Source organism: Sphaeramia orbicularis, chromosome 8, assembly GCF_902148855.1.
Source record: "Sphaeramia orbicularis chromosome 8, fSphaOr1.1, whole genome shotgun sequence".
Taxonomy (NCBI): domain Eukaryota; kingdom Metazoa; phylum Chordata; class Actinopteri; order Kurtiformes; family Apogonidae; genus Sphaeramia; species Sphaeramia orbicularis.
Genome location: NC_043964.1, coordinates 5065 through 77153, shown reverse-complemented (window position 1 = coordinate 77153; position 72089 = coordinate 5065). Strand labels below are relative to the sequence as shown.

At 40.5% G+C, this 72089-nt stretch overlaps 2 protein-coding genes across 2 annotated transcripts; one reads left to right on the top strand and one right to left on the bottom strand.

Annotated features, from left to right (window-relative positions):
* Positions 1 to 47352: 47352 nt before the first annotated feature.
* On the bottom strand, positions 47353 to 54395 carry ube2m (ubiquitin conjugating enzyme E2 M). The gene is made up of 6 exons (XM_030141111.1): positions 54122 to 54395; positions 52309 to 52403; positions 51511 to 51549; positions 50632 to 50735; positions 50475 to 50538; positions 47353 to 47732 (listed from the first exon to the last, which is right to left on the bottom strand). The coding sequence occupies exons 1-6, from the start codon at positions 54234 to 54236 to the stop codon at positions 47592 to 47594; spliced, it is 558 nt and encodes a 185-aa protein (XP_029996971.1). The 5' UTR covers positions 54237 to 54395; the 3' UTR covers positions 47353 to 47591.
* Positions 54396 to 56825: 2430 nt separating this feature from the next.
* fbxl19 (F-box and leucine rich repeat protein 19) lies at positions 56826 to 70998 on the top strand. The gene is made up of 11 exons (XM_030141110.1): positions 56826 to 57186; positions 64335 to 64535; positions 66130 to 66273; positions 66524 to 66610; positions 67199 to 67384; positions 67484 to 67516; positions 67742 to 68931; positions 69162 to 69325; positions 69754 to 69915; positions 70048 to 70269; positions 70430 to 70998. Exons 2-11 carry the CDS (start codon positions 64350 to 64352, stop codon positions 70669 to 70671), a joined length of 2616 nt encoding a protein of 871 aa, XP_029996970.1. The 5' UTR covers positions 56826 to 57186; positions 64335 to 64349; the 3' UTR covers positions 70672 to 70998.
* Positions 70999 to 72089: the final 1091 nt, after the last annotated feature.

Sequence of the window (72089 nt, the reverse complement as noted above, 5' to 3'; positions counted from 1 at the left end):
TTCTCATGCTACAGTATTTAGCATCCTCCCCTGCCCTCATGGCCCTGTCCTGCTCTCTATCCTCCTCTCTCCTTCCTCTCATCCTCTCCATCCGTTCCTCTGTTCCCCTCTCCACTCTACTGCCCTCTCCATCCTATCTTCTCCTGGCCTGACTAAGCTAAGAAATCAAAGGTATTCTTATGGTTTAAATCACAGGTGTCAAACATGCGGCCCGGGGGCCAAATCCGGCCCACCAAAGGGTCCAGTCCGGCCCTTGGGATGAGTTTGTGAAATGCAAAAATTACGCAAAGAAATTAACAATCCTTTTAGTTCAGGTTCCACATTCAGACCAATTTAATCTCAAGTGGGTAGGACCAGTAAAATACTATAATAATAACATAAAAATAATACCAACTCCAAATTTTTCTCTTTGTAAATGTAAATATTTTCATGTATTTACACTAAAACAGAGTATAATTTTGCAAAAGATGTGAATAACCTGAACAAATATGAACAACCTGAAATGTCTTAAGAGAAGTAAGTACAATTTTAACAATATTCTGCCTGTTATTAACCCTTCCATGCACAAATTACGAGAACCTTAATCAAAATTTTTTCCTGAGTGTTTTTATTCCTCTTTAGGCATGAAAAAAACAATGCGACTGAAAATTTTCTTCTGAAAAATAAATGATAAAAAAATAAATAAAAATAATTTTAAAAAAATTTACAAATGCATAAAAAAATAATGGAAAAAAAATTCTTATGAACCCATTTTTCATGAAGTTGCAAAAATGTCCACTCTGCTGGACACCACATGTTTAATTTTTTACGCACAGAAGCATGTATTTACTGATAAATTATGTGAAAACTATGGGGAGGGCTTGTGATTCTGGGGGTTTATGCTCAGGAGAGATCTACATAATGTTACCAATTCATGTCAGAAAAGATATGTAGTGTCTTAAAACTTTAATAAAGATATGTGTAAAAAAAAAAAAAAAACAATGAAAAGAACAACAAAATTCATGAATATACAAGAGAACGGCTGTAGAATAGATGTCCACTGTAGTGACCAGTATGCATGAAAGGGTTAAATGTTTTTTATGTATTTGTAGACCCACTGTGATCTGGAAGTTATAATGTACATGTGTAAATGATAAACTGAGGCAGAATATTGTTAAAATTATACTTATTTTTTCAGTTTGTTCATGTTATTCACATTGTTTGAAAGGATAGTTTGTAGATGTAAACCTTTTCATTAGGTGAATTTGCATTTTTTTGCTCTTAAACATGGAGTTGACATTATTTATATATTATGTTATTATTTTACTGGTTCGGCCCACGTCAGATAAAATTTAGCTGAATGTGGCCCCTGAACTGAAATGAGTTTGACACCCCTGGTTTAAATGAATGATTGGCATGAAAAATAAAAGGAATCAAGACCTGAAAATTGTATTCTTACACAGCTATACAAGTTATAATGATTACACATATAAATAAAAACATGAGTAACTTTGCGTCTGGATGTGTGATCCCAGACATTACAGGGAAATGACAATATCAACACAGATCTCACCCTTTGTTGAAGCATCTGTGTTTTATTTAAGTGTCAGTTGGCTCCACTGTTTTCCATCCTCTCGTTCTTTCTTCTCCCCTCTCTACCTTTCCCCTCCCTTCTCCCTCCCTCTCCTCTGTTCTGTTCGTTTCTCTTCCTTTCCATTGTCCTCCTTTCCCCTCTCCTCTCTCCATCCTCACCTCATCTCTCTGGTTCATATGTTGCCAGATGTTAAATGTGTTGCATATGGCTTGTGTTAAAGATTAATAAATATATTTAGAGTAATCTGTTGGTCAAGTGTCTATTTTATAGAGTTTGTAAGATGGGCAATACAAATTATTTTTGAAGTCAAATAAAATGTGAGAAATATAGTTTGGTTATACATAAATTAATTAACTGGTGTCAATGTAAACATGTTAATTCAGTTAAAAGTGAATAAATTAGCTTGGTTCAGTTTCAATTTAATAGTTTGGTTCAGTAACTAAAATGTTCAAAAAATAATTTGGATCAAGGCAAAAAATTAAGGTTGGTTCAAGTGAAGCATTATTGTTTACATCAACATAAAATAATCAGGTCATAAGAAGTCACTAAATTTAGTTTCTGTGAAGTCAAATATTTTAGATGTGATATCTGGACATCATTTTTTTTAGTTTAAGTGGGGTTATACTTTTTTCAGTGTATATATGTCATATAAATATAAATACACACAGAGGAACATGATGTTCCTTTAATGAATAAGGATCAGTCAAAGTGATTAAACCATCAGCTCCTTTAAAACTGAGTCACACCCCTGTTTCCTGGACGTCGTCTGAGGTAGGGGCCCCGGGGGAGGGGGGCTGGAACATTGGCTTGGGGCTCACCTGGCTGCATTGCTGGGGGGTACCGCCCTCTGATGAATGATGTGTGCGCATGGGGATTGTGGTCATGGGGGGCTGGGCTAGCCACTCTCTTGCCCGCCGCAGGTCGTGTTGGGACCGGGACAGATGTGTGTATGCAGGCATCGGGGGTGTGGCGGTTGCTGGCGGGGTGGTGGACCGCGGTGGGGTTCCTGGCGGCTGGTGTTGCCGCCCTGGGCTGCGGTTGGTGCTGGGGCTGCGCTCGGGTGCAGCGCCTTGGGGGGACTCACGGTGGTGCTGCTGGGGGGGGCACTCCAGATACGTGTGTCTGGTGTGTGCAGGTGGGTGGGAGGGGCTGTAGATGGGTGTGGGTACATGTGTGGGTATGTGTGTACATGTAGATGTGTATGTGTGGGCGTGCATGTGGGTAGGTGGGTGTATGGGCATGGGTGGAGGTGTGTGTGTGTGTGTGTGTGTGAATGGTCGAACATGTGGGATGGGTGGTGTGTATGTCTGGGAGTCAGTGGGTGTGTGTGTGCATATGCTTGTGTGGGTGAGTGGGGGACTGGGGGGTGTTTGGGGGTTGGGCTTGGTGGGATGGGGGGGTGGTCCTCCGGGCCCCCGGGGCGCTTGGCTGTGGCATCGGGGTGCGCACTGGCCTGCAGCGGGTGGCGATCTGGGCCGGCCTGGCCGCCCGGTGTGCTGGGTGGGACCCCTGCCCGGGCAGATGGGTGGCTCCTGGGCTCGTGGGGCTCGGGGACCGGGTCCTCGCCTGCCCCTGGGTGGCCGGCCCCCAGCGGGGGGGTGGCGGCTGGCGTCCCTGGCCTCCTGGGGCCTGTGCTGGGCTGCTATGGGGCCTCTGGTGGGGGCCTCCCTCGACCATCTTCGGGGCGGGCACACTGTTGCCTCTCGGGGGGGCAGGCTGGATCCCTCCTCTCTGTGGTGTCTGCTGGATGGCCGGGCCTTGGGGCCCTCTGGGTCGGTCCCTGGTCCTTGGAGGGGGGGCGGTTGTGGTTGCATGTGTGTGTTCTTCACCTCAGTCTGTTTGCCTGGTTCACTCTGTCACAGCAGATGAATGTGAACAACTGATGTGGAGATCTGGTACTGGGATCATCTGGTACTGGGATCATCTGGTACTGGGATCATCTGGTACTGGGATCATCTGGTACTGGGATCATCTGGTACTGGGATCATCTGGTACTGGGATCATCTGGTACTGGGATTATTTGTACGAATGTGGTATACGACATTTTGTTCATGCTTTCTTTTCTTATATTCATCATTTCATAGGTCTTATGTATTTCATTGTTGTCTTTTTTTTGTAGTTTTGTTTGTTTTGTTTTTTTCTCTCTCTTCTGCCCAGTTTACTCAGTTCTGGTTGTAGTTATTGTTTCCATTATAATTGTCTCCATGGTTGTTGCTGTTTGTATTGTTGATACTTTCTTGTGAGGGTCTTCTCCACCTTCTTCTCTCTTGTTTTCTCCCCTTCTTCTACCCCCCCACCCCCACCCCCCATGTCAGGTCCGGCATCGAAATGTGGTTCAACCAAACTCATAATAAACACAGTAGAATATCAAAGGGCACTTCATATACTTTATGAAGTTACCCTTGGCAAAGCAAATGTGTTCAGCACCAAAAGGAACCAGACTACCATTCTACTGTTAGAACGCTGGACAAGACAAGTAGGAAAAAAAAAAGTAGTGTGAGATACTCCCTGGTAAAATGTCCAAATAAAAGAGGATACACAAGCAAAGGTGTCAGAAAAATGGGCAATGATGACTGGGAGTACAGCTGGTGTGGGCTGGGCCTTATCGGTACAGACAGCTGAGCCCAGAAAAAAAAACAACAAAAAACTGAAGTCACTCAAGACTGTACAAGAGAGAAAGAACAGAACCAAAACATATAATAGAACAGAATAAATACACATTCAAAGGTAGAATACAGCCCATATGTCTGCACACTGTAAGAAATATACATGTCTGTACACTGAAAGAAATATACATGTCTGCACACTGTAAGAAATATACATGTCTGCACACTGTAAGAAATATACATGTCTGCACACTGAAAGAAATATACATGTCTGCACACTGAAAGAAATATACATGTTTGCACACTGTAAGAAATATACATGTCTGTACACTGTAAGAAATATGCATGTCTGTACACTGAAAGAAATATACATGTCTGCACACTGAAAGAAATATACATGTCTGCACACTGAAAGAAATATACATGTCTGCACACTGTAAGAAATATACATGTCTGTACACTGTAAGAAATATACATGTCTGCACACTGAAAGAAATATGCATGTCTGTACACTGAAAGAAATATACATGTCTGTACACTGAAAGAAATATACATGTCTTATACATGTCTGCCCACTGTAAGAAATATACATGTCTGCACACTGAAAGAAATATACATGTCTGCACACTAAGAAATATACATGTCTGCACACTGAAAGAAATATACATGTCTGTACACTGAAAGAAATATACATGTCTGCACACTGAAAGAAATATACATGTCTGTACACTGAAAGAAATATACAAGTCTGCACACTGTAAGAAATATACATGTCTGCACACTGAAAGAAATATAGATGTCTGCACAGTGTAAGAAATATACATGTCTGTACACTGAAAGAAATACACGTCTGTACACTGAAAGAAATGCAAGACAAATCCATACATAACTAGAAGCACTCGGAGAGCGCAGACCTCCGCCAAGGCTGATCAGTGCCCCCCCCCCCCCCCCCCCCCCCCCCCCCCCCCGATCACCACCAAAATTTAATCATTTCTTCCTTATCCCATTTCCAACAAACCCTGAAAATTTCATCCAAATCTGTCCTTAACTTTTTGAGTTATGTTGCACACTAACGGACAGACAAACAAACAGACAAACAAACAAACCCTGGTAAAAACAGAACCTCCTAGGCGGAGGTAATAAATGAACAGACAAATGAATGGATGCAGTAACCTCCTGTAACACAGTATACACACAGTACACACACAGTATACACACAGTACACACAGTACACACACAGTATACACACAGTAAACACACAGTATATACACAGTACACACAGTACACACACAGTATAGACACAGTACACACACAGTATATACACAGTACAAAACAGTACACACACAGTATACACACAGTATACACACAGTAAACACACATTATATATACAGTACACACACAGTACACACACAGTACACACACAGTACACACACAGTATACACACAGTATATACACAGTACACACACAGTACACACACAGTATACACACAGTACACACAGTACACACACAGTATACACACAGTATATACACAGTACACACACAGTACATACACAGTATACACACAGTACACACACAGTATACACACAGTACACACACAGTACACACACAGTATACACACAGTATATACACAGTACACACACAGTATACACACAGTATATACACAGTACACACACAGTACACACACAGTATACACACAGTACACACACAGTATACACACAGTATATACACAGTACACACACAGTATACACACAGTATATACACAGTACACACACAGTATACACACAGTATATACACAGTATACACACAGTATATACACAGTACACACACAGTACACACACAGTACACACACAGTATATACACAGTACACACACAGTATATACACAGTACACACACAGTACACACACAGTATACACACAGTATATACACAGTACACACACAGTATACACACAGTATATACACAGTACACACACAGTATACACACACAGTATACACACAGTATATACACAGTACACACACAGTATACACACAGTATATACAGTACACACACAGTACACACACAGTACACACACAGTACACACACAGTATACACACAGTATACACACAGTACACACACAGTACACACACAGTATACACACAGTATATACACAGTACACACACAGTATACACACAGTACACACACAGTACACACACAGTATACACACAGTATACAAACAGTACACACACAGTATATACACAGTATACACACAGTATATACACAGTACACACACAGTATACACACAGTATATACACAGTACACACACAGTATACACACAGTATATACACAGTACACACACAGTACACACACAGTATACACACAGTATATACACAGTACACACACAGTATACACACAGTACACACACAGTACACACACAGTATACACACAGTACACACACAGTATACACACAGTATATACACAGTACACACACAGTATACACACAGTATATACACAGTACACACACAGTACACACACAGTATACACACAGTACACACACAGTACACACACAGTATACACACAGTATATACACAGTATACACACAGTACACACACAGTACACACACAGTATACACACAGTATATACACAGTACACACACAGTACACACACAGTATACACACAGTACACACACAGTATACACACAGTACACACACAGTATATACACAGTACACACACAGTACACACACAGTATACACACAGTATATACACAGTACACACACAGTATACACACAGTACACACACAGTACACACACAGTATACACACAGTACACACACAGTATACACACAGTATATACACAGTACACACACAGTATACACACAGTATATACACAGTACACACACAGTACACACACAGTATACACACAGTACACACACAGTACACACACAGTATATACACAGTATACACACAGTACACACACAGTACACACACAGTATACACACAGTATATACACAGTACACACACAGTACACACACAGTACACACACAGTATACACACAGTACACACACAGTATACACACAGTACACACACAGTACACACACAGTACACACACAGTATACACACAGTACACACACAGTATACACACAGTACACACACAGTATATACACAGTACACACACAGTATACACACAGTACACACACAGTACACACACAGTACACACACAGTATACACACAGTACACACACAGTACACACACAGTATACACACAGTATATACACAGTACACACACAGTATACACACAGTATACACACAGTATATACACAGTACACACACAGTACACACACAGTGTATACACAGTACACACACAGTATACACACAGTATGTAACACAAACATCAAAACAGGCCAAATCAATTTAAACTGAAAAAAACAAAAATAAAACACACACATTCCTCTGCCCCTGCAGGACACATTTACCTTAAATCATGAATGTGAACTAAAATAATTGAACACATATTGGTCCCTGACCAGCTGACCAGCTGACCACTGCGGTCATCAGGGAAGATGGCAGGATTGTCCCAGTCTGTGTGATGCACTTTTTTGAGGGGGGGGGGTCTCCCTCCCTCCTTCTCCTCCCTCAGTCCACATTGTGGAGGACAGTCCAGGCCACAGTGATGTCACATGACCTCAAAGGGCGGAGCCTTAGGTGGTGCAGACAGTGAAAGTGTTCCTTCAGGAGGTCAAAGGTCATTTGGGTCCTGGTCCTTGTCCTGGTCTGGACATGACTGTAGGTCTGATGTGGTTCAGGGGGTCTGTGTATTCGGGTCAGGAGAAAAGGATGGTAGGTAGACCCCCTGTCCCCAGGTAGACCCCCTGTCCCCCAGGTAGACCCCCCGTCCCCCAGGTAGACCCCCCGTCCCCCAGGCAGACCCCCTGTCCCCCAGGCAGACCCCCCGTCCTCCAGGTAGACCCCCCGTCCCCCAGGTAGACCCCCCGTCCCCCAGGCAGGCCCCCCGTCCCCCAGGTAGACCCCCCGTCCCCCAGGCAGACCCCCCGTCCCCCAGGTAGACCCCCCGTCCCCCAGGCAGACCCCCCGTCCCCCAGGTAGACCCCCTGTCCCCCAGGCAGACCCCCCATCCCCAGGTAGACCCCCTGTCCCCCAGGCAGACCCCCTGTCCCCCAGGCAGACCCCCTGCCCCCCAGGCAGACCCCCTGTCCCCCAGGCAGACCCCCCCTCCCCCGGGTAGACCCCCTGTCCCCCAGGCAGGCCCCCCGTCCCCCAGGCAGACCCCCCGTCCCCCAGGTAGACCCCCCGTCCCCCAGGCAGACCCCCTGTCCCTCATAACTGCAGTTCCATTCTGGACACAGATCTGATGGAAACAGTGGTTCTGGTTCTGGTTCTGGTTCTGAACACAGGTTGTGGTTCTCCTTGTGATCGGCGCTGACAGATTCCAGAGGTCTGATAGACTCAGGAGTCATGGACTGAACCAGAACCAGAACCAGACCACTGAGACACAACACTGATGCCAGTCAGCATGGACCATCTGAAATGATCAGATGAAGAATCTGAACCCAAACCCTGAACAGTGTTCCTGAACCCCTCCAGGTCCAGACCTGCTGCAGTGTCAGTTCACAGATGAATGTTCTCTGTATCTGAGCTGAAGTCATTTATCTGCATTTGTTCTACTATTATCTTCTGTAGTTTGTATGTGATCAGTATAAATCAGATCTTCTCCTATATTTAACTCACTGCTCCTGCAGATGTTCATTACAGCTCAGATTCCAGGTGATGGTTCTTCATCAGAAACAGATGAAACTGAATAAACAGTGTCTGTTTCAGTCCAGTCTGTCCTGAACTGAACATAAACCCAGTGTGTCCGTCCACTGGAACTGATCCAACTGCATGGGTTTGACTGGACAAGCAATGGTGGACAAGATGACAGTGTTTCCATGGTAACTGTGGAGCCTCTGAACGTCCAAATATGGTCATATCAGATGACCATGAGAAGATGCAGAACTGTATTTGACCCCAGTTCCTGACATGGATGAACAGGATGGAACAGTTCAGATCAGTAGATGGTTTTGTTGGTGGTGGATGTTTGGGTTTTTATGGGTTCATGAACAGTTTCATAAAGTCCTGAATCCTGATCACAGAAGCTGATTTGTCCCAAAGGTAAATGGACTGAAGTCAGTGAGTTCCTGTGTTCCTCAGTTCTTCAGTCTGATGCAGGTCCATCTCCATCTCCAGTCAGTTGTTCTTCTAATTCCACAGCTGTTCTCACAGATGTTGCTTCACTCTGTGGCTGTAGTTGTGATGGTTTCAGTGGAACAGTCAGTGTGTGTGTGTGTTCTCCTTCCTCATTCAGGTGTTCTGCACTCCTTTACTTCTGTCTCTGCTTGGTTTTCTATCTGTGCTGCTGTTCTTTCTTTTTCATTCACTCCTTTACTTCTGTCTCTGCTTGGTTTTCTATCTGTGCTGCTGTTCTTTCTTTTTCATTCACTCCTTTACTTCTGTCTCTGCTTGGTTTTCTATCTGTGCTGCTGTTCTTTCTTTTTCATTCACTCCTTTACTTCTGTCTCTTCTTGGTTTTCTAACTGTGCTGCTGTTGTCTTTCTTTTTCATTCACTCCTTTACTTCTGTCTCTTCTTGGTTTTCTATCTGTGCTGCTGTTCTTTCTTTTTCATTCACTCCTTTACTTCTGTCTCTGCTTGGTTTTCTATCTGTGCTGCTGTTCTTTCTTTTTCATTCACTCCTTTACTTCTGTCTCTGCTTGGTTTTCTATCTGTGCTGCTGTTCTTTCCTTTTCATTCACTCCTTTACTTCTGTCTCTGCTTGGTTTTCTATCTGTGCTGCTGTTGTCTTTCTTTTTCATTCGCTACAAAAGGAGGAGTTTTGCGTCCGACGGGGGACGGTCCTCTGCTCTGGTTGCCATGGTGAATCGGTGAATCCATGATCAATGTCAGGGTCTATTTGAGGAAGCTGAGTGTGCACTTCTCCAGGATGAGTTCCACCTGCTGATGAACCTGGGTCTGTTCATCCTGGTCTGGTCTGAGCGGAACCGGTTAAACCTGGACTCCCAGGTTTTGGATTCGTTGAACGCAGCTTAGTCAGTCATCCTGGATGACGGAATCCTAGTTTGGTGAAACAGGCCCCAGGTTTCACACTGAAGAAAACACAACCTGAGAGTCCACGGGGTCCAGGCGAGTCCAGGTGGGTCCAGGTGTTGGAGGTAGATCAGACTCATCTCTCCTTGTCTGTGTCCATATTCAACTAGAAAATGAATGTGATGGACGTCGATGCAGATCAGATGTTTTTCAGGCGTTGGTTCAAAAAAACTGGAAAAGTGAAATTAGACCAAACGAACCAACTGTGGACACAAAAGCCCCGTTTCCACTGCGTGGTACCGGCTCCACTCCGCTCAGCCTGTTTGCATTTCCATTATGAAAAAGGACCTGGAATCTGGTACCTGCTACTCGTTTTTTGGTACCTCCTCCGCTGAGGTTCCAGGACTGGGGACCAGATGCTAAAGGTGACACTGTGTAAACACTGCAGACCATGACCATGACCCTGACCATGACCCTGACCATGAACCTGACCATGAACCTGACCATGAACCTGACCATGAACCTGACCCTGACCATGACCATGAACCTGACCATGACCCTGACCATGACCCTGAGCCTGACCCAGACCATGATCATGACCCTGACCCTGACCATGAACCTGACCATGACCCTGACCATGACCATGACCCAGACCATGACCCTGACCATGACCATGACCCAGACCATGACCCTGACCATGAACCTGACCCTGACCCAGACCATGATCATGACCATGAACCTGACCATGACCCTGACCATGACCCTGAGCCTGACCCAGACCATGATCATGACCCTGACCCTGACCATGAACCTGACCATGACCCTGACCATGACCATGACCCAGACCATGACCCTGACCATGACCATGACCCAGACCATGACCCTGACCCAGACCCTGACCATGACCCTGACCCTAACCCAGACCCTGACCCTGACCCTGACCCAGACCATGAACCTGACCATGACCCTGACCATGACCCAGACCATGACCCTGACCATGACCATGACCCTGACCCAGACCCTGACCATGACCCTGACCCTAACCCAGACCCTGACCCTGACCATGACCCTGACCATATCTCACATACTTATTCCTGGGGTTGTTCAATTTTGAATCGACCTCTGTCTCTGTGCTAATCCAAACTGAACCACGTTAGCTGTATTTATGCTAATCCAAACTGAACCACGTTAGCTGTATTTATGCTAATCCAAACTGAACCACGTTAGCTGTATTTATGCTAATCCAAACTGAACCACGTTAGCTGTATTTATGCTAATCCAAACTGAACCACGTTAGCTGTATTTATGCTAATCCAAACTGAACCACGTTAGCTGTATTTATGCTAATCCAAACTGAACCACGTTAGCTGTATTTATGCTAATCCAAACTGAACCACGTTAGCTGTATTTATGCTAATCCAAACTGAACCACGTTAGCTGTATTTATGCTAATCCAAACTGAACCACGTTAGCTGTATTTATGCTAATCTAAACTGAACCACGTTAGCTGTATTTATGCTAATCCAAACTGAACCACGTTAGCTGTATTTATGCTAATCCAAACTGAACCACGTTAGCTGTATTTATGCTAATCCAAACTGAACCACGTTAGCTGTATTTATGCTAATCCAAACTGAACCACGTTAGCTGTATTTATGCTAATCTAAACTGAACCACGTTAGCTGTATTTATGCTAATCCAAACTGAACCACGTTAGCTGTATTTATGCTAATCCAAACTGAACCACGTTAGCTGTATTTATGCTAATCCAAACTGAACCACGTTAGCTGTATTTATGCTAATCCAAACTGAACCACGTTAGCTGTATTTATGCTAATCTAAACTGAACCACGTTAGCTGTATTTATGCTAATCCAAACTGAACCACGTTAGCTGTATTTATGCTAATCCAAACTGAACCACGTTAGCCGTATTTATGCTAATCCAAACTGAACCACGTTAGCTGTATTTATGCTAATCCAAACTGAACCACGTTAGCTGTATTTATGCTAATCCAAACTGAACCACGTTAGCTGTATTTATGCTAATCCAAACTGAACCACGTTAGCTGTATTTATGCTAATCCAAACTGAACCACGTTAGCCGTATTTATGCTAATCCAAACTGAACCACGTTAGCTGTATTTATGCTAATCCAAACTGAACCACGTTAGCTGTATTTATGCTAATCCAAACTGAACCACGTTAGCTGTATTTATGCTAATCCAAACTGAACCACGTTAGCTGTTGTTGGTATATCAGGACATGTGTTTCACTCCAGTATTTAGTGTCCATCAAACCTCTGCTTTTAAGCTCAGGCTGGAATTAAACTTTATTTGGACGTTGATTTTTGACACTTGGACATTTCAGACACATTTAAACACAACAAAGAAAAAAACATGTTTCAGAAAAAATAACCTAAAACCAACCTGATCAAATGGAACAACAACAAAAGACTGTGAATGGGGTTAAATACAACATGTGACCGTTCCTACAGCTCCGCCCACTGTTCAACTACAGGAACGTGATGCGTTCAGGTCCAGTGGGATTCCTCATTGCTCTGTAGAACCACATGTTTTCACTGCACACATTCACTTCCTGTTTCAGGGTCACATGGTTCCTCCTAGCCCCACCCCCTTATGAGACCGACAGTGGATCCTGAACCTGGTTTAAAGCGGGCCTGTCAATCATAACTCAGTTCAGTTGTGGTTCCACATTCAGTCCAATCGGATCAGAAACAGGTGTGAACCATCCAATCGGATCAGAAACAGGTTCAGTCCAGACTGGGATCTGAGCCCACTTCAGTTTTTTCACATGGTTTTAAAAGAGGGTTTGAAATAGAAACATGTTCATGTCATTTAACTGTGTTTTTTTAACACTTAAACACAGAAAACTTCTTTTTTCAGGAACACTTTGCTTTTAATGTGTCTTTCATTTCTTTTTAATGGGTTTTCAGTCTCTTTTATCAAGTTTTTAACTTCTTTTTAATGTGTTTTTATTTTTCTTTTTTTACCTTTTCTGTTTTAAGGTAAAGCTTTGTTTTATTGGGTTCTAAACTCTTTTTAAAGCTTTTTAAACATTGTTCATTTAGTTTTTAACTTTTTTAATGTCTTTTATTTCATTTTAATGGGTTTTAAGTCTCTTTTATAGGGTTTTTAACTTCTTTATAATGTGTTTTTTTATTATTCTGTTTTTACCTTTTCTTTTTTATGGTGATGAACTCTTTTTAAAGCTTTTTAAACATTGTTCATTTAGTTTTTAACTTCTTTTTAGTGGTTTTTAACCTTTTCATGGGTGTTTGAACCTTTTATTGGAATTTTAACTTTAATTTCTGCTCCGTATGTTTGACCCGTTTCCTTTAAAGGTCGAATGTGGTTGTTCCTTCAGTAAATCTGGACGCTTTTCTGTCTTTGACATTTGGAAGGACACTGTGACGTTAAAGTGACATCAGACACAGACTGTGAATCAACAGGATGTTCAGGTCTGTTCTGGCCACGCCCACTGAGCAGACAGGAAGTCCAACTCTTCAGATCATTGGTTCAAATAAATCCATGTTTGGTTGAAGTTTCTCAGGTGAATTGCTGCAGTTCAGTGTTTGTCCACAGGGGGGCGAGCATCAGCAGCAGAGCAGACAAAGACTGAACCACATCAAACATCCACTCAAACTCACACACACTGCATTTATGAACCCCGTTATTTATTTATTTTATTTTCTCATACTTTATTTCCATAATACCATATACACATAGAACAGAACATGGCATGGAGAAAACAGAATGCTTGAGGTGAGGCAGGAAGAAATTAAATATCCAGTATCCGGTATCCAGGTGTGCCTTTTAGGCACACTTTGCACTTCGTGTTGAAAAAATTTATATTATTTTTCACAATTTAAATAAGGTTAGAATTCAAAAGTTGTTCATTTGTTCATGATCTTTAAAATTCTGTCCACCAACTCAAATGTGCACATTGTAAACAAAAGAAAATGAGCAGACTAGCATCTGTCTGCCAAGTGTGCAGAAAACGCACTGTTTCTAACATTTGATCTGTATGATTAGGACTGAGCTGGATTTACTAAAATAAAATCAAATTAGAGCAGAAAAATAAATCAATATATAATATTTAATAGTTGGATTTATAGGTGTGCATTTTACGCACACTTGGTGACAGATGTTAGTATTATTGAACATTTGACCTAGCACCAAAAATAATAATGCAAATTAACCAGTGTTGGAGTTAATCACTGACATATGCCAGGATGAAAAAATCTGATAACATGTGATCCACTGTTTATGGAGTATATTGAAAAAAATATTTTTTGTGTTTTTTGCGTCAAAAAAATGGTTTGTTTCCATTACAAACATGTCATTTAAAGGGTTAAAAAATGTGACAATTATTGAGTATTTGGTATTTTTATTTACAGCTCAAGTTGATGAAATAGAAAAAAGTGTAAAAGAATTAAAATCAAACTGGATGAACATTTTTTGACATTATTCCACAAGTGTGTGAAAAAGGCACACTAGGTGTTTAGTCAGGGCCTTGGAGGACGGGGTACCAGAGGGATAAGTCAGATTTAAAGACCACACAGCTGGTGTTCTGATTGGCACATTTTCTGCATGTACATGAAATTTGGTGAATAAGGAAATGAGATTAAGAATAAAGAATCTGTGAGCAGCAGATCAGTCATACAGGAACCAAATAAAACTTTCCGTGCCCTGTTTAACCCTAGTCTTCTTTATGAGTGTTCTGATGTTGATGAGTTTACCCAGTGCTTCTCCACACACTGCAGCTCTATTCTGGACCAGGCGGCTCCCCTGAAAACCAGTGTCACTGGTAAGTGGTCTTGTCCCTGGATAAATGAAAACATTTAAACTTAAGGAGAACTTGTCGCAAAACTGAGCGTCTTTGGAAATCAACCCAGTTGGAGGTACACAGGTTACATCTGAAAGATCTCATAACCTCATTAAATAAAATAATTAAGGAGGCAAGATCCAGCTACTTCCACAAACAAGAAAACCCCAAAGTAATCTGTGACACAGTCCAGTCCGGTGTGTCCCCTGCCGTCCCTGCTCTGCTGCTTACTCTGTGTCCTCCCACTTGGCCACATTATCCAACAGTATCCCCGGACACTGCAATCCCAGGGATCAAACATCACCTTGGAGACCTGAGTTCCTCGTTAAAGACCAAACTGAGGAATCTGGGTGTCACCTTTGACCAGGACATGTCTTTAGAATTCTACTCCAAACACCTAGTGAAAAACTGTTTCTTCCAACTACGCAACATCTCCAAACTCAGATCTATGGTGTCCATCAATGAGCTCCAGATGATCGTTCACGCTTTTGTGTCTTCTGGCTCAGACTACTGCAACAGCCTGTTTACATGTTAAACAGAAGGAGCTGGCCCGTCTACAGTTTGTCCAGAACTCTGCTGAAGCCTTCTGACCCGCACAAACAGGAGAACCCACATCACTCCCATTCTTAAAGCTCTCCACTGGCTCCTGTTCTATGTCGTTTTCATTTTAAATTCTGGTGCTAACTTTCTGGGCTCTCCATGGCCAGGCCCCTGCAGACACTACTGCTCTGATCCAGCCCTACAGCTGGGCTCGTGGCCTGAGGTCTGAAGAACAGCACCTGCTGATGGTTCCACACACCTGCTGATGGTTCCACCTGCTGATGGTTCCACCTGCTGATGGTTCCACACACCTGCTGACGGTTCCACGCACCTGCTGATGGTTCCACACACCTGCTGACGGTTCCACACACCTGCTGACGGTTCCACACACCTGCTGATGGTTCCACCTGCTGATGGTTCCACACACCTGCTGACGGTTCCACACACCTGCTGATGGTTCCACCTGCTGATGGTTCCACACACCTGCTGATGGTTCCACGCACCTGCTGATGGTTCCACACACCTGCTGACGGTTCCACGCACCTGCTGACGGTTCCACCTGCTGATGGTTCTACACACCTGCTGACGGTTCCACACACCTGCTGATGGTTCCACCTGCTGACGGTTCCACACACCTGCTGATGGTTCCACACACCTGCTGACGGTTCCACACACCTGCTGATGGTTCCACACACCTGCTGATGGTTCCACCTGCTGATGGTTCCACACACCTGCTGATGGTTCCACCTGCTGATGGTTCCACACACCTGCTGACGGTTCCACACACCTGCTGACGGTTCCACACACCTGCTGATGGTTCCACCTGCTGACGGTTCCACACACCTGCTGATGGTTCCACACACCTGCTGATGGTTCCACCTGCTGATGGTTCCACACACCTGCTGATGGTTCCACCTGCTGATGGTTCCACCTGCTGATGGTTCCACACACCTGCTGACGGTTCCACGCACCTGCTGATGGTTCCACCTGCTGATGGTTCCACACACCTGCTGACGGTTCCACACACCTGCTGATGGTTCCACCTGCTGATGGTTCCACACACCTGCTGACGGTTCCACACACCTGCTGATGGTTCCACCTGCTGATGGTTCCACACACCTGCTGATGGTTCCACGCACCTGCTGATGGTTCCACACACCTGCTGACGGTTCCACGCACCTGCTGACGGTTCCACCTGCTGATGGTTCCACACACCTGCTGACGGTTCCACACACCTGCTGATGGTTCCACCTGCTGACGGTTCCACACACCTGCTGATGGTTCCACACACCTGCTGACGGTTCCACACACCTGCTGATGGTTCCACACACCTGCTGATGGTTCCACCTGCTGATGGTTCCACACACCTGCTGATGGTTCCACCTGCTGATGGTTCCACCTGCTGATGGTTCCACACACCTGCTGACGGTTCCACACACCTGCTGACGGTTCCACACACCTGCTGATGGTTCCACCTGCTGACGGTTCCACACACCTGCTGATGGTTCCACACACCTGCTGATGGTTCCACCTGCTGATGGTTCCACACACCTGCTGATGGTTCCACCTGCTGATGGTTCCACCTGCTGATGGTTCCACACACCTGCTGATGGTTCCACGCACCTGTTTCAGCACACGGGCTGACAGGTCCTTTAAAGCTGTATCATCACGTCTGTGGAATGAGCTGCCTCTACACCTACGGTCCATGGACTCTGTAGAGAGTTTGAAAAACACCTCCAAACCCTCCTGTTCAAACAGGCTTTTTAGTTTCCCAGCTGACTCAGATCCACCACAGACTGATGACACTTCATGTATTCATCATATTTCAACTGTTCTAATGGTACTTTATTGTGTTTTACGGGCATTCTAACTGTATTTTACTTGTACTGTTTTGTTTGTTTTTCAGTGTAAAGTTGCTACTTTACAGTGTTACATGTACTCCATGTGTCTCCCCCTACCTCCCCCCTCTCCCCCAGTCTCTCTCTCTTTAACCCTCTCTCTCCTCCTGTCACTCGTCCATCCTCCTCAGTCTGCTTCTGCTCCAGGTTTCTGCTGTTAAAGGGACCGTTTCCGTCCTCTGTTGGTTTCTGTACATTTGATTTGATCAAACCCTTTGTGACCGTCTGTGAAAAGTGCTCCATAAACCACATGGACTTCCTGACTGTTGGGACTGTGTGTTTGGCAGGTGATACTTTGTGCTGTTCACTTTTTGGTTTTGAAATTGTTCTGTAAACTTCAGATTATTTGTGTTTCTGCGCCAAAATCTGAAACAAATGATTCACATGAAAAAATTCCAGTTCAGGATTTAAAATAAAAATGATCCAAAGATATGGTGTGAAAGTTGAACTGACTGAGTGCAGATGAAACAGACGAGGACCAAGAAGAACAGCTGAAAAGTCAGAAGATAACACCACAGACAGACCTGGACCACATACACCAGACCCAGACCTGGACCACATACACCAGACCCAGACCTGGACCACATACACCAGACCAGATCTGACCCACATGTGGCAGACCATCGTACAAACAGTGCCAGAAGTGCCAGAGCTGGACCAGGTCTGGTGGACAGACCAGAAGTCCGCCAGGAGTACCAGCAGTACTAGTAGTACCGGCAGTACCGGTAGTACCAGCAGTACCAGTACCAGCAGGACAAGAAGTACCAGTACCGGCAGTACCGGTACCAGCACCAGCAGTACCAGTACCAGCAGTACCAGTAACAGTCATACCAGCAGTAGCAGTAGTACCAGTACCAGTTGTACCAGTTTAAATCCACCTGTCTGCTGTAATGGATCAAATATAAGCTGTTTAATGGTACCAGGTTTTTGTTGTTTCTATGGTTTTAGATTTAAGACAAAAACAGGTTGAACGTGTGGAAGAAATTTGTATTTGTAATAAAGAGTCGACGCTGAAGAAAAGTTTGAACACACGTAAAAAAAAAATGAGGTTGTAAAAATTATTTGTACAAGTGTCGACCATATTTGTATCGTTGGGAATGTTTTGTTCACATGTAAAACTAAATGTGATAGAGGCACAACACTGACACCCACAGGTGAAACCCTGAAGTTACAGGTTCTAAAACTGAAGGTACAGGTTCTAAAACTGAAGGTACAGGTTCTAAAACTGAAGTTACAGGTTCTAAAACTGAAGTTACAGGTTCTAAAACTGAAGGTACAGGTTCTAAAACTGAAGTTAAAGGTTCTAAAACTGAAGTTACAGGTGATAAAACTGAAGTTACAGGTTCTAAAACTGAAGTTACAGGTTCTAAAACTGAAGGTACAGGTTCTAAAACTGAAGGTACAGGTTCTAAAACTGAAGTTAAAGGTTCTAAAACTGAAGTTACAGGTGATAAAACTGAAGTTACAGGTTCTAAAACTGAAGTTACAGGTTCTAAAACTGAAGTTACAGGTTCTAAAACTGAAGTTAAAGGTTCTAAAACTGAAGGTACAGGTTCTAAAACTGAAGTTAAAGGTTCTAAAACTGAAGGTACAGGTTCTAAAACTGAAGTTACAGGTTCTAAAACTGAAGGTACAGGTTCTAAAACTGAAGTTACAGGTTCTAAAACTGAAGTTACATGTTCTAAAACTGAAGGTACAGGTTCTAAAACTGAAGGTACAGGTTCTAAAACTGAAGGTACAGGTTCTAAAACTGAAGTTACAGGTTCTAAAACTGAAGGTACAGGTTCTAAAACTGAAGTTACAGGTTCTAAAACTGAAGTTACAGGTGAAACCCTGAAGTTAGAGGTTCTAAAACTGAAGTTACAGGTTCTAAAACTGAAGGTACAGGTTCTAAAACTGAAGTTAAAGGTTCTAAAACTGAAGGTACAGGTTCTAAAACTGAAGTTACAGGTTCTAAAACTGAAGGTACAGGTTCTAAAACTGAAGTTACATGTTCTAAAACTGAAGTTACAGGTTCTAAAACTGAAGGTACAGGTTCTAAAACTGAAGTTACAGGTTCTAAAACTGAAGTTACATGTTCTAAAACTGAAGTTACAGGTGATAAAACTGAAGTTACAGGTGATAAAACTGAAGTTACAGGTTCTAAAACTGAAGTTACAGGTTCTAAAACTGAAGTTACAGGTTCTAAAACTGAAGGTACAGGTTCTAAAACTGAAGTTACAGGTTCTAAAACTGAAGTTACAGGTGATAAAACTGAAGTTACAGGTTCTAAAACTGAAGTTAAAGGTTCTAAAACTGAAGTTACAGGTTCTAAAACTGAAGTTACAGGTTCTAAAACTGAAGTTAAAGGTGATAAAACTGAAGTTACAGGTTCTAAAACTGAAGTTACAGGTTCTAAAACTGAAGTAACAGGTTCTAAAACTGAAGGTACAGGTTCTAAAACTGAAGTTACAGGTTCTAAAACTGAAGGTACAGGTTCTAAAACTGAAGTTACAGGTTCTAAAACTGAAGGTACAGGTTCTAAAACTGAAGGTACAGGTTCTAAAACTGAAGTTACAGGTGATAAAACTGAAGTTAAAGGTTCTAAAACTGAAGTTACAGGTTCTAAAACTGAAGTTAAAGGTTCTAAAACTGAAGGTACAGGTTCTAAAACTGAAGGTACAGGTTCTAAAACTGAAGTTACAGGTGATAAAACTGAAATTAAAGGTTCTAAAACTGAAGTTACAGGTGATAAAACTGAAGTTACAGGTGATAAAACTGAAGTTACAAGTGATAAAACTGAAGTTACAGGTTCTAAAACTGAAGTTACAGGTGATAAAACTGAAGTTACAGGTTCTAAAACTGAAGTTACAGGTTCTAAAACTGAAGTTACAGGTTCTAAAACTGAAGGTACAGGTTCTAAAACTGAAGGTACAGGTGATAAAACTGAAGTTACAGGTGAAACCCTGAAGTTACAGGTTCTAAAACTGAAGGTACATGTTCTAAAACTGAAGGTACAGGTTCTAAAACTGAAGTTAAAGGTTCTAAAACTGAAGTTAAAGGTTCTAAAACTGAAGGTACAGGTTCTAAAACTGAAGGTACAGGTTCTAAAACTGAAGTTAAAGGTTCTAAAACTGAAGTTACAGGTGATAAAACTGAAGTTACAGGTTCTAAAACTGAAGTTACAGGTTCTAAAACTGAAGGTACAGGTTCTAAAACTGAAGGTACAGGTTCTAAAACTGAAGTTAAAGGTTCTAAAACTGAAGTTACAGGTGATAAAACTGAAGTTACAGGTTCTAAAACTGAAGTTACAGGTTCTAAAACTGAAGTTACAGGTTCTAAAACTGAAGTTAAAGGTTCTAAAACTGAAGGTACAGGTTCTAAAACTGAAGTTAAAGGTTCTAAAACTGAAGGTACAGGTTCTAAAACTGAAGGTACAGGTTCTAAAACTGAAGTTACAGGTTCTAAAACTGAAGGTACAGGTTCTAAAACTGAAGGTACAGGTTCTAAAACTGAAGTTACAGGTTCTAAAACTGAAGGTACAGGTTCTAAAACTGAAGTTACAGGTTCTAAAACTGAAGTTACAGGTTCTAAAACTAAAGTTACAGGTGAAACCCTGAAGTTACAGGTTCTAAAACTGAAGTTAAAGGTTCTAAAACTGAAGGTACAGGTTCTAAAACTGAAGTTAAAGGTTCTAAAACTGAAGGTACAGGTTCTAAAACTGAAGTTACAGGTTCTAAAACTGAAGGTACAGGTTCTAAAACTGAAGTTACATGTTCTAAGACTGAAGTTACAGGTTCTAAAACTGAAGGTACAGGTTCTAAAACTGAAGTTACAGGTTCTAAAACTGAAGTTACATGTTCTAAAACTGAAGTTACAGGTGATAAAACTGAAGTTACAGGTGATAAAACTGAAGTTAAAGGTTCTAAAACTGAAGTTACAGGTTCTAAAACTGAAGTTACAGGTTCTAAAACTGAAGTTACAGGTTCTAAAACTGAAGTTACAGGTTCTAAAACTGAAGTTAAAGGTTCTAAAACTGAAGTTACAGGTTCTAAAACTGAAGTTACAGGTTCTAAAACTGAAGGTACAGGTTCTAAAACTGAAGTTACAGGTTCTAAAACTGAAGGTACAGGTTCTAAAACTGAAGTTACAGGTGATAAAACTGAAGTTAAAGGTTCTAAAACTGAAGGTACAGGTTCTAAAACTGAAGGTACAGGTTCTAAAACTGAAGTTACAGGTGATAAAACTGAAGTTAAAGGTTCTAAAACTGAAGTTACAGGTTCTAAAACTGAAGTTAAAGGTTCTAAAACTGAAGGTACAGGTTCTAAAACTGAAGGTACAGGTTCTAAAACTGAAGTTACAGGTGATAAAACTGAAGTTAAAGGTTCTAAAACTGAAGTTACAGGTGATAAAACTGAAGTTACAGGTGATAAAACTGAAGTTACAAGTGATAAAACTGAAGTTACAGGTTCTAAAACTGAAGTTACAGGTGATAAAACTGAAGTTACAGGTTCTAAAACTGAAGTTACAGGTTCTAAAACCGAAGTTACAGGTTCTAAAACTGAAGTTACAGGTGATAAAACTGACGTTACAGGTTCTAAAACTGAAGTTACAGGTGATAAAACTGAAGTTACAGGTGATAAAAACTGAAGTTACAGGTTCTAAAACTTAAGTTACAGGTTCTAAAACTGAAGTTATAGGTGAAACCCTGAAGTTACAGGTTCTAAAACTGAAGTTACAGGTGATAAAACTGAAGTTAAAGGTGATAAAACTGAAGGTACAGGTTCTAAAACTGAAGTTACAGGTGATAAAACTGAAGTTACAGGTTCTAAAACTGAAGTTACAGGTTCTAAAACTGAAGTTACAGGTTCTAAAACTGAAGGTACAGGTTCTAAAACTGAAGTTACAGGTGATAAAACTGAAGTTACAGGTGATAAAACTGAAGTTACAGGTTCTAAAACTGAAGTTAAAGGTTCTAAAACTGAAGTTACAGGTGAAACCCTGAAGTTACAGGTTCTAAAACTGAAGTTACAGGTGATAAAACTGAAGTTACAGGTGATAAAACTGAAGGTACAGGTTCTAAAACTGAAGTTACAGGTTCTAAAACTGAAGTTATAGGTGAAACCCTGAAGTTACAGGTTCTAAAACTGAAGTTACAGGTTCTAAAACTGAAGTTACAGGTTCTAAAACTGAAGTTACAGGTGAAACCCTGAAGTTACAGGTTCTAAAACTGAAGTTACAGGTTCTAAAACTGAAGGTACAGGTTCTAAAACTGAAGTTAAAGGTTGTAAAACTGAAGGTACAGGTTCTAAAACTGAAGTTACAGGTTCTAAAACTGAAGGTACAGGTTCTAAAACTGAAGTTACAGGTTCTAAAACTGAAGTTACATGTTCTAAAACTGAAGTTACAGGTTCTAAAACTGAAGGTACAGGTTCTAAAACTGAAGTTACAGGTTCTAAAACTGAAGTTACATGTTCTAAAACTGAAGTTACAGGTGATAAAACTGAAGTTAAAGGTTCTAAAACTGAAGTTACAGGTTCTAAAACTGAAGTTACAGGTTCTAAAACTGAAGTTACAGGTTCTAAAACTGAAGTTACAGGTGATAAAACTGAAGTTACAGGTTCTAAAACTGAAGTTAAAGGTTCTAAAACTGAAGTTACAGGTTCTAAAACTGAAGTTACAGGTGATAAAACTGAAGTTACAGGTGATAAAACTGAAGGTACAGGTTCTAAAACTGAAGTTACAGGTTCTAAAACTGAAGTTACAGGTGATAAAACTGAAGTTACAGGTTCTAAAACTGAAGTTACAGGTGAAACCCTGAAGTTACAGGTTCTAAAACTGAAGTTACAGGTTCTAAAACTGAAGGTACAGGTTCTAAAACTGAAGTTACAGGTGATAAAACTGAAGTTACAGGTGATAAAACTGAAGTTACAGGTGATAAACTGAAGTTACAGGTTCTAAAACCGAAGTTACAGGTTCTAAAACTGAAGTTACAGGTGATAAAACTGAAGTTACAGGTTCTAAAACTGAAGTTACAGGTGATAAAACTGAAGTTACAGGTGATAAAACTGAAGTTACAGGTTCTAAAACTGAAGTTACAGGTGAAACCCTGAAGTTACAGGTTCTAAAACTGAAGTTACAGGTTCTAAAACTGAAGTTACAGGTTCTAAAACTGAAGTTAAAGGTTCTAAAACTGAATGTACAGGTTCTAAAACTGAAGTTACAGGTTCTAAAACTGAAGGTACAGGTTCTAAAACTGAAGTTACATGTTCTAAAACTGAAGTTACAGGTTCTAAAACTGAAGGTACAGGTTCTAAAACTGAAGTTACAGGTTCTAAAACTGAAGCTACATGTTCTAAAACTGAAGTTACAGGTTCTAAAACTGAAGTTACAGGTGAAACCCTGAAGTTACAGGTTCTAAAACTGAAGTTACAGGTGATAAAACTGAAGTTACAGGTTCTAAAACTGAAGTTACAGGTTCTAAAACTGAAGTTACAGGTTCTAAAACTGAAGTTAAAGGTTCTAAAACTGAAGGTACAGGTTCTAAAACTGAAGTTAAAGGTTCTAAAACTGAAGGTACAGGTTCTAAAACTGAAGTTACAGGTTCTAAAACTGAAAGTACAGGTTCTAAAACTGAAGTTACAGGTTCTAAAACTGAAGTTACATGTTCTAAAACTGAAGTTACAGGTTCTAAAACTGAAGGTACAGGTTCTAAAACTGAAGGTACAGGTTCTAAAACTGAAGTTACAGGTTCTAAAACTGAAGGTACAGGTTCTAAAACTGAAGTTACAGGTTCTAAAACTGAAGTTACAGGTGAAACCCTGAAGTTACAGGTTCTAAAACTGAAGTTACAGGTTCTAAAACTGAAGGTACAGGTTCTAAAACTGAAGTTAAAGGTTCTAAAACTGAAGGTACAGGTTCTAAAACTGAAGTTACAGGTTCTAAAACTGAAGGTACAGGTTCTAAAACTGAAGTTACATGTTCTAAAACTGAAGTTACAGGTTCTAAAACTGAAGGTACAGGTTCTAAAACTGAAGTTACAGGTTCTAAAACTGAAGTTACATGTTCTAAAACTGAAGTTACAGGTGATAAAACTGAAGTTACAGGTGATAAAACTGAAGTTAAAGGTTCTAAAACTGAAGTTACAGGTTCTAAAACTGAAGTTACAGGTTCTAAAACTGAAGGTACAGGTTCTAAAACTGAAGTTACAGGTTCTAAAACTGAAGTTACAGGTGATAAAACTGAAGTTACAGGTTCTAAAACTGAAGTTACAGGTTCTAAAACTGAAGTTACAGGTTCTAAAACTGAAGTTAAAGGTGATAAAACTGAAGTTACAGGTTCTAAAACTGAAGTTACAGGTTCTAAAACTGAAGTAACAGGTTCTAAAACTGAAGGTACAGGTTCTAAAACTGAAGTTACAGGTTCTAAAACTGAAGGTACAGGTTCTAAAACTGAAGTTACAGGTTCTAAAACTGAAGGTACAGGTTCTAAAACTGAAGTTACAGGTGATAAAACTGAAGTTAAAGGTTCTAAAACTGAAGGTACAGGTTCTAAAACTGAAGGTACAGGTTCTAAAACTGAAGTTACAGGTGATAAAACTGAAGTTAAAGGTTCTAAAACTGAAGTTACAGGTTCTAAAACTGAAGTTAAAGGTTCTAAAACTGAAGGTACAGGTTCTAAAACTGAAGGTACAGGTTCTAAAACTGAAGTTACAGGTGATAAAACTGAAATTAAAGGTTCTAAAACTGAAGTTACAGGTGATAAAACTGAAGTTACAGGTGATAAAACTGAAGTTACAAGTGATAAAACTGAAGTTACAGGTTCTAAAACTGAAGTTACAGGTGATAAAACTGAAGTTACAGGTTCTAAAACTGAAGTTACAGGTTCTAAAACTGAAGTTACAGGTTCTAAAACTGAAGGTACAGGTTCTAAAACTGAAGGTACAGGTGATAAAACTGAAGTTACAGGTGAAACCCTGAAGTTACAGGTTCTAAAACTGAAGGTACATGTTCTAAAACTGAAGGTACAGGTTCTAAAACTGAAGTTAAAGGTTCTAAAACTGAAGTTAAAGGTTCTAAAACTGAAGGTACAGGTTCTAAAACTGAAGGTACAGGTTCTAAAACTGAAGTTAAAGGTTCTAAAACTGAAGTTACAGGTGATAAAACTGAAGTTACAGGTTCTAAAACTGAAGGTACAGGTTCTAAAACTGAAGGTACAGGTTCTAAAACTGAAGTTAAAGGTTCTAAAACTGAAGTTACAGGTGATAAAACTGAAGTTACAGGTTCTAAAACTGAAGTTACAGGTTCTAAAACTGAAGTTACAGGTTCTAAAACTGAAGTTAAAGGTTCTAAAACTGAAGGTACAGGTTCTAAAACTGAAGTTAAAGGTTCTAAAACTGAAGGTACAGGTTCTAAAACTGAAGGTACAGGTTCTAAAACTGAAGGTACAGGTTCTAAAACTGAAGTTACAGGTTCTAAAACTGAAGGTACAGGTTCTAAAACTGAAGTTACAGGTTCTAAAACTGAAGTTACAGGTTCTAAAACTAAAGTTACAGGTGAAACCCTGAAGTTACAGGTTCTAAAACTGAAGTTACAGGTTCTAAAACTGAAGGTACAGGTTCTAAAACTGAAGTTAAAGGTTCTAAAACTGAAGGTACAGGTTCTAAAACTGAAGTTACAGGTTCTAAAACTGAAGGTACAGGTTCTAAAACTAAAGTTACATGTTCTAAGACTGAAGTTACAGGTTCTAAACTGAAGGTACAGGTTCTAAAACTGAAGTTACAGGTTCTAAAACTGAAGTTACATGTTCTAAAACTGAAGTTACAGGTGATAAAACTGAAGTTACAGGTGATAAAACTGAAGTTAAAGGTTCTAAAACTGAAGTTACAGGTTCTAAAACTGAAGTTACAGGTTCTAAAACTGAAGTTACAGGTTCTAAAACTGAAGTTACAGGTTCTAAAACTGAAGTTAAAGGTTCTAAAACTGAAGTTACAGGTTCTAAAACTGAAGTTAAGGGTTCTAAAACTGAAGTTACAGGTGATAAAACTGAAGTTACAGGTGATAAAACTGAAGTTACAGGTTCTAAAACTGAAGTTACAGGTTCTAAAACTGAAGGTACAGGTTCTAAAACTGAAGGTACAGGTTCTAAAACTGAAGTTACAGGTTCTAAAACTGAAGGTACAGGTTCTAAAACTGAAGTTACAGGTTCTAAAACTGAAGGTACAGGTTCTAAAACTGAAGTTACAGGTGATAAAACTGAAGTTAAAGGTTCTAAAACTGAAGGTACAGGTTCTAAAACTGAAGGTACAGGTTCTAAAACTGAAGTTACAGGTGATAAAACTGAAGTTACAGGTTCTAAAACTGAAGTTACAGGTTCTAAAACTGAAGTTACAGGTTCTAAAACTGAAGGTACAGGTTCTAAAACTGAAGGTACAGGTTCTAAAACTGAAGTTACAGGTGATAAAACTGAAGTTAAAGGTTCTAAAACTGAAGTTACAGGTGATAAAACTGAAGTTACAGGTGATAAAACTGAAGTTACAAGTGATAAAACTGAAGTTACAGGTTCTAAAACTGAAGTTACAGGTGATAAAACTGAAGTTACAGGTTCTAAAACTGAAGTTACAGGTTCTAAAACCGAAGTTACAGGTTCTAAAACTGAAGTTACAGGTGATAAAACTGACGTTACAGGTTCTAAAACTGAAGTTACAGGTGATAAAACTGAAGTTACAGGTGATAAAACTGAAGTTACAGGTTCTAAAACTTAAGTTACAGGTTCTAAAACTGAAGTTATAGGTGAAACCCTGAAGTTACAGGTTCTAAAACTGAAGTTACAGGTGATAAAACTGAAGTTAAAGGTGATAAAACTGAAGGTACAGGTTCTAAAACTGAAGTTACAGGTGATAAAACTGAAGTTACAGGTTCTAAAACTGAAGTTACAGGTTCTAAAACTGAAGTTACAGGTTCTAAAACTGAAGGTACAGGTTCTAAAACTGAAGTTACAGGTGATAAAACTGAAGTTACAGGTGATAAAACTGAAGTTACAGGTTCTAAAACTTAAGTTACAGGTTCTAAAACTGAAGTTATAGGTGAAACCCTGAAGTTACAGGTTCTAAAACTGAAGTTACAGGTGATAAAACTGAAGTTAAAGGTGATAAAACTGAAGGTACAGGTTCTAAAACTGAAGTTACAGGTGATAAAACTGAAGTTACAGGTTCTAAAACTGAAGTTACAGGTTCTAAAACTGAAGTTACAGGTTCTAAAACTGAAGGTACAGGTTCTAAAACTGAAGTTACAGGTGATAAAACTGAAGTTACAGGTGATAAAACTGAAGTTACAGGTTCTAAAACTGAAGTTAAAGGTTCTAAAACTGAAGTTACAGGTGAAACCCTGAAGTTACAGGTTCTAAAACTGAAGTTACAGGTTCTAAAACTGAAGTTACAGGTGATAAAACTGAAGTTACAGGTGATAAAACTGAAGGTACAGGTTCTAAAACTGAAGTTACAGGTTCTAAAACTGAAGTTATAGGTGAAACCCTGAAGTTACAGGTTCTAAAACTGAAGGTACAGGTTCTAAAACTGAAGTTACAGGTTCTAAAACTGAAGTTACAGGTTCTAAAACTGAAGTTACAGGTTCTAAAACTGAAGTTACAGGTGAAACCCTGAAGTTACAGGTTCTAAAACTGAAGTTACAGGTTCTAAAACTGAAGGTACAGGTTCTAAAACTGAAGTTAAAGGTTGTAAAACTGAAGGTACAGGTTCTAAAACTGAAGTTACAGGTTCTAAAACTGAAGGTACAGGTTCTAAAACTGAAGTTACAGGTTCTAAAACTGAAGTTACATGTTCTAAAACTGAAGTTACAGGTTCTAAAACTGAAGGTACAGGTTCTAAAACTGAAGTTACAGGTTCTAAAACTGAAGTTACATGTTCTAAAACTGAAGTTACAGGTGATAAAACTGAAGTTAAAGGTTCTAAAACTGAAGTTACAGGTTCTAAAACTGAAGTTACAGGTTCTAAAACTGAAGTTACAGGTTCTAAAACTGAAGTTACAGGTGATAAAACTGAAGTTACAGGTTCTAAAACTGAAGTTAAAGGTTCTAAAACTGAAGTTACAGGTTCTAAAACTGAAGTTACAGGTGATAAAACTGAAGTTACAGGTGATAAAACTGAAGGTACAGGTTCTAAAACTGAAGTTACAGGTTCTAAAACTGAAGTTACAGGTGATAAAACTGAAGTTACAGGTTCTAAAACTGAAGTTACAGGTGAAACCCTGAAGTTACAGGTTCTAAAACTGAAGTTACAGGTTCTAAAACTGAAGGTACAGGTTCTAAAACTGAAGTTACAGGTGATAAAACTGAAGTTACAGGTGATAAAACTGAAGTTACAGGTGATAAAACTGAAGTTACAGGTTCTAAAACCGAAGTTACAGGTTCTAAAACTGAAGTTACAGGTGATAAAACTGAAGTTACAGGTTCTAAAACTGAAGTTACAGGTGATAAAACTGAAGTTACAGGTGATAAAACTGAAGTTACAGGTTCTAAAACTGAAGTTACAGGTGAAACCCTGAAGTTACAGGTTCTAAAACTGAAGTTACAGGTTCTAAAACTGAAGTTACAGGTTCTAAAACTGAAGTTAAAGGTTCTAAAACTGAATGTACAGGTTCTAAAACTGAAGTTACAGGTTCTAAAACTGAAGGTACAGGTTCTAAAACTGAAGTTACATGTTCTAAAACTGAAGTTACATGTTCTAAAACTGAAGTTAAAGGTTCTAAAACTGAAGGTACAGGTTCTAAAACTGAAGTTACAGGTTCTAAAACTGAAGCTACATGTTCTAAAACTGAAGTTACAGGTTCTAAAACTGAAGTTACAGGTGAAACCCTGAAGTTACAGGTTCTAAAACTGAAGTTACAGGTTCTAAAACTGAAGGTACAGGTTCTAAAACTGAAGTTAAAGGTTCTAAAACTGAAGGTACAGGTTCTAAAACTGAAGTTACAGGTTCTAAAACTGAAGTTACAGGTTCTAAAACTGAAGGTACAGGTTCTAAAACTGAAGTTACAGGTGATAAAACTGAAGTTACAGGTGATAAAACTGAAGTTTCAGGTTCTAAAACTGAAGTTACAGGTGAAACCCTGAAGTTACAGGTTCTAAAACTGAAGGTACAGGTTCTAAAACTGAAGGTACAGGTTCTAAAACTGAAGTTACAGGTTCTAAAACTGAAGTTACAGGTGATAAAACTGAAGGTACAGGTTCTAAAACTGAAGTTACAGGTTCTAAAACTGAAGGTACAGGTTCTAAAACTGAAGTTAAAGGTTCTAAAACTGAAGTTACAGGTGATAAAACTGAAGTTACAGGTTCTAAAACTGAAGGTACAGGTTCTAAAACTGAAGTTACAGGTTCTAAAACTGAAGTTACAGGTGATAAAACTGAAGTTACAGGTTCTAAAACTGAAGGTACAGGTTCTAAAACTGAAGGTACAGGTTCTAAAACTGAAGTTAAAGGTTCTAAAACTGAAGTTACAGGTGATAAAACTGAAGTTACAGGTTCTAAAACTGAAGTTACAGGTTCTAAAATTGAAGGTACAGGTTCTAAAACTGAAGGTACAGGTTCTAAAACTGAAGTTAAAGGTTCTAAAACTGAAGTTACAGGTGATAAAACTGAAGTTACAGGTTCTAAAACTGAAGTTACAGGTTCTAAAACTGAAGGTACAGGTTCTAAAACTGAAGGTACAGGTTCTAAAACTGAAGTTAAAGGTTCTAAAACTGAAGTTACAGGTGATAAAACTGAAGTTACAGGTTCTAAAACTGAAGTTACAGGTTCTAAAACTGAAGTTAAAGGTTCTAAAACTGAAGGTACAGGTTCTAAAACTGAAGTTAAAGGTTCTAAAACTGAAGGTACAGGTTCTAAAACTGAAGTTACAGGTTCTAAAACTGAAGGTACAGGTTCTAAAACTGAAGTTACAGGTTCTAAAACTGAAGGTACAGGTTCTAAAACTGAAGGTACAGGTTCTAAAACTGAAGTTAAAGGTTCTAAAACTGAAGTTACAGGTGATAAAACTGAAGTTACAGGTTCTAAAACTGAAGTTACAGGTTCTAAAACTGAAGTTACAGGTTCTAAAACTGAAGGTACAGGTTCTAAAACTGAAGTTAAAGGTTCTAAAACTGAAGGTACAGGTTCTAAAACTGAAGTTACAGGTTCTAAAACTGAAGGTACAGGTTCTAAAACTGAAGTTACAGGTTCTAAAACTGAAGTTACATGTTCTAAAACTGAAGTTACAGGTTCTAAAACTGAAGGTACAGGTTCTAAAACTGAAGGTACAGGTTCTAAAACTGAAGTTACAGGTTCTAAAACTGAAGGTACAGGTTCTAAAACTGAAGTTACAGGTTCTAAAACTGAAGTTACAGGTGAAACCCTGAAGTTACAGGTTCTAAAACTGAAGTTACAGGTTCTAAAACTGAAGGTACAGGTTCTAAAACTGAAGTTAAAGGTTCTAAAACTGAAGGTACAGGTTCTAAAACTGAAGTTACAGGTTCTAAAACTGAAGGTACAGGTTCTAAAACTGAAGTTACATGTTCTAAAACTGAAGTTACAGGTTCTAAAACTGAAGTTACAGGTTCTAAAACTGAAGTTACAGGTTCTAAAACTGAAGTTACATGTTCTAAAACTGAAGTTACAGGTGATAAAACTGAAGTTACAGGTGATAAAACTGAAGTTAAAGGTTCTAAAACTGAAGTTACAGGTTCTAAAACTGAAGTTACAGGTTCTAAAACTGAAGGTACAGGTTCTAAAACTGAAGTTACAGGTTCTAAAACTGAAGTTACAGGTGATAAAACTGAAGTTACAGGTTCTAAAACTGAAGTTAAAGGTTCTAAAACTGAAGTTACAGGTTCTAAAACTGAAGTTACAGGTTCTAAAACTGAAGTTAAAGGTGATAAAACTGAAGTTACAGGTTCTAAAACTGAAGTTACAGGTTCTAAAACTGAAGTAACAGGTTCTAAAACTGAAGGTACAGGTTCTAAAACTGAAGTTACAGGTTCTAAAACTGAAGTTACAGGTTCTAAAACTGAAGGTACAGGTTCTAAAACTGAAGTTACAGGTGATAAAACTGAAGTTAAAGGTTCTAAAACTGAAGGTACAGGTTCTAAAACTGAAGGTACAGGTTCTAAAACTGAAGTTACAGGTGATAAAACTGAAGTTAAAGGTTCTAAAACTGAAGTTACAGGTTCTAAAACTGAAGTTAAAGGTTCTAAAACTGAAGGTACAGGTTCTAAAACTGAAGGTACAGGTTCTAAAACTGAAGTTACAGGTGATAAAACTGAAATTAAAGGTTCTAAAACTGAAGTTACAGGTGATAAAACTGAAGTTACAGGTGATAAAACTGAAGTTACAAGTGATAAAACTGAAGTTACAGGTTCTAAAACTGAAGTTACAGGTGATAAAACTGAAGTTACAGGTTCTAAAACTGAAGTTACAGGTTCTAAAACTGAAGTTACAGGTTCTAAAACTGAAGGTACAGGTTCTAAAACTGAAGGTACAGGTGATAAAACTGAAGTTACAGGTGAAACCCTGAAGTTACAGGTTCTAAAACTGAAGGTACATGTTCTAAAACTGAAGGTACAGGTTCTAAAACTGAAGTTAAAGGTTCTAAAACTGAAGTTAAAGGTTCTAAAACTGAAGGTACAGGTTCTAAAACTGAAGGTACAGGTTCTAAAACTGAAGTTAAAGGTTCTAAAACTGAAGTTACAGGTGATAAAACTGAAGTTAAAGGTTCTAAAACTGAAGTTACAGGTTCTAAAACTGAAGTTACAGGTTCTAAAACTGAAGGTACAGGTTCTAAAACTGAAGTTACAGGTTCTAAAACTGAAGTTACAGGTGATAAAACTGAAGTTACAGGTTCTAAAACTGAAGTTAAAGGTTCTAAAACTGAAGTTACAGGTTCTAAAACTGAAGTTACAGGTTCTAAAACTGAAGTTAAAGGTGATAAAACTGAAGTTACAGGTTCTAAAACTGAAGTTACAGGTTCTAAAACTGAAGTAACAGGTTCTAAAACTGAAGGTACAGGTTCTAAAACTGAAGTTACAGGTTCTAAAACTGAAGTTACAGGTTCTAAAACTGAAGGTACAGGTTCTAAAACTGAAGTTACAGGTGATAAAACTGAAGTTAAAGGTTCTAAAACTGAAGGTACAGGTTCTAAAACTGAAGGTACAGGTTCTAAACTGAAGTTACAGGTGATAAAACTGAAGTTAAAGGTTCTAAAACTGAAGTTACAGGTTCTAAAACTGAAGTTAAAGGTTCTAAAACTGAAGGTACAGGTTCTAAAACTGAAGGTACAGGTTCTAAAACTGAAGTTACAGGTGATAAAACTGAAATTAAAGGTTCTAAAACTGAAGTTACAGGTGATAAAACTGAAGTTACAGGTGATAAAACTGAAGTTACAAGTGATAAAACTGAAGTTACAGGTTCTAAAACTGAAGTTACAGGTGATAAAACTGAAGTTACAGGTTCTAAAACTGAAGTTACAGGTTCTAAAACTGAAGTTACAGGTTCTAAAACTGAAGGTACAGGTTCTAAAACTGAAGGTACAGGTGATAAAACTGAAGTTACAGGTGAAACCCTGAAGTTACAGGTTCTAAAACTGAAGGTACATGTTCTAAAACTGAAGGTACAGGTTCTAAAACTGAAGTTAAAGGTTCTAAAACTGAAGTTAAAGGTTCTAAAACTGAAGGTACAGGTTCTAAAACTGAAGGTACAGGTTCTAAAACTGAAGTTAAAGGTTCTAAAACTGAAGTTACAGGTGATAAAACTGAAGTTACAGGTTCTAAAACTGAAGTTACAGGTTCTAAAACTGAAGGTACAGGTTCTAAAACTGAAGGTACAGGTTCTAAAACTGAAGTTAAAGGTTCTAAAACTGAAGTTACAGGTGATAAAACTGAAGTTACAGGTTCTAAAACTGAAGTTACAGGTTCTAAAACTGAAGTTACAGGTTCTAAAACTGAAGTTAAAGGTTCTAAAACTGAAGGTACAGGTTCTAAAACTGAAGTTAAAGGTTCTAAAACTGAAGGTACAGGTTCTAAAACTGAAGTTACAGGTTCTAAAACTGAAGTTACAGGTTCTAAAACTGAAGGTACAGGTTCTAAAACTGAAGGTACAGGTTCTAAAACTGAAGGTACAGGTTCTAAAACTAAAGTTACAGGTTCTAAAACTGAAGGTACAGGTTCTAAAACTGAAGTTACAGGTTCTAAAACTGAAGTTACAGGTTCTAAAACTAAAGTTACAGGTGAAACCCTGAAGTTACAGGTTCTAAAACTGAAGTTACAGGTTCTAAAACTGAAGGTACAGGTTCTAAAACTGAAGTTAAAGGTTCTAAAACTGAAGGTACAGGTTCTAAAACTGAAGTTACAGGTTCTAAAACTGAAGGTACAGGTTCTAAAACTGAAGTTACATGTTCTAAGACTGAAGTTACAGGTTCTAAAACTGAAGGTACAGGTTCTAAAACTGAAGTTACAGGTTCTAAAACTGACGTTACATGTTCTAAAACTGAAGTTACAGGTGATAAAACTGAAGTTACAGGTGATAAAACTGAAGTTAAAGGTTCTAAAACTGAAGTTACAGGTTCTAAAACTGAAGTTACAGGTTCTAAAACTGAAGGTACAGGTTCTAAAACTGAAGTTACAGGTTCTAAAACTGAAGTTACAGGTTCTAAAACTGAAGTTACAGGTTCTAAAACTGAAGTTAAAGGTTCTAAAACTGAAGTTACAGGTTCTAAAACTGAAGTTAAGGGTTCTAAAACTGAAGTTACAGGTGATAAAACTGAAGTTACAGGTGATAAAACTGAAGTTACAGGTTCTAAAACTGAAGTTACAGGTTCTAAAACTGAAGGTACAGGTTCTAAAACTGAAGGTACAGGTTCTAAAACTGAAGTTACAGGTTCTAAAACTGAAGGTACAGGTTCTAAAACTGAAGTTACAGGTTCTAAAACTGAAGGTACAGGTTCTAAAACTGAAGTTACAGGTGATAAAACTGAAGTTAAAGGTTCTAAAACTGAAGGTACAGGTTCTAAAACTGAAGGTACAAGTTCTAAAACTGAAGTTACAGGTGATAAAACTGAAGTTAAAGGTTCTAAAACTGAAGTTACAGGTTCTAAAACTGAAGTTAAAGGTTCTAAAACTGAAGGTACAGGTTCTAAAACTGAAGGTACAGGTTCTAAACTGAAGTTACAGGTGATAAAACTGAAGTTAAAGGTTCTAAAACTGAAGTTACAGGTGATAAAACTGAAGTTACAGGTGATAAAACTGAAGTTACAAGTGATAAAACTGAAGTTACAGGTTCTAAAACTGAAGTTACAGGTGATAAAACTGAAGTTACAGGTTCTAAAACTGAAGTTACAGGTTCTAAAACCGAAGTTACAGGTTCTAAAACTGAAGTTACAGGTGATAAAACTGACGTTACAGGTTCTAAAACTGAAGTTACAGGTGATAAAACTGAAGTTACAGGTGATAAAAACTGAAGTTACAGGTTCTAAAACTTAAGTTACAGGTTCTAAAACTGAAGTTATAGGTGAAACCCTGAAGTTACAGGTTCTAAAACTGAAGTTACAGGTGATAAAACTGAAGTTAAAGGTGATAAAACTGAAGGTACAGGTTCTAAAACTGAAGTTACAGGTGATAAAACTGAAGTTACAGGTTCTAAAACTGAAGTTACAGGTTCTAAAACTGAAGTTACAGGTTCTAAAACTGAAGGTACAGGTTCTAAAACTGAAGTTACAGGTGATAAAACTGAAGTTACAGGTGATAAAACTGAAGTTACAGGTTCTAAAACTGAAGTTACAGGTTCTAAAACTGAAGTTACAGGTGAAACCCTGAAGTTACAGGTTCTAAAACTGAAGTTACAGGTTCTAAAACTGAAGTTACAGGTGATAAAACTGAAGTTACAGGTGATAAAACTGAAGGTACAGGTTCTAAAACTGAAGTTACAGGTTCTAAAACTGAAGTTATAGGTGAAACCCTGAAGTTACAGGTTCTAAAACTGAAGGTACAGGTTCTAAAACTGAAGGTACAGGTTCTAAAACTGAAGTTACAGGTTCTAAAACTGAAGTTACATGTTCTAAAACTGAAGTTACAGGTTCTAAAACTGAAGTTACAGGTGAAACCCTGAAGTTACAGGTTCTAAAACTGAAGTTACAGGTTCTAAAACTGAAGGTACAGGTTCTAAAACTGAAGTTAAAGGTTGTAAAACTGAAGGTACAGGTTCTAAAACTGAAGTTACAGGTTCTAAAACTGAAGGTACAGGTTCTAAAACTGAAGTTACAGGTTCTAAAACTGAAGTTACATGTTCTAAAACTGAAGTTACAGGTTCTAAAACTGAAGGTACAGGTTCTAAAACTGAAGTTACAGGTTCTAAAACTGAAGTTACATGTTCTAAAACTGAAGTTACAGGTGATAAAACTGAAGTTAAAGGTTCTAAAACTGAAGTTACAGGTTCTAAAACTGAAGTTACAGGTTCTAAAACTGAAGTTACAGGTTCTAAAACTGAAGTTACAGGTGATAAAACTGAAGTTACAGGTTCTAAAACTGAAGTTAAAGGTTCTAAAACTGAAGTTACAGGTTCTAAAACTGAAGTTACAGGTGATAAAACTGAAGTTACAGGTGATAAAACTGAAGGTACAGGTTCTAAAACTGAAGTTACAGGTTCTAAAACTGAAGTTAAAGGTGATAAAACTGAAGTTACAGGTTCTAAAACTGAAGTTACAGGTGAAACCCTGAAGTTACAGGTTCTAAAACTGAAGTTACAGGTTCTAAAACTGAAGGTACAGGTTCTAAAACTGAAGTTACAGGTGATAAAACTGAAGTTACAGGTGATAAAACTGAAGTTACAGGTGATAAAACTGAAGTTACAGGTTCTAAAACCGAAGTTACAGGTTCTAAAACTGAAGTTACAGGTGATAAAACTGAAGTTACAGGTTCTAAAACTGAAGTTACAGGTGATAAAACTGAAGTTACAGGTGATAAAACTGAAGTTACAGGTTCTAAAACTGAAGTTACAGGTGAAACCCTGAAGTTACAGGTTCTAAAACTGAAGTTACAGGTTCTAAAACTGAAGTTACAGGTTCTAAAACTGAAGTTACAGGTTCTAAAACTGAAGGTACAGGTTCTAAAACTGAAGTTAAAGGTTCTAAAACTGAATGTACAGGTTCTAAAACTGAAGTTACAGGTTCTAAAACTGAAGGTACAGGTTCTAAAACTGAAGTTACATGTTCTAAAACTGAAGTTACATGTTCTAAAACTGAAGTTACAGGTTCTAAAACTGAAGGTACAGGTTCTAAAACTGAAGTTACAGGTTCTAAAACTGAAGCTACATGTTCTAAAACTGAAGTTACAGGTTCTAAAACTGAAGTTACAGGTGAAACCCTGAAGTTACAGGTTCTAAAACTGAAGTTACAGGTTCTAAAACTGAAGGTACAGGTTCTAAAACTGAAGTTAAAGGTTCTAAAACTGAAGGTACAGGTTCTAAAACTGAAGTTACAGGTTCTAAAACTGAAGTTACAGGTTCTAAAACTGAAGGTACAGGTTCTAAAACTGAAGTTACAGGTGATAAAACTGAAGTTACAGGTGATAAAACTGAAGTTTCAGGTTCTAAAACTGAAGTTACAGGTGAAACCCTGAAGTTACAGGTTCTAAAACTGAAGGTACAGGTTCTAAAACTGAAGGTACAGGTTCTAAAACTGAAGTTAAAGGTTCTAAAACTGAAGTTACAGGTGATAAAACTGAAGTTACAGGTTCTAAAACTGAAGTTACAGGTTCTAAAACTGAAGGTACAGGTTCTAAAACTGAAGTTAAAGGTTCTAAAACTGAAGTTACAGGTGATAAAACTGAAGTTACAGGTTCTAAAACTGAAGGTACAGGTTCTAAAACTGAAGTTACAGGTTCTAAAACTGAAGTTACAGGTGATAAAACTGAAGTTACAGGTTCTAAAACTGAAGTTACAGGTTCTAAAACTGAAGTTACAGGTGAAACCCTGAAGTTACAGGTTCTAAAACTGAAGGTACAGGTTCTAAAACTGAAGGTACAGGTTCTAAAACTGAAGTTAAAGGTTCTAAAACTGAAGTTACAGGTGATAAAACTGAAGTTACAGGTTCTAAAACTGAAGTTACAGGTTCTAAAACTGAAGGTACAGGTTCTAAAACTGAAGTTACAGGTTCTAAAACTGAAGTTAAAGGTTCTAAAACTGAAGTTACAGGTGATAAAACTGAAGTTACAGGTTCTAAAACTGAAGTTACAGGTTCTAAAACTGAAGGTACAGGTTCTAAAACTGAAGGTACAGGTTCTAAAACTGAAGTTAAAGGTTCTAAAACTGAAGTTACAGGTGATAAAACTGAAGTTACAGGTTCTAAAACTGAAGTTACAGGTTCTAAAACTGAAGTTAAAGGTTCTAAAACTGAAGGTACAGGTTCTAAAACTGAAGTTACAGGTTCTAAAACTGAAGTTACAGGTTCTAAAACTGAAGGTACAGGTTCTAAAACTGAAGTTACAGGTTCTAAAACTGAAGTTACAGGTTCTAAAACTGAAGTTACAGGTGAAACCCTGAAGTTACAGGTTCTAAAACTGAAGTTACAGGTTCTAAAACTGAAGGTACAGGTTCTAAAACTGAAGTTAAAGGTTCTAAAACTGAAGGTACAGGTTCTAAAACTGAAGTTACAGGTTCTAAAACTGAAGGTACAGGTTCTAAAACTGAAGTTACAGGTTCTAAAACTGAAGTTACATGTTCTAAAACTGAAGTTACAGGTTCTAAAACTGAAGGTACAGGTTCTAAAACTGAAGTTACAGGTTCTAAAACTGAAGTTACAGGTTCTAAAACTGAAGTTACATGTTCTAAAACTGAAGTTACAGGTGATAAAACTGAAGTTAAAGGTTCTAAAACTGAAGTTACAGGTTCTAAAACTGAAGTTACAGGTTCTAAAACTGAAGTTACAGGTGATAAAACTGAAGTTACAGGTTCTAAAACTGAAGTTAAAGGTTCTAAAACTGAAGTTACAGGTTCTAAAACTGAAGTTACAGGTGATAAAACTGAAGTTACAGGTGATAAAACTGAAGGTACAGGTTCTAAAACTGAAGTTACAGGTTCTAAAACTGAAGTTACAGGTGATAAAACTGAAGTTACAGGTTCTAAAACTGAAGTTACAGGTTCTAAAACTGAAGTTACAGGTGAAACCCTGAAGTTACAGGTTCTAAAACTGAAGTTACAGGTTCTAAAACTGAAGGTACAGGTTCTAAAACTGAAGTTACAGGTGATAAAACTGACGTTACAGGTGATAAAACTGAAGTTACAGGTGATAAAACTGAAGTTACAGGTGATAAAACTGAAGTTACAGGTTCTAAAACCGAAGTTACAGGTTCTAAAACTGAAGTTACAGGTGATAAAACTGAAGTTACAGGTTCTAAAACTGAAGTTACAGGTTCTAAAACTGAAGTTACAGGTTCTAAAACTGAAGTTACAGGTGATAAAACTGAAGTTACAGGTGATAAAACTGAAGGTACAGGTTCTAAAACTGAAGTTACAGGTTCTAAAACTGAAGTTACAGGTGATAAAACTGAAGTTACAGGTTCTAAAACTGAAGTTACAGGTTCTAAAACTGAAGTTACAGGTGAAACCCTGAAGTTACAGGTTCTAAAACTGAAGTTACAGGTTCTAAAACTGAAGGTACAGGTTCTAAAACTGAAGTTACAGGTGATAAAACTGACGTTACAGGTGATAAAACTGAAGTTACAGGTGATAAAACTGAAGTTACAGGTGATAAAACTGAAGTTACAGGTTCTAAAACCGAAGTTACAGGTTCTAAAACTGAAGTTACAGGTGATAAAACTGAAGTTACAGGTTCTAAAACTGAAGTTACAGGTTCTAAAACTGAAGTTACAGGTGATAAAACTGAAGTTACAGGTGATAAAACTGAAGTTACAGGTTCTAAAACTGAAGTTACAGGTGAAACCCTGAAGTTACAGGTTCTAAAACTGAAGTTACAGGTTCTAAAACTGAAGTTACAGGTTCTAAAACTGAAGTTACAGGTTCTAAAACTGAAGGTACAGGTTCTAAAACTGAAGTTACATGTTCTAAAACTGAAGTTACATGTTCTAAAACTGAAGTTACAGGTTCTAAAACTGAAGGTACAGGTTCTAAAACTGAAGTTACAGGTTCTAAAACTGAAGCTACATGTTCTAAAACTGAAGTTACAGGTTCTAAAACTGAAGTTACAGGTGAAACCCTGAAGTTACAGGTTCTAAAACTGAAGTTACAGGTTCTAAAACTGAAGGTACAGGTTCTAAAACTGAAGTTAAAGGTTCTAAAACTGAAGGTACAGGTTCTAAAACTGAAGTTACAGGTTCTAAAACTGAAGGTACAGGTTCTAAAACTGAAGTTACAGGTTCTAAAACTGAAGTTACATGTTCTAAAACTGAAGTTACAGGTTCTAAAACTGAAGGTACAGGTTCTAAAACTGAAGTTACAGGTTCTAAAACTGAAGTTACATGTTCTAAAACTGAAGTTACAGGTGATAAAACTGAAGTTACAGGTGATAAAACTGAAGTTAAAGGTTCTAAAACTGAAGTTACAGGTTCTAAAACTGAAGTTACAGGTTCTAAAACTGAAGTTACAGGTTCTAAAACTGAAGTTACAGGTGATAAAACTGAAGGTACAGGTTCTAAAACTGAAGTTACAGGTTCTAAAACTGAAGGTACAGGTTCTAAAACTGAAGTTACAGGTTCTAAAACTGAAGGTACAGGTTCTAAAACTGAAGTTACAGGTTCTAAAACTGAAGGTACAGGTTCTAAAACTGAAGTTACAGGTGATAAAACTGAAGTTAAAGGTTCTAAAACTGAAGGTACAGGTTCTAAAACTGAAGGTACAGGTTCTAAAACTGAAGTTACAGGTGATAAAACTGAAGTTAAAGGTTCTAAAACTGAAGTTACAGGTTCTAAAACTGAAGTTAAAGGTTCTAAAACTGAAGGTACAGGTTCTAAAACTGAAGGTACAGGTTCTAAAACTGAAGTTACAGGTGATAAAACTGAAGTTAAAGGTTCTAAAACTGAAGTTACAGGTGATAAAACTGAAGTTACAGGTGATAAAACTGAAGTTACAAGTGATAAAACTGAAGTTACAGGTTCTAAAACTGAAGTTACAGGTGATAAAACTGAAGTTACAGGTTCTAAAACTGAAGTTACAGGTTTTAAAACTGAAGTTACAGGTGATAAAACTGAAGTTACAGGTGATAAAACTGAAGTTACAGGTTCTAAAACCGAAGTTACAGGTTCTAAAACTGAAGTTACAGGTGATAAAACTGACGTTACAGGTTCTAAAACTGAAGTTACAGGTGATAAAACTGAAGTTACAGGTGATAAAAACTGAAGTTACAGGTTCTAAAACTGAAGTTACAGGTTCTAAAACTGAAGTTATAGGTGAAACCCTGAAGTTACAGGTTCTAAAACTGAAGTTACAGGTGATAAAACTGAAGTTACAGGTGATAAAACTGAAGGTACAGGTTCTAAAACTGAAGTTACAGGTGATAAAACTGAAGTTACAGGTTCTAAAACTGAAGTTACAGGTTCTAAAACTGAAGTTACAGGTTCTAAAACTGAAGGTACAGGTTCTAAAACTGAAGTTACAGGTGATAAAACTGAAGTTACAGGTGATAAAACTGAAGTTACAGGTTCTAAAACTGAAGTTACAGGTTCTAAAACTGAAGTTACAGGTGAAACCCTGAAGTTACAGGTTCTAAAACTGAAGTTACAGGTTCTAAAACTGAAGTTACAGGTGATAAAACTGAAGGTACAGGTTCTAAAACTGAAGTTACAGGTTCTAAAACTGAAGTTATAGGTGAAACCCTGAAGTTACAGGTTCTAAAACTGAAGGTACAGGTTCTAAAACTGAAGGTACAGGTTCTAAAACTGAAGGTACAGGTTCTAAAACTGAAGGTACAGGTTCTAAAACTGAAGTTACAGGTGATAAAACTGAAGTTACAGGTTCTAAAACTGAAGGTACAGGTTCTAAAACTGAAGTTACAGGTTCTAAAACTGAAGTTACATGTTCTAAAACTGAAGTTACAGGTTCTAAAACTGAAGTTACAGGTGAAACCCTGAAGTTACAGGTTCTAAAACTGAAGTTACAGGTTCTAAAACTGAAGGTACAGGTTCTAAAACTGAAGTTAAAGGTTCTAAAACTGAAGGTACAGGTTCTAAAACTGAAGGTACAGGTTCTAAAACTGAAGTTACAGGTTCTAAAACTGAAGTTACATGTTCTAAAACTGAAGTTACAGGTGATAAAACTGAAGTTACAGGTGATAAAACTGAAGTTAAAGGTTCTAAAACTGAAGTTACAGGTTCTAAAACTGAAGTTACAGGTTCTAAAACTGAAGGTACAGGTTCTAAAACTGAAGTTACAGGTGATAAAACTGAAGTTACAGGTGATAAAACTGAAGTTACAGGTTCTAAAACTGAAGTTACAGGTTCTAAAACTGAAGTTACAGGTTCTAAAACTGAAGTTAAAGGTTCTAAAACTGAAGGTACAGCTTCTAAAACTGAAGGTACAGGTTCTAAAACTGAAGTTACAGGTGATAAAACTGAAGTTAAAGGTTCTAAAACTGAAGTTACAGGTGATAAAACTGAAGTTACAGGTTCTAAAACTGAAGTTACAGGTGATAAAACTGAAGTTACAGGTTCTAAAACTGAAGTTACAGGTTCTAAAACTGAAGTTACAGGTGATAAAACTGAAGTTACAGGTGATAAAACTGAAGTTACAGGTTCTAAAACTGAAGTTACAGGTGATAAAACTGAAGTTACAGGTTCTAAAACTGAAGTTACAGGTGATAAAACTGAAGTTACAGGTGATAAAACTGAAGTTAAAGGTTCTAAAACTGAAGGTACAGGTTCTAAAACTGAAGGTACAGGTTCTAAAACTGAAGTTACAGGTGATAAAACTGAAGTTAAAGGTTCTAAAACTGAAGTTACAGGTGATAAAACTGAAGTTACAGGTTCTAAAACTGAAGTTACAGGTGATAAAACTGAAGTTACAGGTTCTAAAACTGAAGTTACAGGTTCTAAAACTGAAGTTACAGGTGATAAAACTGAAGTTACAGGTTCTAAAACCGAAGTTACACGTTCTAAAACTGAAGTTACAGGTGATAAAACTGACGTTACAGGTTCTAAAACTGAAGTTACAGGTGATAAAACTGAAGTTACAGGTGATAAAACTGAAGTTACAGGTTCTAAAACTGAAGTTACAGGTTCTAAAACTGAAGTTATAGGTGAAACCCTGAAGTTACAGGTTCTAAAACTGAAGTTACAGGTTCTAAAACTGAAGTTACAGGTGATAAAACTGAAGTTACAGGTGATAAAACTGAAGGTACAGGTTCTAAAACTGAAGTTACAGGTGATAAAACTGAAGTTACAGGTGATAAAACTGAAGTTACAGGTTCTAAAACTGAAGTTACAGGTTCTAAAACTGAAGTTATAGGTGAAACCCTGAAGTTACAGGTTCTAAAACTGAAGTTACAGGTTCTAAAACTGAAGTTACAGGTGATAAAACTGAAGTTACAGGTGATAAAACTGAAGGTACAGGTTCTAAAACTGAAGTTACAGGTTCTAAAACTGAAGTTACAGGTTCTAAAACTGAAGTTACAGGTGATAAAACTGAAGTTACAGGTTCTAAAACTGAAGTTACAGGTGAAACCCTGAAGTTACAGGTTCTAAAACTGAAGTTACAGGTTCTAAAACTGAAGGTACAGGTTCTAAAACTGAAGTTACAGGTGATAAAACTGAAGTTACAGGTGATAAAACTGAAGTTACAGGTTCTAAAACTGAAGTTACAGGTGATAAAACTGAAGTTACAGGTTCTAAAACCTGAAGTTACAGGTTCTAAAACTGAAGTTACAGGTGATAAAACTGAAGTTACAGGTTCTAAAACTGAAGTTACAGGTGATAAAACTGAAGTTACAGGTTCTAAAACTGAAGTTACAGGTGAAACCCTGAAGTTACAGGTTCTAAAACTGAAGTTACAGGTTCTAAAACTGAAGGTACAGGTTCTAAAACTGAAGTTACAGGTTCTAAAACTGAAGTTACAGGTTCTAAAACTGAAGTTACAGGTGATAAAACTGAAGTTACAGGTGATAAAACTGAAGTTACAGGTTCTAAAACTGAAGTTACAGGTTCTAAAACTGAAGTTACAGGTGATAAAACTGAAGTTACAGGTTCTAAAACTGAAGTTACAGGTGATAAAACTGAAGTTACAGGTGATAAAACTGAAGTTACAGGTTCTAAAACTGAAGTTACAGGTTCTAAAACTGAAGTTACAGGTGATAAAACTGAAGTTACAGGTTCTAAAACTGAAGTTACAGGTTCTAAAACTGAAGTTACAGGTGATAAAACTGAAGTTACAGGTTCTAAAACTGAAGTTACAGGTTCTAAAACTGAAGTTACAGGTGATAAAACTGAAGGTACAGGTTCTAAAACTGAAGTTACAGGTGATAAAACTGAAGTTACAGGTGATAAAACTGAAGTTACAGGTTCTAAAACTGAAGTTACAGGTGAAACCCTGAAGTTACAGGTGATAAAACTGAAGTTACAGGTTCTAAAACTGAAGTTACAGGTGATAAAACTGAAGTTACAGGTTCTAGAACTGAAGTTACAGGTGATAAAACTGAAGTTACAGGTTCTAAAACTGAAGTTACAGGTTCTAAAACTGAAGTTACAGGTGAAACCCTGAAGTTACAGGTTCTAAAACTGAAGGTACAGGTTCTAAAACTGAAGTTACAGGTGATAAAACTGAAGTTACAGGTTCTAAAACTGAAGTTACAGGTTCTAAAACTGAAGTTACAGGTTCTAAATCTGAAGTTACAGGTTCTAAATCTGAAGTTACAGGTTCTAAAACTGAAGTTACAGGTTCTAAAACTGAAGTTACAGGTTCTAAAACTGAAGTTACAGGTGATAAAACTGAAGGTACAGGTTCTAAAACTGAAGTTACAGGTTCTAAAACTGAAGTTACATGTGATAAAACTGAAGTTACAGGTTCTAAAACTGAAGTTACAGGTTCTAAAACTGAAGTTACATGTGATAAAACTGAAGTTACAGGTTCTAAAACTGAAGTTACAGGTTCTAAAACTGAAGTTACAGGTGATAAAACTGAAGTTACAGGTTCTAAAACTGAAGTTACAGGTTCTAAAACTGAAGTTACAGGTGATAAAACTGAAGTTACAGGTGATAAAACTGAAGTTACAGGTTCTAAAACTGAAGGTCCGGATCACCAAATACAAGTTATGAATTATGAATTTTGGCCTTGTTCTGATGTCCGAGCGAATAACCAATCAGAAGGTTATTCACTGACCTGCCAATCAACATGACCCCACCCATATGCAAATTTCCACCCAATCAAATAGTAGCGGCAAATTTCCCGCAGAAATTTGAATATCAAATATAAAATAGGTGGCTCTACTACTGGACCTGTGAGCGGATGGGACAGCGGACATTTGCATATGGGTGGGGTCATGTTGATTGGCAGGTCAGTGAATAACGCTCTGATTGGTTATTTGCTCAGATATCAGAACAAGGCCAAAATTGAAAATTTGTATTTGGTGATTTTAGAACATGTAACTTCAGTTTTAGAACCTGTAACTTCAGTTTTAGAACCTGTAACTTCAGTTTTAGAACCTGTAACTTCAGGGTTTCACCTGTGGGTGTCAGTGTTGTGCCTCTATCACATTTAGTTTTACATGTGAACAAAACATTCCCAACGATACAAATATGGTCGACACTTGCGCAAATAATTTTTACAACCTCATTTTCTTTTTTTGTTTACGTGTGTTCAAAACTTTTCTTCAGCTACAAATCTTTATTACAAATACAAATCTCTTCCACACGTTCAACCTGTTTTTGTCTTAAATCTAAAACCATAGTTTTCGAATTAATTCAATCCAAATTGAACTCATTCAACTCAGAACAAACCAGGACCTAAACCTGTTTAATGAGCTGGGTATGGAGCTAATTTAGGACCAGAAGTTTTATATATGAAAAAATGCAATTTGAATCCTCAGGGTTTGGTTCCTGGGGGGGGGGGGACTAGTGGGAAAAAAAGAGATATGAAAGTGAAAAAAAGATTCGTAAATCAAAAAAAAGATTTGAAAGCAAAAAAAAGATTTGAAAGCGAAAAAATAAGATTTGAAAGCGAAAAAAAGGAAAAAAATAAGATTTGAAAGCAAAAAAAATTTGAAAGTGAAAAAAAAAATTTGAAAGTGAAAAACTAAGATTTGAAAATGAAAAAAAGAAAAAAAAAAAAGATTTGAAAGCAAAAAAGATTTGAAAGCGAAAAAAAAAATTGAAATAAAAAAAAAATAAGATTTGAAACCGTAAAAGTAAGATCTGAATCTGAAAAGATAAAACATGCAACTGAAAAAAATAAAATCTCAAATATTAAAATATATATGACAGTGAAAAACAAAAACACAAAATTTATTCAATAGAATTACCAAAGTGAATCAAACTTATATTTTGCCTGAAAAAACTTTTCATACACTTATTTTTAATTGGAACACATCGTTGTATTTTCAAAATTCATGATCAAAACTTACATTTCTAGTTTCAAATTTTATTTTTTCACATATAAAACTTTAGGCCCCAGTTTGGCTCCATAGTCTGGTCCCATTTTACTGCACATGTGCAGTCTGAGTTAAACCACACCTGTTTATGATGGACCTGCAGTCCACCGGGGGGGCGGACCCTCAGTGCACACCCCGTCCACTGGGGTGGGGGGTCGGCCCCCCCATCAGTCGACCCTGCTGAACAGACGTGACGCTGCCTCCACTGGTTCACTTCATCTTTTCTCGTTTATTTGACATAAATCATTAAATCGTTGCAGTCGATGTGAACAGCCGGGTTTCATTTACACAAGAGAACCAGAACATTTAAGCCCCGCCCCTCTACGCCCCTCTCCCCCCACAAAACAAATAACAAAAGTCCCACCCCTCCCTGTAAACCCCGCCCACCACTCTTGAATCAATGTGTAATATAGCCCCGCCCCCTCAATGCTGTACGGCGGCAAACTCCAAGCCTTGTATCCCATTGACCGGAACGTCGTGTGACCACGCCCCCAACGCAAACCTTCAAGTTTTACAGGCGGGTCTACTTTCTGTTTTCAAACAAGCCCCTCCCTTATCACTAGGAAGACCCTCCCACATGTGATGATGCTCCTCCCCCCTCTGACTCCAACTCCTCGCTCTGATAAGCCACGCCCCCTCTTGGTTTACATGTCGGATGTTTGAGCTCTGCCACTGTCAGCGAAGAACTACTAAGAAGCTCCTCCCACATGCACTATGAAGCCCCTCCCACTGTGTGAACGGCATCCAAAGTCATCCGTAATGAAGAAACCAGAAGGCGTTTCTGTGGTGATTTTAGAGCCCCACCCACATCTCAGATTATTCAATTACCCGCTGGGTCTTCGTTGTGGCGTTTGACCGCTGTCGGGGGCGTGCCCGCCGCTGCCGCCCTGGGTCTTCGGCATCTCTGCGTCGTACCATTTGTTGGTTGGTTGCCATGACAACCGCCATTACGACCACAAGGAACTGATTTGGAGTTTGCGGCCGACAAAGGAGGCGTGAACAAAACGAGCGTGAGGCAGCGGCAGAGGGGGCGTGTCCATCTGTCTGTCCACATCACACATCAAATAAAAAATTAAAATAAAAAAAAAGTCCCGTGGGCGTCATCATCATCATCATCGACTCACCCCAACGACATTCACTGACCACGCCTTCCCACCCAAACCCCATTATCCCCCCACCCCCCCACCCTCGGCCGCTGATTAAGGTCGGCCATCTTGTTTGAGTCCAGTCAGGTGTGATGCGTCGTCGTCCCATTGGACGCTGAGCCGTGGAAGTAAAACAGAGAACGAGAAGGAGGGGGAGGGGACAGGGAGGGGGCGGAGTTTCTTTGTTGTCTTTTGTTTTCAAACAGAAAAGCGTCTTCTGTCGTGCTGCTTTCTGGCTTCAGCCGGGGGGGGGGAGTGGGGTGGAGGGGTGGGGGGGTGGTGGTGGTGGGAGGGGTCGACAGGACGCCCAGTTATTTCAGACACCTTTCGAAGTAGGTGGCGCCCACGTAGCCGCCGCGCAGAGAGCGCTGGACGTTCTGTTCGAACAGTCGCCGGTTGGACTGTAAGACTTCAGCAGCCTCCTTATTCAGGGGGTCCTCTGGGTTAGGCTCCTGGGGGGGGGGGGGGGCAAAGAATACCATCAGCAGCAGCAGATATTAACCATAATACTGTATATAAGCAGTCCATATATACAGTATATATACCATATATATACTGTATATATGCAGTATATAGACCGTATATATGCAGTCCATATACTGTATAATAATCCAGTGTATAAACAGGTGCATGAGAACAGATCAGACTATCATGAACAGGTCCATACTTTTGTCCCTCTCTTCATACAGTCAAACCCATATATTAAACACACTCAGTAGACCAGTGCTTCTCAGTTATTTTCTGTTACGTCCCCCTAGGAAGAAGAAAATATTTCACGCCCCCCCAGTCTCCACCGCAACTATAAATAGTATCATTTGTCTATAAAACTGTTCTAAGTACACCTCTGCATAACACTGTATCCTTATTAACATTAAAGAAAACAAAAACAGTCTGCTGCTTCTTGTTGCGACTGCTGTGGTCACACACCTGGATTCAATCAGTGTGTCCAATAATGACGGACAGGAAATAAAGGAGCTACCTGAAGTTCAGGAAGTAGAGGGGTGGAGCAAAGAGCTAATACTCCATGTGCACACTCTGACAATGAGAGCACCACTGCCATCTACTGGACTGGATGTGCAATTACACTTTATTCTAGTACAGCAAAAAAAAACAACAAAAAAAAAGACATGTTCCCCAGGGTCACATGTGCCCCCCCGGCATCGCACTGTGCCCCCCCGGCATCACACCCACTATTTGAGGAGGACTGCATTAGACAGACAGTAAATATTTCAGCCTTATTTCTTTAAATGTTCATGTTTTTGTTTGACAGAGAATGAAAAGCCAAAATTCAGCGTCTCAGAAAATTTGAATATTGGATCAAATCTATAAAAGCAGGAAGTTTTCCTCCCAAATGTCAGCGTTATGTTCAGTCTGTTCATTCGTCTGAACTCAGTCCTTTGGTTCAGGTTCATACTGCCATAACCCTAACCCTGTGGACCTGCTGTTATAGATTTGATCCAATATTCTAATTTTCTGAGACACTGAAGTTTGGGTTTTCATTCACTGTCACAGAGAAACATCAATATTTAAAGAAATAAGGCTGAAATACTTCACTGTCTAATGAGTGTGTTTAATATATGGGTTTGACTGTATGAAGAGAGGGACAAAAATATGGACCTGTTCATGATAGTCTAATCTGTTCACATGCACTAGTTTATATATATATATATATATATATATATATATGTGTGTGTGTGTGTGTATACACACACACACACACACACACACTAGGGATGCACTGATACCACTTTTTTCCAGACCGACTACAAGTACAAGTACTTACATTTGAGTATTTGCTGATACCGAGTACAGATCTGAGTAGTTAATCCCATTCCAGTTGTTTATTCCTTTTGTAAATGTGTTTTATTGTCGTTGTCATTAGTCTGACTGGAACAGTGACATTTAATGTGTTGGAATGAGTGTTTGTCAATTAATCCCCCAGGGGGCGCCACTCTGAATTAACCATACTGGACAAATACCATGAAGAAGAGGAAAGTTTAATGAAGAAGAAGAAAGTCAGTACAGAACAAATATGGTGATGACAGAGGCGACACTGTGGATGTGGATGCTGGTAGTTGTCCTAAATGTGTCAGTAGTTTTTCTCTAATGCCCCGTTTCCAATTCGTGGTATCGACTCAACTCGACTCAACTCGGCTTTTTTGCGTTTCCATTACTAGAAAGGACCTGGAATCTGGTACTACTTTTTTGGTATCACCTCTGCCGAGGTTCCAGGACTGGAGACCAGATACTAAAACGTGACATACAAACACTGCAGACCACTGATTGGTCAGACAGTTTTCTGTGTGCCCCGCCCTTTTACATAAACAGATGTGTTAGTGGACAGTAAACCTGTGGGCCCACGAATCCACATGAGAACAGATAAACTAGACCAGGGTCGGTCCAGGAGGTTCACTCTGTGGTGGAAGACGGAAACATTCAGACCAGACAACAGGCAATGAGCGAGTTTATCAGCAACTGTGAACAGATGACACGGAAATAACGTGCTGCATCGCTATGACGACCAGGTACTGTAAAGTCAGTAGTATCTTGTAATGGAAACGGTCTGAGGAATACTGAGCAGAGCAGAGCCGAGCCGAGCCGAGCCGGTTCCACGTAATGGAAACGCGGCATATGTCCCACAGTCACTCTTTGAACAGATCCTCTACCTCCACAGTTCCCAGTGGTTCTGCTTCTCCGTCTGAGTCTGCACACACACTTAGACATCAGATAACAGGATGATCTTTACATGGCTCTGGGTACGCATCCACTAGGTCCCAGAAAACAGACAGAAATATGAACAGAATGTATGCAGAGGATGGACAGAACGCTCCGTCTGAATCCGACTGTGTCTTTAACTTTACTTTTGTCACTGTCGTTTATTTTTGAAACCTCCACTCTGCTGACATCACTCCTCCACCGCAGACCTGCTGCTGTGAGGTGAACGTCAAACTGCCGTCATGTGGTATCAGTGTGTTTGTATAGAGCACTTTCATGAGTACGAGTGTTAGTACACGTGCTCAGTATCACACCAAAACCCAGTACTGGTATTAGTGCATCCCTAATATGTGTGTGTGTGTGTATATATATATATATATATATATATATATATGTATACATACACACACCAGTGTCCTGGTCTCACACACACACACACACACACACACACACAGTTTCCAGTATTAAACAGAACTGACCAGGAACAGATACTGTAGACCATAGATGATGGAGTTTATCGTCAGCACAGGCTTCCAGTCCTCCCTGTAACACACACACAAACACACACACACACAGGGTCAGTGGTGTGTTCAGGCCCATGTGTACACTGTTGATGTTGGTGGTGCGTTCACAGACCGTAGGATATTTAGACAGACGTTTCCTTCCAGGTCGATGTTGGGGTGGTACACCATGGTCTCACACTTGACCTTGGGGGGGTCATGGGGGTAACCCTGTCCTACCTGAGACAAACACAAGGGGGGGGTCAGCGCCTGGTTGCCATGACAACAGGAAACACACCTGCCTCTATGGGAGGGGCCTCATCCTGTCACTCAAGTCTCTGATGATTCAAGTCCACCTGACAGTAGAGCTGATGGAGACTGAACCAGGCTAGATTTAACCTGGGTTAATGTTAACCCAGGTTAAGATTAACCTGGTTAACATTAACCCAGGTTAAGATTAACCAGGTTAACTTTAACCCGGGTTAAGTTTAACCAGGTTAACGTGTAAACCAAGTTAAAATTAACCAGGTTAACGTTAATCCGGGCTAAAATGAACCAGGTTAACCTTAACCTGGGTTAAGGTTAACCTGGTTCATTTTACCGGTTCAGGTTTACCAGGTTAACGTTAACCCAGTTCAAACTAACCCGGTTCAGGTTAACCCAGTTCAGACTAACCCAGTTCAGTCTTCTTCAGTCCAGGTGTGTTGGTCCTGTTGTAGGTTCACTTCACCTGGGGTCAGTTTAGATTCACTAAAACCTGCTGGACCACTGACCATGGGACGGGTCATGTGACAGGTGTGTCATGTGAGGGGTGATGTGAGGGGTCATGTGACAGGTGTGTCATATGAGGGGTGATGTGAGGGGTCATGTGACAGGTGTGTCATGTGAGGGGTGATGTGAGGGGTCATGTGACAGGTGTGTCATGTGAGGGGTGATGTGAGGGGTCATGTGACAGGTGTGTCATGTGAGGGGTGATGTGAGGGGTCATGTGACAGGTGTGTCATGTGTTTCTCACCTTAAAGCTGAACACAAACTTCCCTCCTTTGTAAAAACCCTGGAAAACACAAACAGCTGGTTAGAGGTTCAGGTTAACGAGTTAATGTGTTAACTGGACTGGACTGGACTGGACTGGTGTGGACTGGACTGGACTGGTGTGGACTGGAGTGGACTGGACTGGACAGTCCAGTCTACTCGTAGTCGTGGTTGCTGATGTCATCATTGTTGTTGTCATTGTTGTCTCTGTTGTTGTCATCGTTGCTGTTGTTGTTGTCGTTATTGTCATTGCTGTTGTTGTCTCTGTTGTTGTTGCTGCTGTTATCGTCATTGCTCTTGTCGCCGTCTTTGTTGTTGTTGCTGTTGTCGTTATCATCATTGCTGTTGTTGTTGTCTCTGTTGTCATTGCCGTTGTTGTTGTTGCTGTCATTGTTGTCTTTGTTGTTGCTGTCATTGTTGCCGTCTTTGTTGTTGCTGTCATCGTTGCCATTGTCGTCTTTGTTGTTGCAGTCATTGTTGCCATTGTCGTCATCTTTGTTGTTGTCATCGTTGCCGTCGTCTTTGTTGTTGTTGTCATCGATGCTGTTGTTGTCGTCTTTGTTGTTGCCGTCATCGTTGCCATCGTCGTCATCTTTGTTGTTGTTGTCATCGTTGCCGTCGTCGTTATCTTTGTTGTTGTTGTCATCGCTGCCGTCGTCGTCGTCGTCTTTGTTGTTGCTGTCATCGTTGCCATCATCGTCGTCTTTGTTGTTGCTGTCGTTGCTGTCCTTTGCCCAGAGTTGCCATGTTGCTCCTAAATGTGTGTTTGTTGCAGTCTCACCTCGTCTGGACAGATGATGAGTCTGAAGTTGAGCAGGTCATCGTCGTCAGGGAAGTTGATCTCACACGTCTTTGGAAGGTTCAGCTCGTTGATGTCTGATCAAACAATAATCAATAACCAAGATCAGAAAAAACACGACTGATCAAATGGAGTATTGATTAATCTGACCATAAACAGGTGTAAGCCCTGAGCTGATGAAGAGGACGCTCTGGTCCAAAATATACGAGAAATATAAGAGAAATGTACGAGAAATACACAATAAATGTCTGATAAATATACGACCTGATGGAAACACGACCACAGCATTTACTGAAACCGACAAGTTCACAACTGAACCAGGTGTGTTCAGCAAGAAGACCAACCAGTACAGGTTAACTCCACTAACTCTACCGGTACTTTAACTCCACTAACTCTATTGGTACTTTAACACTAACACTAACTCTACCGGTACTTCAACACTAACTCTACCAGTGCTTTAACTCCACTAACTCTACCGGTACTTTAACACTAACTCTACTGGTACTTTAACTCCACTAACTCTACCAGTGCTTTAACTCTACTAACTCTACCAGTGCTTTACACTAACTCTACCGGTACTTTAACTCCACTAACTCTACCGGTAGTTTAACACTAACACTAACTCTACTGGTACATTAACACCAACTCTACCGGTACTTTAACTCCACTAACTCTACCAGTACTTTAACACTAACCCTAACTCTACCGGTACTTTAACTCCACTAACTGTGCCAGTATTTTAACTCCACTAACTCTACCGGTACTTTAACACTAACACCAACTCTACTGGAACTTTAACTCCACTAACTCTACTGGTACTTTAACACAAACACCAACTCTACTGGTACTTTAACTCCACTAACTCTGCCAGTACTTTAACACTAACTCTACTGGTACTTTAACACTAACACCAACTCTACCAGTATTTTAACTCCACTTACTCTACTGGTACTTTAACACTAACTCTACCGGTACTTTAACACCAACTCTACCAGTGCTTTAACACTAACTCTACTGGTACTTTAACACTAACACCAACTCTACCGGTACTTTAACACTAACTCTACCGGTACTTTAACACTAACTCCAACTCTACCGGTACTTTAACACTAACACTACCGGTACTTCAACACTAACTCTATTGGTACTTTAACACTAACTCCAACTCTACCGGTACTTTAACACTAACTCTCCAAACTCACCAGTCTGTCTTTACTCTGGTCTGAGTACTTTTGTCTGACTCATGTATCCATGCTAATGGATGCTAACAGTAGTCAGTCACGCTAACAGCTCACCTGGATGTTACCTGGTCATTTTACACCGATCCCAGTAAAACCAGTTTAGGACAAACTAGCTGAGGACTGACACTCCAGGTTAGCAGGTTAGCCGCTACATGTGAGCTTCCCTACCGACCCTCCTGTTATCACAATTGAGCAAACGGAAAGTTAGCGGCATAGACAACCGACCGGGTTCGGTGTAGTTTAGTTTTAGCCGCAGGCTAACGGGTTAGCTTGGCAGCAAAACACAGACTAGCATGAGTTAGCGTCTGAGCGGCTGTCTACGTTATGTTTTCAAATATAGCACAAGCTAACCCCGCTAGCCCCACTTGGGCTCCAGTTAGCGGCTAGCTGTTAGCCTGTGTGAGTTTGACAAAAGCCTAGTTTGATTCACGGGCCCGGCTCAACATCCACCGGGCTCCGGAGCGGGGTTCGGCTGTGGCCCGCACCGGGAGCCGCTCTCTCGGTGGGTGCGGACCAGACCGGAGCGGCGGCTCCTGCCGGGCTTTGGAGCCTACCTTTCTGTATTCGGAGCTGGGCCGCGCTGGCTTTCTTGCCCCCGGCTCCGGTCCTGTTTCCTCCAGCAGATTCCTCGTCTTTCTTCTGCTGCTTCAGGGAAAAGAGCTTAATCATCTTCAGTGGTTGTCGGCGGATGCCCACGCTGCTTGGCCCTGCGCTGTGCCTGCGGTGTCGGGTGACTTTGGGGATCGGATCCGTCCTAACAGCACCGGAGTGTGGATGGAGCCGGTGCGTCTCATACACTGAACCGAAGAGCTAGCACCGAGCTAGCCTAGACTGTTAGCCAGCGGGGGAGGCCCGTGTGTGTGTGTGTGTGTGTGTGTGTGTGTGTGTGTGTGTGTGTGTGTGTGTGTGTGTGGGGGGGGGGGGGGGGGGGGGTTAGTCATAAACAGCACTTAACTAGTGCTGGAACTAGAGGAGACAGGTGACAAGGAAAAACAGCCAGGAAGAAATAAAATAAAAATAAATATAAATACAAATAAACTTAATGAAAAGAATCACTTTGTGTCAAGAATTAACTCTAATATCTATCTATCTATCAATCCATCTATCTATCTATCTATCTATCTGAAAACTCCTTTCCAGACTGTTTGTGAGTTGGAGTCAGAAGTGACTATATTTGGATAAAAGGGGCGGAGCTGCAGCAGTCAGAGGTGAGACAGTGCTAATGTAAATGTCATATAAACTAAATATGATCATTATAATCGAATTGACTCCACACAGAATAATGCAGATGTTTGTAAGGAAATAATAAGCTATAATGAACAGAAGAGAAAGTGGGACGCTCTGACTGATCATGTGACAGAGCTGTCAGTCAAAGGCTAACATGGCAGACATCAGGTCCTGTACTGGATCTGAGACCGGACTAATGGAGGAACCCGTGACCGCTGGACCAGATCACTGATGATCACTGACATAAAACCACTGAAACCATGAGGACCTGATCCTGTTAAAGCAGTCTGTCCAGTGTGGGTCTGTGGGACCAGGGTCTGTGGAGCAGCCTCTAGTGGCCACCAGCAGGACTACAGCTGAACCAGGGTCACAGTCCCATATGATCACCCACAATGCATCTGGAGGTGCAAACTCAGCTAACATGTTCTGTGTCGACAGGATCCTCATATTACAGTGGTTTAAAGATGATCAACGTTTTACCAAAACACAAGAACACGTTTTACAGAAGTTTTACAGATGTATTGCAGAAGTTTTACAAATGTATTACAGAAGTTTTACAAAAGTTTTACAGGTTTTACAAATGTTTCACAGAAGTTTTACAGATTATTTACAGATGTTTTACAGATTATTTACAGATGTTTTACAGATGCTTTACAGATCATTTACAGATGTTTTACAGTAGTTTTACAGATGTTTTACAGAAATTTTACAGATTATCTACAGATGTTTTACAAATGTTTTACAGAAGTTTTACAGATGTATTACAGATTATCTACAGATGTTTTACAGAAGTGTTTACAAATGTTTTACAGATGTTTTACAGATGTTTCACCTGTTCACCAGGTTTATTTGACCTTGAACCCATGGTCAGGTGGACCAGGTGGATGTGGGTCAGTAGAAGGTCTGCAGAAGAACACCTGGACCCTCTGTGTTGGTCACATGACCCACATCTGATATTTTTCACAGATAAAATCATTCGTCTGTGTTTTATGTGACAAAGTCGCTCTTTTAAAGAACAGATTTTTTCAATCTTAAAATACAGATGAGTCATTATTGATTGTCTTATCTTTGAGTGCAGATCCTTTAGAATCAACCGTAGACATTAACTCAGGGCTGTCAAACTAATTTTAGTTCACTTCCACATTCAGCCCAAATGGATCTGCAGTGGGCCGGACCAGTAAAACAATAGCATAATAATAACCTGTAAATAATGACGACTCCAAGTTTTTCTTTTTGTCTAAGTGCAATAAAAATTAAATTCTGAAAATATGTATGTACATTTACAAACTATCCAGACAAAAATGATGTGAATAACCCGAAAAAACTGAGATTTCTTGAGAAAAATAAATGCAATTTTAACAATATTACACCTCAATTTACCATTTCTACATGCATGTTATGGATTGGATCTACAAAGGCACCAAATATTTAATAACAGGAAGAATAAGGTTAAAATTTTACTTACAAAATTTCAGATTTTTCATATTTTATTGTTAAAGGATAGTTTATAAATGTTAATATTTTCATAATTTAATGTAAGCTTTTACACTAAAACAATGAGAAAAACAAGTAGTTGTCATTATTTATAGATGTAATGTAATTTCATGTTTTTTGCAATAAACTAAGAAAATTTGGAGTCATTATTTATAGGTTAATATGCTATTATTTTAGTTGAGATCACGTTGTTCTGTATGTGGAACCTGAACTAAAATGACTTTGACTTCCTTGATTGTGAATATCTGAAATGTAATTTTTGTAAATTCATCCTATGGGCAGACTGGAACCTTTGGTGGGCCGGTTTTGGCCCCCAGGCCGCAGGTTTGACAGCCCTGGGTTAAATCTAATGTTAATGATGGAAGTGAATAAAACACAATAAAAACCAAACATCTGCTTCTGTTCAATTCTACTGGGAACTAGTTTAATCTGCGGAGGTTAGTGACAACACAAGGCTCCTTCAAATTAGTCATTTTAGGTGTTTTCACCCCCCCCCCCCCCCAATCCTCCTCCTCCTTCGGGAAGAAGAGAAGAAGAACAACGTGCGTAAGGAGGGTAGAGAGAGGTTCACTCACATAGAGAGAGAGAGAGAGAGAGAGAGAGAGAGAGGGAGCTGCCCTTCACCGCCGCTGCTTTATCGATATCGATCAGTTAATCGGTGATCTTCGGGACATTTGGACGGACCACAGTGGGTCCGGCGGAACCGGGTCGGACTGTGAAGCGGCCGTGAGAGGCTAGCAGGTCCGGGAGCTAGCGCCAAACAGGCTAACAACATGGACAGCTGCTAAAGCTAAAGAGAAACAAGGAAGCTACGGACAAGCTAAGGCTAAGGTGGCTAACTGTGGGCTAATCTTCTTTCTGATGAGCGACCCAGGAGCATGCACCCAGACACAAAGAGGTGAGTCCGGACCGGCTACCGGAACCGGGACCGCACCGGGGCTCGGATCCGCTCCGGCCGCCCGGGGAGCTTTAAACGGTACCGGAGTAGGAATAATGAAAGAGGAAGCAGCTAGCCCGATGCTAACGCGTTAGCATGCTCCCTTTTCTTGTCCCGGGGGGAATGGGATGGAGGCGGCGGTCGGAGCGGCTTTTCCATCCACCGGGGCTTTCATTTACACCGGAGCCGGTTTCTAAAGGTCTTCTGTGTTCGGTGTGTGTGTCCGCCGCAGGTGAATGTCGGTTCGCTGCGGCTGCTCCGTTAGCCGTTAGCCGATAACCCTCCGCATCCTCATTATTGTTGAATGCTAACGTGTGTTAGCTTTAGCTGTGATTCAGATCAGGAGGCGTTTACAAGCAAAATACAAGCACCTGAAATGAGACTACAGCTCCAAAAACCTTCAAAGGGAAACCACAAAGGACTGAGTATTAGAAATTAATAAAATAATAACCAGAGTTATTGATGCAGATGTTGAAATGGATCCAATAATCAGAGTGAACATAAACACAGGCTCATATTTGGTGCAGAAACATGTCAGAAAAACAGACTGGAGTCAAATCAGACTGAAAAACAGAACACAGCAGTGAAATAAAATGAGTCCATCTGTGGAAAACCCACCAATAATGACTGTAAATAACACAAATAAAATAAGAGCTTTAAACAGAGGAAACAGCCCATCAGTCTGGGATGATGCGTTCAATGTCCAACCATTCTATATTTATATGTAAAGGAGGAGTTTGGGTCCTGAATGACAGTCAGCTCATTGTGGTTTTTAACTCTTATTTATGGTTTGAACGCAACAAAAATAAACCACAGAGCAGAAGGTTTCCTAAATTCATCAGTGTAACATTCACAAATATTCAGATGATGATGTATTTATTCAGGATCCAGATAAAGCTGATGTGAAATACAGTGAAGCGTTCATATGTGAACGTGTACGAGGAAACAGACAAAAGAATCCTTCAGTTATTATCGTCATGTCATAGAGTATCCTGATAAAAGAATCCTGATGTATGAAAATAAAATGACCAGATGACATTTTATCTAACAAACAACTGATGGAAATGAGAAAAGAATCAACAGAAAATCAAAGTCACTGTTAACAGCAGCTGTAAATACCAGATGATACTGATTCAAACAGGTTTAATCTCATTGTATTTGTTTTTTTTTTTTTTACTCAATTTTACCTGAATGAACATCACACAGATGATGAAGTATTTAGCCATGATCGACATAAACCTGTCTGTTTCCTCCATTAAGAGTTTATTATTATTATTATTCTGTATAATGGTTGTAGCTGTAGTAACATGTAGGGCTGTGTATCAACAAGAATCTGGCGATACGATATAAATCACAATACTGGGATCACAATACGATATATCATGATACTGTTAAAAAGGCAATTTTTTATTTGTTTCTTTTTTTAAAAAATAATTATTTCCTTGACGAATTGAATTCCATCATAAATCTGCACAAATCCTAAACACATTTGTATTTGATCCCAACAGGATCTAATGTTCCATCACCAAATGTTCAAACTGTGTTCAAACTGAAATTCTGTTTTACAGACATTCCAGTTTCAGATCCTGTTCAAATGTTCAGATTCTATGAGTTCACAACGAACATCAGAACAGGATTTGAGTTCAATCCAACAAAGGAATCAACATTATTGAATAAAAGAGTGTGAAATAAGAATAAATAAAATATAAACAAGGAAATAATCATTTAAAAAAAAGAAACAAACAAACAGTGGCCTTTTTAACAGTGTCATGATATATGGTGATATATGGTATCATGATCCTAGTATTGTGATTTGTATCAGATTCTTGCTGGTACACAAGCCTAGACGCCACAGTCAAATATGAGGAGGATGTCGGTAGGGCTGTGTATTGGCAAGAATCTGACAATACGATACAAATCACAATACTAGGATCACAATATGATATATCATGATACTGTTAAAAAGGCAATTTATTGTTTGTTTCTTTTTTTTAAATGATTATTTCCTTGAAGAATTGAATTACAGTATAAATCTGCACAAATACTAAACACATTTTTATTTGATCCCAACAGGATCTAATGTTATATCACCAAATTTTCCTCTGTTAAAACTTAAATTATGTTATTATTATTATTGTAATTAAATGATACTAAATAAGATATAAACAATAAAGAAAAACAAAAATGAACCTCCACAATATCTGCATTTGAATAAATACCTAAAAATATCCATACAGTACTTTTTAATATCGATACAGTATTGTGAAATGAAATATCGCAATATATTGCAGAACCGATATTTTCTTACACCCTTAGACGTTGGTGAGTTTCAGTAGAAATGAGGTCGGACATGAACCTTCAGCAGTACAGATGGAACCATATAAACATATCATATCACAGTAATTGTGACCAAAATTATTACAGTTATCATTATTATTGTGGTATTATTGAAATTGTGCTCAAAATATTCAAAAAGTACTGATACACACACTGAAAGAATTTAACCAAGTTGTATTTAAAACAAAACAAAACAAATAAAAACCAAAAAAAAAATAATAGTCCCACTGTCCCTTCTGTGTCAGAAACATTCCAATATTAACCCTTAGTGGTCTGAGTCTATTTTGTCTGTTTTTCAGTCCTTTTGATTTTGCCTTTATATACTATATAAACAAATGTTTACTATACCCATGTTTGGGGTCTGTTTTTTCAGCACAACTTCATCTAGATCAGGGCTGTCAAACTCATGTTAGTTCAGTTCCATATTCAGCCTAATCTGATCTGCAGTGGGTCAGTACCAGTAAAATAATATAAATAATAGGATAAGATCTTATGAATAATGTCAACTCCAAAGTTTTCTCTGTTTTTGAGTGAACAAAGTCAGATTGTGTAATGAAAATGTTTCCATCTACAACTGTACTAGAACAGAGCATGAACTAATTTAAACAGCCTGAAAATTCTGAAGAAAAATAAGTGTAATTTTTACAATATTGCACCTTAGTTTATAATTTCTGGAAGTGAATCACAACGTACAGATCACAGTGAATCTACAAGTACACACAACATTTAATAACAGACAGAATATGATTAAAACTCCTCATACTTGTATTCAGACATTTCAGGTTGTTCATGTTTGTTCAGGTTACTTAGTTTTATTTGTAAAAGGCTCGTCTGTAAATGTCAACATTTTTGTATAATTTAACAGTTTTTTTTTTTTTTACAGTAAAACAAAGAGAAAATTTTGCAGTTTTCATTATTTATAGTTTATTATGGTAGTATTTTACTGTTCTGACCCACTTTAGATTGAATTGACCTAAAATCATTTGAACATCTTTGATTGTTTATATCTTCAGTGTAATTTTGCATTTCATAAATTCATCCCACAGGCCGATTTTGGCCCCCAGGACGCATGTTTGACACCTGTGATCTGTATCATCTGTCTATTATTTTATCACTTTATCCCTCTGGTATCCTGTCCTCCAAGGCCCTTACTAAGCACCTAGTGTTTGTTTTTAATTCTTTTACACTTTTTCTATTTTGTCAACTTGAGCCGTAAATAAAAATACCAAATACTCAATAATTGTCACATGTTTTAACCCTTTAAATGCCGTGTTTGTAATGGAAACAAACCATTTTTTTGACGCAAAAAACACAAAAAATTAATTTTTCAATATACTCCATAAAAAGTGGATCACATATTATTAGAATTTTTCATCCTGGCATATGTCAATGATTAACTCCAACATCGGTTAATTTGCATTATTATTTTTGGCGCTAGGTCAAATGTACAAAAATACTAGCATCTGTCACCAAGTGTGCGTAAAATGCACACCTATAAATCAAACTATTAAATATTATATATTGATTTATTTTTCTGCTCTAATTTGATTTTATTTTTGTAAATCCAGCTCAGTCCTAATCATACAGATCAAATGTTAGAAACAGTGCGTTTTATGCACACTTGGCAGACAGATGCTAGTCTGGTCATTTTCTTCTGTTTACAATGTGCACATTTGAGTTGGTGGACAGAATTTTAAAGATCATGCAAAAATGAACAACTTTTGAATTCTAACCTTATTTAAATTGTGAAAAATAATATGAAGTTTTTTTTAGCAAAGTGTGCGTAAAAGGCGCACCTGGATACCAGAGGGTTATCCTGCTATAAAAACATAAAAGAACAAAAAACACAAAAAATGTATAAAATCTGATTTCAAAAATGTATATAATTTATTACATAAATAACACACAGATGCTTAATGAACCTTTTCACAGACGTTAAAAGTGAATATTGGTTCCAAATATTAGGTATAGAAAATTAAAATTGTAATAAATTCAAACTATACTCAAATATTTGACATTAAAGCATATCTTTCCATAGGGTTTTTTCCCCTAAAAGTGCGGTAATCAAACACAGTTATAATGAGAATTAGAATTTAAACGCTAATATTAACTGTCTGTGATTTTACCACCGTTTATCATTATACCTGTACAAATAAAACATGTGATATGTAGGAGAGAATCTGGGAAGAAAAACTGGGGAATCTAAAAGAAGAGAAGATTTGTTTTTCAGCTCAATTCAGTTCAAATAGAACTTGTCCATTTGTGACATGAAAATATAGCATTAACTGTGCTGAAATGGTTCATTTTGGAGCTGAAAACATAGTTCATATGAGCATCAACATGTTGAACAGAACTGAAATCCTGTTCATTTGAACAACTGTCATTTACCAACACAAAGTTCCTTTGGATTCACTGAGACTGATTTAATATGAACACAGACACAAAGAAGAGCTGTGAGCACATTTTAGACGAGAGATAAATGAAGTTGTGCTGAAAAAAACAGATCCCAAACATGGGTATAGTAAACATTTGTTTATATAGTATATAAAGGCCAAATCAAAAGGACTGAAAAACAGACAAAATAGGCTCAGACCACTAAGGGTTAATATTGGAATGTTTCTGACACAGAAGGGACAGTGGGACTATTATTTTATTTTATTTATTTTTAAATACAACTTGGTTAACCCTCTGGTATCCAGGTGTGCCTTTTAGGCACACTTTGAATGTTGTTTTAAAAACCTTCATATTATTTTTCACAATTTAAATAAGGTTAGAATTCAAAAGTTGTTCATTTGTTCATGATCTTTAAAATTCTGTCCACCAACTCAAATGTGCACATTGTAAACAAAAGAAAATGACCAGACTAGCATCTGTCTGCCAAGTGTGCATAAAACGCACTGTTTCTAACATTTGATCTGTATGATTAGGACTGAGCTGGATTTACAAAAATAAAATCAAATTAGAGCAGAAAAATAAATCAATATATAATATTTAATAGTTTGATTTATAGGTGTGCATTTTACGCACACTTGGTGACAGATGCTAGTATTTTTGAACATTTGACCTAGCACCAAAAATAATAATAATGCAAATTAACCGATGTTGGAGTTAATCATTGACATATGCCAGGATGAAAAAATCTAATAATATGTGATCCACTTTTTATGGAGTATATTGAAAAAAAATATTTTTTGTGTTTTTTGCATAAAAAAAAATGGTTTGTTTCCATTACAAACACGGCATTTAAAGGGTTAAAAAACATGACAATTATTGAGTATTTGGTATTTTTATTTATGGCTCAAGTTGATGAAATAGAAAAAAAATGGAAAAGAATTAAAAACAAACTGGATGAACATTTTTTGACATTATTCCACAAGTGTGTGAAAAAGTCACACTAGGTGTTTAGTGAGGGCCTTGGAGGACGGAGTACCAGAGGGATAAATTCTTTCAGTGTGTGCATTAGTACTTTTTGAACATTTTGAGCACAATTTCAACAACACCATGATAATAATAATGATAACTGTAATAATTTTAGTCACAATAACCTTGGTATAATAGTAATAATAAGGTCAGCTGATCCATGTGTTGAACAGACACACGTTTATTCGAGTTCTGACGTAGACACAGGCAGTCAAAGCAGAAGGTCCAGGGTCCGGTTCTGACCGGTCTCAGACCAGTTAAAACCTGGTTGGACCTCCAGCTGTGGTCACATGGTTCAGTTCAGACCAGTCCGCTGAGACGGGGCGGGGTTGCCATGGTAACCGCTCTGCCCGTCTGGTCCGATGCTGCATGTTCTGGATACTGTTCTTCATGGTGAGGTCTGGACTCCATCTGTTCCTGGTCCTGTTCTATAGACCAGGAGGTGTCACCGGATCCACAGGCCAGATCCACGGACTGGGTCCAGGTACCTGAGATCTGGAATGTCTGAAGGTTTAGTCCTGGAGTGAGACTCAGATCTGAACTGGACCCAGAACCAGCAACACCTGAACCGGACCTAAAACTACCAACACCTGAGCCTTCTGTTAGCTTAGCTTAGCCTAGCTTAGCATAATGGCTTCATTCCACTGCTCAGACGTAGCCAGGCTTTTAGAGGTGATTTATAGTATTTTAGGAGTGATTTGGGTCAGTTCAGTTCTCCCTAATCATTCCTTTAGTCCGCTGGGGTCAATATGATCACAAACTGAAGCTCAAATCATGGTCATGTGACTTACTGCAGGAATAAAATCTGAGGAAATAAAAACTAATACAAAGCTAAAACGCTAAAGCAAAGCTAATTTAGCGCATGCATCCCTTCAACAAAAAGATTTTCCAACTTCTGTCAACACAGCAGTCCACAGATTGTATGAGCGCAGTAAGTCGCAGATCTGAAGAAATAATTAGAGAGAATCGGATTTGACAAAATCACTGAGAAAAGACGACAAATCACCTTTAAAAAACTGGATATGTGTGACCACGGAAATGCAATGGCTATGATAAGCTAAGCTAACAGAAGGGCTAAGCTAAGCTAACAGAAGGGCTAAGCTAAGCTAACAGAAGGGCTAAGCTAAGCTAACAGAAGGGCTGTGAGAACCCAATAAACGTTTGTCATATAAACCTTTATTCAGGTTTAATGTTTCCATGGAAACAGAAGAGAAAATACTTTAGTTCTGGATTAATTTCTTCTGGAAAAATAAATCAGATTTAAAAAACATCATGTAACCAAAAACAGGTCTGACTCTAATTCTGTCTTTTTGTCTGTCCTCTGTCTGTCTGTCTGTCCTCTGTCCATCCAGCTGACTTGTTGTGGGATGTCGGGCAGTAAGGCGCTGGGTGGGGGGGCCGGCGGGGGGGCAAGGCGCAGGCGGACGCGGTGCCGGCGCTGCCAGGCCTGCATGAGGACCGAGTGTGGGGAGTGTCACTTCTGTAAGGACATGAAGAAGTTTGGAGGACCAGGACGCATGAAGCAGTCCTGTCTGCTGAGGCAGTGTACAGCGGTAAGACACACACACACACACACACACACACACACACACACACTCTCACACACTCACAGAGACCAGGACCCAGACTCAGACCTGGAGGACCCGGGTCTGCAGTCCAGTACAGACCTGGAGGACTCTAGTGGTGCAGTGGATCCTGGGGGTTTAGGGGCTGGAGGTCCCTTCAGGACTATCACCCACAATGCCTTGCAGGTTTTCTTTGGTGAAAGAGTCTCGTAACCACGGTAACCAGAGTCCACAGTAAACAGCGCCTAAACGGAGCAGACACTTCCTGTTTGTAAATGTCAAAGGTCACATTCCGTTAAGGGTGGGACATCATCAGGAACCCACCTGGAACACATGATGGACATTATGGGATGGACTCCACCTGTACCTGTTAGATCAGGAAGGTGGGACTGAAGTAGACACGGTGGGTCCAGGTAACGGGGTCCACCACACGTGTTCATAGCCCATCACAACAGTGGTCCCATTTTTTTTGTTTAATTCAAGATTCTTTTACTTAATTGAGAATTTTTTCCTTATTTCAAGATAAATTTTTTTTTTTTTTTTTGCTTAATTCACTTCAAGACTGGAATTTTAGCACTCTTTGGGGGGCCACATTTGGCCCCCGGGCCACATGTTTGACACCCCTCATCTAGACAAATTCACAGTTGCTAAATGGGTTTCAGAACTGCGTCATGTGGGTCGGTCCAGGACCAGTTCTCTGTGGACCTGAATGTGGCTTTAACCTGCAGGGTAAACGTGGCTGAGGAGCTCTGTGTCCTGATTGGTCAGCCAGGCATCCTCAGAGTCGCCGTGCAGGTGTTTTTGGCGTCAGCGTCGTCAGTCCAATGTTAAACGTGTGTGAAGCGTCAGACAATGGAGCAGATAAAGCCACATGTTCACGCCCACCACATGTTCACGCCCACCACATGTTCACGCCCACCACATGTTCACGCCCACAGAGCGCACATTTACATCCACACATCAGCCTCCATTACACACACATTCTTCAAATAGCATCACTGCTGAGCGTGCCAGAGCTCAGCGGGTGATGATGCTGCATTTCCATGGCAACCGCAGATGGTTTCTGGCGCCGAGTGAGAGAGTTGGCTTTGATCCATCGCCATGGTTTCACAGAGATGCTCTGTGCAGTGGTGGTCTTTATCTGTCTGAGGAGCAGAGTGTGTCGGCATATGCAGGACAGTGGTCCATGGTCCTGGTCCATGGTCAGTAGACGTCCCCTGTGGTGGACCAGGGTGTGTCCTCATCAGACCGTCCTCTTCTTATCATCTAGATTCTCGACAAACATGTGGATGAAGGCCCTCGTTCTGTTCCTCCGTCCCAGTCCAACACCAGGGTTTGATCGACTGGGTCCAAACTCTGATCATGTGTGTCCACGTCGATCCACTGTCCAACAGTGTCCTCTCCGACTAAGACTGTAGAAGATCACATGAACAAAACCAAACCCATCATTTGACATCCTCATTTTGGTTCAAAGGTCTCAGTAAAATTCATGACCAGATAAAAATGTCTTTAAGGTGTTGACCATGTCCTGTTTTGCTGTGTGGAAGTCCTGTTCTGATCCATGTTCTGATCTGTGTTCCAGCCCGTGTTGCCCCACACGGCCGTGTGCTTTGCGTGTGGTGAGGCTGGAAAAGAAGACACAGTGGATTCAGAAGAGGAGAAGTTCAGCCTGTCTCTGATGGAATGTACCATCTGCAACGAGATCATCCACCCCAGCTGCCTCAAGGTAAGACACCTGAAAACACTTGAATGCATTTGAATGCACCTGAATGCACCTGAACTCACTAGTCCCACTGGTGTCTAAAGGTTGTAAACGGGTTAATTGCTGAAGTCCACAGGTGTATGTCTTTTTGGGTCCATGTCTTGCTGGGTCCATGTGTTGCTTGTCGTTGTCACTGCTTCATTGTTCAGGTTTTTTGCTAAATGTCGATTGCTGCTCATTTTCTCCTTTAAACTCTTGGCTCTGTGTCTCTCAGATGGGAAAAGCTGAAGGCATCATCAATGATGAGATCCCGAACTGCTGGGAGTGTCCCAAGTGCCACAAGGAGGGCAAAACCAGTAAGGTGAGTCCTGGTCCTGGTCCTGAGAAGGTCCACAGGATCAGTTGAACCATGAATGCATCAAGCACACATCCAGAAGAGCCAGTCTAGGTGCAATGTTAGCTCTGGTCTTGTCTGGCTGACCACCATGGAAACATCATGGAGGCTTCAAGGCAGACCTAGGATAAAAGGGGTGGGGTTTATCCTGGGGCTGGTTTGGGTTTCCATTGGTATAGGAGGTCTGGGCTTCTCTGCTTAAATGTAGAACTCATGCCCAGATAAACACCGGTGGTCACTGGTAGTCCACCGGTGGTCACTGGTATTCCTCTGGTGGTCACTGGTATTCCACTGGTGGTCACTGGTATTCCACCGGTGGTCACTGGTGGTCACTGGTATTCCTCTGGTGGTCACTGGTATTCCTCTGGTGGTCACTGGTGGTCACTGGTATTCCACTGGTGGTCACTAGTATTCCACTGGTGGTCACTGGTATTCCACTGGTGGTCACTGGTATTCCACTGGTGGTCACTGGTATTCCTTCTAGTATTTCCACAAACCAAACTAACATGGCTTCCTCCAACTGAACCCACGTTAAGTCCAACCCTGTGGTTTCAGGACCAGGCAGACGGCTCGGGGAAGCGCCGCTTGGATAATGGGGAGGTGGGCCGCTGGAAGCTAACAGATGACCCGCCCCCAAAGAAAAAAGCCCCGCCCTCTCTGGAGGAGGGGACTCGGACAGAGGGGGGGCACAAGAGGAAGAAGGAGAAGGAGCTGCCTCAGGACAGTGGAGCCAAGAAGAAGGTAAAGGAGGGGTAGGCAGGTGGTGGTGGTGGTGGGGGCGCGACTGTCCTGGGTCTGAAGGGACTGGGTTTGATGACGTCTGTCCTGTTTGTGTTTCAGATGAAAGGGGTTCACGAAAAACGACTCAAAAAGGTACGAAGTTTAATCCAACTTTGAACTGGAGCCCTTAAAGTGTGTAAGATGTGAGTCTGGTAGGAGTTCATCTAGAAATGAATGAGAGTGAAACAGCTGACGTGGATCAGGTTAGCCCCCCCCCCCAAGGTTCTTAAGGTTCTTAATTCAAGGTGTTTTTAAGGAGCTGCTGCGTCGTCATGGAAACTGTCCCAAACTGAATGTGAACATGTGTTTTTCTGTCAGAAGCCGAAGCCAGAGGAGTCCAACGGTCCCATGTCCTCATCTGGAGGAGGAGCTGGACCTCAGGGGTCCTCCTCCTCCTCTTCGTCTTCCTCTCAGCCCGGCGGAGGGGGAGGAGCTGGGGGCGGGGCCACCAGCGCCGACCAGCGCTCCCATCACCGTGAGAAGCTGGAGCGCTTTAAGAGGATGTGTCTCCTGGAGCGCCGGCCCGAGTCCTCGTCCTCGTCCTCCTCCAGCTCTGAGTCCGACTCTGACTCCGACTCTGACGACTCCCTGAGGGGCGGCGAGCAGGGGGGCGGGGGCGGCTCCTCGCCCTCGTCCTCTTCCCCCGCAGCTCCGCCCCCTCCCGTCATCTATGGCAACAGCAGCGGCAGCCGAGCCGAGCGAGAGCGAAGGGAGAGGGAGCGCGAGCGGCGGTTGGCCGAGCTGGGCTTCAGCGCCAGCGAGGAGTCTGAGGCCGAGGGGGGACGGGGCGAGGAGGAAGAAGAGGGGCGGGACGAGGGCGGGGACAAGACTCGGCGGCGAGGAGGAGGAGGAGATATGGGGCTAAACCAGAGAGGACGCAAAGAGGATGAGGACACGCCTAGAAAAACGTCAGCCTCCTTACCACCGCCCTCACCGCTCTCCTCCAATCACGATGGCGGCTTCACAGGGAAACAGCGCAGCAGCAATGGGCAGGAGGCGCGTAACGGACGGACACGGGGCGGGGCCAGGGAAGGCGGGGAGAAAGAAAACGCCAGTCTGCCAAATCATAGACACAGCGGCGGAGGAGGCGGGACCAAAGGCAGCCGCGGAAACAAGATCCGGAGCAACAGTAACAAAAGCCCGCCGTCGGCCGGGTCACGGATCGGCTCCACCTCCGCCTCCATCCCCACCTCCAACGGAGGGGGCGCGGCAGGGGGCGGTGGCCCACTGATGTCGGCCATGGCGGCGTCTCCGTGCTCGTCCCGTCTCGCTCCTCGCTCTCAGCTGATGAAGCGCAGTCCGCCGGCCGTACCGTCACCGCCGCGGCCCGTCCAGATGGAGCGCCATCTGGTGAGGCCGCCACCCACCTGCCCTGAGCCCAGCTGTCTGCCGCTGGACTCAGGCTCCGCCCACATCATGACCCGGGACGTATGGCTGCGAGTGTTCACCTACCTGAGTCAGAGAGAGTTGTGTGTCTGCATGAGGGTGTGTCGCACCTGGAGCCGCTGGTACGACGCACAGCTACACACTATGCACAACTACACATACTGTCATACATAAATATTCAGTCCATAGTACTACTCTGTACCTGGGTTGTGTCGTTCCTTTTGTGCTCACTGCTGAACATTAGACCCTGTGGAACCTTCAGTGATTGGACACCTGCTGGTCAGATGCATCTTGGTCCTTGTAGTCCTGTTTACAGATGGCGTCCTCTCTCTCTCTCTCTCTCTCTGTGCAGGTGTTGTGATAAGCGTCTGTGGACTCAGATCGATTTGAGTCGCCAGCGCTCCATCACCCCCCCGATGCTGAGTGGAATTATCCGCCGCCAGCCAATCAGCCTCAACCTGGGGTACACCAACATCTCCAAAAAGCAGCTCATGTGGCTCATCAACCGCCTGCAAGGTGAACTTTGACCCCTCTGACCTTTGACCTCTGTAGGACCTGTGTTCGACCTACCTTTGACCCCTCTTTGACCTCTGACCTCTCTATAACCTCTCTTTGACCCCTCTTTGACCTCTGACCTCTCTTTGACCCCTCTTGGACCTGTCTTTGACCCCTCTTTGACCTGACCTCTCTTTGACCCCTCTTGGACCTATCTTTGATCCCTCTTTGACCTCTGACCTCGCTGTGACCCCTCTTGGACCTGTCTTTGACCCCTATTTGACCTCTGACCTCGCTGTGACCCCTCTTGGACCTGTCTTTGACCCCTATTTGACCTCTGACCTCGCTGTGACCCCTCTTGGACCTGTCTTTGATCCCTCTTTGACCTCTCTTTAACCCCTCTTTGACCCCTCTTTGACCTCTGACCTCTCTGTGGCTCTTCGGTCCAGGTCTGTTGGAGCTCAACGTGTCTGGGTGTCCATGGCCGGCGGTCTCTGCTCTGTGCCAGGCCGTCTGTCCCTGTCTCAGACTGTTGGACCTCAGCAGAGTGGAGGACCTCAAAGACTCCCACCTGAGGGAGCTGCTGGCCCCTCCCCCGGACACCCGCACAGGTGAGACCACCCCCCCAGGACTAGTGCAGAACTGGTGCAGGAGCAGGACTAGTGCAGAAGCAGGATTAGCCCTCTCCTTTTGTCTGTTTAAATGTTTAACTCCACCTTTGTCTGGGTCTTTCATCCAATTAGCTCACGGTGAAACCAGAGTGGGGCGTTTCCAGAACGTCACAGAGCTGCGATTGGCCGGTTTGGACCTGACGGACGCGTCGTCGCGCCTGTTGGTGCGTTATGTTCCTCACCTGAACAAACTGGACCTGAGTCAGTGCGGAAACATCACAGACCAGACGGTGCACACCATGACCTCCCCCATGTCCCCCCTGAGAGAGACCCTGACCCACATCAACCTGGCAGGTACGCAGCCCCAGACCCAAACCAGAACCCAGACCCAGACCCTGTTTGTTGTTACTGATGTGTCGTGGGTTCACTTTGGTTAAGATTTGGTCTTATGTAAAACCTTTGATTGGTTGTTTTCATCTGTCCCCCCGCCCCCCCTTGCCCCCCCCACCCACAGGTTGTCTAAAGGTGACGGACCAGGTGGTCCCACTGCTGCGTCGTTGCCCCTCCCTCCAGACCGTCGACCTTCGCTCCTGTTCCCTCGTCTCCTCGGAGACCGGACAGCTCCTCTCCTTCCCCCCCAATGCCGCCGCCTCCTCCTCCACGTCATCGTCATCTAGCTCCGCCCCCTCCGCTGCCGCTGCTTCCTCCTCGTCCTCATGTCCTCCTGAAGACAGAACACTGCTAAAGAACAGCTAAAGACTCAAGCCCCGCCCCCCACGGCGTCACACTACAAACAGGGTGGAGGAGGGACACTGGGAAAGCCACCGCAGAAGAAGAGGAGGAGGAGGAGGAGGTGCATTCTGGGAAAGCCGTCGTCGATAGTTCCAATAGAAACCTGAGCATGTACATATTTGTTCTCTGTACAATTTGGGTGTGTGTATATATCTGTAGTTTACTGTAAATGACCTCATCAGCCCCGCCCCCTGTCCGCCCATCCTCTGTCCTCCAGCCAATCATCACGCCAGGCTCCGCCCGCTCGTCTTTAGCTGAAGACGAAAGTCAAAACATCTTCGAGGTTTATTCCGAAAGAATCTGAGTGCGATAACTGTCAGAGCTGGGCTAACAGTTTCCCTTTACTTCCAGTCATTATGCTAAGCTAGGCTAACCCCATCTAAAGAGCAGATTAATCTCCAATATTTACACGACAGCGCTTTTCAAAGCAGAACGCCGCAGTCTGATTGGCTGCGGCTTCTTAACGTAAAATCTGAGAATGTTTGGATCTGAACCAGGAGTCGTCAGCGTTTACTGACAGAAAAAAAAGAAATCTGACACAAACAGAGAATCCAGTATTAACGATAACGAAAGAACTGAGCAAGCAATAAGTCAGTCCACCGGTCCAGGTCCAAACGAGTCCACTGGTCTGGGTCCAAACGAGTCTGGGTCCAAACGAGTCCGATGGTCCAGGTCCGAATGAGTCCGACGGTCCGGGTCCAAACAAGTCCGATGGTCCGGGTCCAAACAAGTCTGGGTCCAAACGAGTCCGATGGTCCGGGTCCAAATGAGTCCACCCTGGTCCTTGGTGGGTCCACCTTGGTCCTGGTGGGTCCTTGGTGGGTCCACCCTGGTCCTGGTGGGTCCTTGGTGGGTCCACCCTGGTTCTGGTGGGTCCTTGGTGGGTCCACCCTGGTCCTGGTGGTCCTCGGCTGCCGTCGGTGCATTGGACTGGTCCTGTTGTGTTTCAGTCCTCACAGTGTTCTGCTGCACTCTGATTGGCTGACGTGTGAAAGCGTCATCACCGACTCAGAACCATGTGTTCCTTCTGTTTGAAAGAATGTAGAACGTGACAGCAGTAGAACCTGGTCCCCGTCATCTGACCCACGCCTGCTTTGTCCATCTGTGTTGGTCACGTCGCGCCGTCATGGCCGCCGTGGCCTTGTGTGGTCAGTGGGCGGTCCTCCTTTTCCTCTTGTGCCATTTTTATTTTTTATTTCCAGTTTCTTCTTCTTCTGTGCTTTTGTGTCGTCGCTGTTGTCGACTCTGTCCAGACCCGGTTTTGGGTTCAGCGGCGCCACGGTCCAGACCCGGTTTTGGGTTCAGCGGCGCCACGACGCTGAACGGTGAAAACGAACTCGATATGAACCGCATTCATCGAACTGTCGTCACAAAATGCAGAT

Bases quoted from the DNA above. Each gene is read 5' to 3' on its own strand.
- ube2m (XM_030141111.1), bottom strand. From the start codon at position 54,236: ATGATTAAGCTCTTTTCCCTGAAGCAGCAGAAGAAAGACGAGGAATCT. The intron at 50,539-50,631 runs GTCTGTGAACGC...TGTGTGTTACAG, and splicing joins GTCTGTCTAAATATCCTACG to GGAGGACTGGAAGCCTGTGC. The intron at 47,733-50,474 runs GTCAGTTCTGTT...CCCCCCCCCCAG, and splicing joins GTCTACAGTATCTGTTCCTG to GAGCCTAACCCAGAGGACCC.
- fbxl19 (XM_030141110.1), top strand. From the start codon at position 64,350: ATGTCGGGCAGTAAGGCGCTGGGTGGGGGGGCCGGCGGGGGGGCAAGG. The intron at 66,274-66,523 runs GTAAGACACCTG...TGTGTCTCTCAG, and splicing joins TCCACCCCAGCTGCCTCAAG to ATGGGAAAAGCTGAAGGCAT. The intron at 66,611-67,198 runs GTGAGTCCTGGT...CTGTGGTTTCAG, and splicing joins AGGAGGGCAAAACCAGTAAG to GACCAGGCAGACGGCTCGGG.